At 46.5% G+C, this 62,650-nt stretch overlaps 2 protein-coding genes across 5 annotated transcripts; both read right to left on the bottom strand.

Moving 5' to 3' along the window:
• Positions 1-7,281: 7,281 nt before the first annotated feature.
• Positions 7,282-17,256, bottom strand: RNF135 (ring finger protein 135). The gene is made up of 5 exons (XM_046677423.1): positions 16,684-17,256; positions 12,743-12,886; positions 10,071-10,233; positions 9,337-9,426; positions 7,282-8,347 (listed from the first exon to the last, which is right to left on the bottom strand). Exons 1-5 carry the CDS (start codon positions 17,038-17,040, stop codon positions 7,818-7,820), a joined length of 1,284 nt encoding a protein of 427 aa, XP_046533379.1. The 5' UTR covers positions 17,041-17,256; the 3' UTR covers positions 7,282-7,817.
• Positions 17,257-35,247: 17,991 nt separating this feature from the next.
• ADAP2 (ArfGAP with dual PH domains 2) lies at positions 35,248-60,200 on the bottom strand. Of its 4 annotated transcripts, none has more exons than XM_046677440.1 (11): positions 60,023-60,200; positions 58,918-59,048; positions 57,137-57,228; positions 54,208-54,287; positions 53,192-53,304; positions 46,564-46,710; positions 42,780-42,863; positions 39,886-39,948; positions 38,232-38,309; positions 37,310-37,538; positions 35,248-36,268 (listed from the first exon to the last, which is right to left on the bottom strand). In XM_046677440.1, exons 1-11 carry the CDS (start codon positions 60,114-60,116, stop codon positions 36,234-36,236), a joined length of 1,146 nt encoding a protein of 381 aa, XP_046533396.1. In that variant the 5' UTR covers positions 60,117-60,200; the 3' UTR covers positions 35,248-36,233. The 4 variants fall into 4 exon arrangements, with proteins under 4 accessions (XP_046533396.1, XP_046533398.1, XP_046533399.1 ...); XM_046677442.1 differs by having other exon boundaries at positions 38,232-38,306; XM_046677443.1 differs by lacking the exon at positions 39,886-39,948.
• Between the last annotated feature and the right edge of the window lie 2,450 nt (positions 60,201-62,650).

Here is a 62,650-nt window from a genome sequence, read left to right as displayed (position 1 = left end):
ATAGAGCCACATGATGACACACACTGCAGCAAAACATGAGCCAGAGAATGGAGTTGTTGGCAGTGAAATTTACAGTTGGGATAGAACAGATTGATTAGTGTATATTAAGTAGATTGAATAAAGCAAAGAGGACAGATTGGGATCTAGAAGGCACTGATGGAATTTTCCTCTGGAATGCTGCTAGAAAGGAGCTCTACCTTCACAAGACAGACTTCATGCCTCCTCAACTGTGCAGTAGACATAAGGAGGTCTGAACAAAGTACTTTTGCCAGAAGCTAAGAGGATCCATCTTTTATGCCTATCAAAGGAGAAACTTGCAACCCAGGCTCTCTCTGAGTCTCAGGACAGTGGAATACCCGGGGGCATGCTGGGTAGAAGATACAGTGTGTGTTAAACGACTGACATTGGGTGGAACAAGAGGCTGGTCTCTGATTGGTGAGTTAAACACAGTCCTGGGCAAAAGGCCAAACAAGACAGGTTGGCATCAGCCCCACTCTTCAGACCCATCTATCTTTGATCACTTAAGTTAAACCCAAAGCAGCATCCGTTATCTGCCCATTCTTCACTTTTGCCTCCCGTTCCTTCCAGGAAGACTTCCTCTTCCTGCCAAGCCTGCTCTGGTGGAACGGAAAAGTCCAGCAGTTTGATTCAGGGTAAATATTTTATCTTGCCTTTTAATGCTCGTGTTCTTGGTTCATTGTTCAAACATCCATGTCCTCTGCATAGTCACATGGATCAATCTCTAGAGGACACAGATTCTGTTTGCTTGATTTGGCAGCAAGACACATCACTCAGCACAATTACTTATTAAAAGGCGTTTGATTAAAACTAAGCGTGTTGAAAGTTTTCCAGACAAGATCCTCATCTGCTGATAAGGTGACATCTAGTTTTCTTTTTAATTTTCTCGAGCTCCTTTCAGATACAAATTCTAAAACAAATACCCTCAATGAAGAGAGAATTGATATTGAGAAGGCTCTCAGACCATCCCCCCTCCAGCTGGCCTGAATTCCCCATGGAATGGTGAAGAGCGTAGGCTCTGGAGTCTCCATTTCATCTCCAATACTTTGCTTGCTGTGCAACACTGGGCAAGTTACATGGCCCCTCTGAAAAACGTAAACCTCATCTGCAAAATGGAGCTATCTCATAGGACTCTTTTGAGAACTAAATAAAATAATACAGGTAAAGCATTTGTCACATTGCTTAACACATAGTTCACGCTAACAAATCACCCTTAACAGCTGCATTCTTAAATTTGGAATTCACTTGCTGACTTGCATTGTCTTTCCAAGGGCAAAGTGGTTAGCCTGCCCACCCAAATTGTAAACTCTGAAAGGCAAAATGAATTCAATACAATTTTTAATCACTGTAGAGACATTAAAATTTCTGCTGACTTATTATATATACCAACCAGTGAGTCTCAAAATTTTTTAGGCCACAGGCTATTTCTGCAAAACAAAAAATTCCATAGGATAGTAAATTTATAATTTCTGTTTATCTCTGCAAAGAAATCACCACAATTAAATATATTTCAAGAAAATAATCCAAAAGAAGAAATATATATATATATATTCTACTTATAACAACATTACACAATAGTTAAAAATGGAAAAACATATAGAGGAATAGCTAAATTATGACAAGATTATCGGAACTTTTGCAGTCATTAAAACTGTTGACTATTAAAGATATGGAAAAGTATCTACAAAATAACTGAAAAAACAGAAATATAAAATCATATATACAGTTATAACTGTACAAAAACTAGTATGGTCTATTTACTTATGCAACTTTTACCCACTATACTTTTGCAATATTGAATTTTTATAAGCATGCACATGGGTTAATTGGATAATTAAAAACTAATGCACATACACAAATATTAGATAAAGAATACAAAGAAAAGAAAAAAATGCGTTAAAGATTATAAATTAGGGGCTGACCCAGTGGTGTAATGCTTAAGTTTGCATGCTCTGCTTGGGTGGCCCAGGGTTTAATGGTTCAGATCCTGGGCATAGACCTACACACTACTCCTCAAGCCATGCTGTGGCAGCATCCCACACAGAAGAACTAGAAGGACCTACAACTAGGATATACAACTGTGTACTGGGGCTTTGGGGGGAAAAAAGAAGATTGGCAACAGATGTTAGCTCAGGGCCAATCCTTAAAAAAAAAACCTATACCACCTTCATAGGTAACTCTGCCAAGATGACTTTAAAAAAAAAAAGAGATTAGGGGGCCGGCCTTGTGGCCGAGTGGTTGAGTTTGCGCTCTCTGCTTCGGTGGCCCAGGGTTTCACCAGTTCGGATCCTGGGCGTGGACATGGCACCGCTCATCAGGCCACACTGAGGCGGCGTCCCACGTACCACAAGCAGAGGCACTCACAACTAGAATCTACAACTATGTACTGGGGCGCTTTGGGGAGAAGAATTAAAAAAAAAAAAAAAAAGATTGGCAACAGTTGTTAGCTCAGGTGCCAATATTTAAAAAAACAAAAGAAGAAGATGGTGGACTCATGTCCCAAAGACCATCTTAAAGAAGCACAAAGTTTAAGTAGTTATATAGGGCTAGTGGGCTATGAAAGAGGGGCTCAGGAATGTTGACAATCTGGCATCGGTGACTGGAGACATCATACCAGATCTTTCAGTTGTCATCGATGATGGATGCCAGCAGAGATGTTATTCTCTGAGGAGGTCATCATATTCCTAAGACTCTCAAAAGAATAAAGTACCATCTATCACTACAGAGAGGTACATGCATCAGCCAGGATTATAAAATCTACAGAGTATGCATGTTTCCTGGAGGGTAGCTATTTATCACCTAGGCTACGTGCAAAGTTGGTTAGAGGTTATTCTAAGTTACAATATGGCTTCCCTCATGTCAACCTTGTCCTAGGTGGATATCAAGAGCAGAGGTAGGAAGTGAAACTTTCTGCTGTAGGCACCGGGGAGCACGGGGGCATTTTAAGCAGAGGAGCGACGCGATCTAATTTGTGTTTTGGAATGCTCACATTAGCAAAATGAGAATAGATGAGAAGGGGGTTCTGACTAGAGATAGAGGGGCTTGAATTAAATAATCCGGGACAGAAGTGATGAGAGTATGCCCCAGAGTACAGATACAAAGGGAAGAGGAGGGGCCGGAGCTGAGATGATTTGAGAAGGCAGAATCCAGTGTCAGAACTTGGTGACTAATTGGACAGAAGGAGGTAAGAGAAAAGATCTAAGGCAACTCCCAGACATTGTGTCCTGGAGATTGTCACTGATCAGAGTCATAGGTTTCCTCCCCTAGGACGTATTTATTTGGAAAAATAAAGGTGAAACAATTTCACCCAGCAGGGAAGGGAGACACAGTCTTCCCTACGGCAGCAGACCTCTTAGCATCATGCTTCCCAAAGTGACGGAACAAGAGAAATTATAGATGGCGCAGGGACACTGGAAACACTGACTCTCGTGGCCAGAAAGTTTTTCCCTTTTTTATTATCTTTCTATCCAGATTAAGTCAAACTAAAAACCTCCGAAACCTATAACACTTGGCAATCTCCTTTTGAGAGAGAGAGAGACAGCACACATGGACGAGCGAGCTCCGGAGCAAGCCTCAGATTCAGAGCCTTAGACAGACGACAGCACCAAGCTACTCGCATTGTTTCGTTGTCCTTGAAACATATAGTTAGGGTTACCTCTCTATTTAAGACACGTGATTCTGATTTCCATTTACATAAATTTTTAGAAGTTTCCCTTTGAAATAAATGTACCTGAGGGGGGAAGAGGGAGTTGGTTTAGGAAAAAATACTAAGTAAAAAATGGTATGGGAGATATGCAGATGTAACGAGAATCGTGGCACATGAAAAGCTGAAGTTTGAGAAACCCTGTCCTAAAAGAAACCTATGGCTGGTTAGGAAGGGAAATCCCAAATCAAAACCAATCTTCAGCATAACCTATGTATAATCAAAGAAGAAGACTAAATCCTCTGGAAGGACAGAAAAACCATGTAGTGATGAGGGTTTTGAGCAATGACAAATGAGGATGAATTTGGCGCTTGGGGCTGAGGGCTCGGGCAGGAGTCAGGGATGATGGAGCCGAGCATATACCAAGGAAGATTCTCCCTTTTCTGTCAAAAGCCCCAAGTGCCCCTGGGGAAGGAACTTCCCCTTCGACCAGAGCAAGAGGGCCTGAGAAGTCTCCTCAGAGAGCAGCATTGTTTCATTTTGTGGTTTGTTTCTACAGTCAGCTGGGAAGTAGTCTTCAAATTAAACTTTTCCAGAAAAAATGTGCTTGAGGGAGGAGAAGGAAGGGACTGATAGACGTAAATGCATTAGAGGTTGCCGTGAGCCTAAGAAGGTGGTGACTTCCTGCTTAGTAGGTGGTTATTCTAGGATCCCAAAGTCCTAGACCCCAATAATGGGCCCACAATGCCTTCCAGTAGCTGCCTCACCAGCGGGCGAGTGTGTGAGATGGAGGAGAAGAGCGAGGGAGAGAGATACAGAGTTAGCCTTCCTCACTGACAACGCTACTCCCTTCTCCCTGACTCCCAGAAAAAAAGCACTTAACAGAGACAAGGCCTACAAGAAAACACAAGTTTTTGAGAGAAACATCTCCAGCTAGGATGAGAAGCTGCCCAAGGAGTCCCTGGTGCTCTTCCCATGAGCCTTTGCTCCCCAGGGGAAGACTTTCCGGCTCGATCGGTGGGTGGATGATTTCCTTCTCCATACAGTGCAGACCCGAGAGAGACGTCCTTCATCCACTGGCATTTCAGCTTCAATTCTTCTCCTCTGGAGGATTTTGTTTAGTTCAAGGGAAGCGTGCCATTTGCCACAGTGGACTGAAAGGGATATGCTGACAGAAAACTCGAGACAAAAGCAAAGAAGCCAAAAGTGATAACCTTCATTGTTTACCTTCCTGATTCTTGTGCTTTGGCTCCAGTTTGGGGGAATCTTGTGACCAGCTGATAAACTCCACGCTCACAGAGGCCCCATTATCCAAACCACCTGAAAGGATGGTATTTAACCAAAGGACCTTAAGAGGCTAAAACTCTGGCCTCTAAACTCGGGGCACTTTTAAAAGGCAAAGATCAAGATAAAAGCTTAGGTGAGAAGATAGGAGCTTCAAGTTGCAGAAGGTGAGAACAGAGAGACTTTTAATGGTCATCTGGCACAAAGAGAGGAGGACTGTCCTTGCTTAGACAACCCAAGGCCACTATACTCACCGAGGATCGCCAACACCACCAACCAGAAAAAGAGCACAACATGGCTTTACGGCTAGCTGTGTCCGATCAAGGTGGAAGGCCAGGTCCTAGTCTCAGGACAGTCCTTATCAGAGGGTATTAAGGTTAGAGACCGAGCGTGAAGACTGGGCCTGCTCCCAGCTCTGCCACCCCAGCTGACTGACCCTGGACAAACTGCTAACCCTGTCCAGGCCTCCACTTCTTTGTGTGTTAATACCCATCACACAGGGTGGTCGTGAGGCTCAGAGAGCAAATTAGTGGATCGTGCAGAATTCTGCTTGCCTCTGTTTTCAAGGCTATGTATGGAAATTAGGTATGAATCTCAAGAGGTTAGAGGCCAAGGTGCACATTAAAATATTGTTCTGTCATTGTTGCTGGGGTTTTAAACACCCTGGCATTTTTCCAGTTTCCTCACGTGTTACTTTATTTAATTCTTTCAGCAACCCTTTGAGGAAGGCAAGGAGGGGCAAAGCATAATTATTTCCCTTTTACAGGGAAAAGAGAGGCAGAGAGGTTAAATGCACTAGCAAAGGTTGCCTGGTGGTGTGTGTGGCAAGGCTTTCTGCTTGATCCAGTTCAACAGAGTTGAACTTTCACATCTTCAAAATAGGTGTAACCCAGCCTGGGGTCCTACAGATGAATTGCAAGGAAAAGAAGAGGAGGGAGAGGCATGTCGATCAGGAAACTTAAAAAACATATCAACTGCTAACAGTATGAGGGTTCTTTCTGGGAATGATAAAAACTTTCTAAAATTAGATTATAATATACTGTAAATATACTTAAAAATTTATTTGTATACTTGAAATAGGTAAATTTTATACTATGTAAATTATATCTCAACAAAGCTGTTAAGAAAAAGGCATACTAGGGTTTTGTTGTTTTTGGTGAGAAAGATCGTCCCTGAGCTAACATCTGTGTCAATCTTCCTCTATTTTGTATGTGGGACGCTGCTACAGCATGGCTGGATGAGCAGTGTGTAGGTCCACACCCAGGATCTGAACCTGCAAACCCTGAGCCACTGAAGCGCAGTGCACGAACTTAACCACTATGCCACAGGGTCGGCCCCAAGAAAAAGACATACCAGGGTTTTTTTAATGGGCAAGACAAAACTCTTGTGCCTAGGGGTGCATATTTGGGTGCTAAAACTCTAAAGAAATTCGAGGAAGTGATTACTATAAAAGTCAGGAATCCTTTCAGGTGGAGGGAGGGTTTTGTGATCGGGATGGGGCATGTGAAAGAGCTTCTGGGGCGGGTAGCAAAGTTTTACTTCTTGACCTGAAGGATAGTTACAAGGGTGTTTACCTTATAATAATTCCTTACACTCCATATGTGTTTTGTGTAGTTTTCGGTATCTGTTCTGCTATATAATAAATGGTTTTTTAAAATAGGGGAAATCAAGTATGAAATGATGCCCCGTGCCGACCAGACTGTAAGGTGACCCCCATGAGCCCCCACCACCTGGTATTCCTGCCCTTGAGTCATCCCCACCCCCGGAGTGTGAGCAGGACCTGGGACTTCCTGCTAACCAATAGAATAAGGCAAAAGTGAGGGGATGTATGTGATGATATGCTTTTGCAATTACATTATATAAGATTTAATGTCCATCTAGCTAGGAGACTTTCTCTCCCTTGTTGGCTTTGAGGAAGTAAGCAGCTATGTTGCAGAGGCCCATGGGGTAAGGAACTGAGGGTGGCCCCCAGGTGATAGCCAGCAAGAAACTGAGGCCCTCAGTCTGACATTCATTCACGAGGAAGTGAATGCTGCCAACAAGCATGTGAGTTTGGAAGCAGATCCTTCCCCAGTCGAGCCTCAGGTGACACCAGGGCCCCAGCTCACACTTTGATTGCAGCTTGTGAGACTCTGAAGCAGAAGCCTCAGCTAAGCTGTGCCCTGACTCCCGGCCCACAGAAACTGTGCAATAACAAATGTGCTGTTTGAAACCACTAAGTTTGCAGTAATATCACACAGTGATTGATAACATGCCCCTTGTGTTTGGGGGTCCCTAAAACCACTCTTCGGTTCAGTGATTCAGTCACCAGAAGGACTCAGAACTCAACAAAGCTGTTGTATTTATGGTTACAGTTTATTACAGTGAAAGGATACAGAGTAATATCAACAATAGAAAAAGGCACATGGGGCAGGGGCCAGGATGCACCAGTTAGCCTCTCCCAGTGGAGTCATGGGAACAATGCTTAGTTCTCCCTGCAACGATGTGTGACCACTCACATGGTGCCAGCGAGGGCAGCTCACCCAAGCCTTGGTGCCCAGGGCTTTTACTGGGAGTCCAGCATGTAGGCAGGCTCACTGCCCACAGGGCTGACCTTAGTCTCCAGCCCCTCTAGAGGTCAAGCTGATACCGTGTGGCCCAAGGCCGCCTAGTAAACAAAGACCTTATCGGGCAGGATATTCCAAGGGCTTCAAAGTTATCTCCCAGGAGCCAGTCAAGGGCCTGTCTTTTCTTTGGAATGTGCAGAGTTTGAACATCCCAAGTCTGCTGAGTTAACCCTTTATTAACTTCCGAAGTGGGATTCTTAAGTCAAGTCTCTGCTTGAAGGCAAAGAGACCAGGGAAACACCGTGTTTTAACATTCAAGGAACCTTTTATACCTTTACTTGCCTTATAGTCAGAGAGTTTCCGGGATGTAAGCCATACAGCCAGAAGGCAGGGTGCAGAGGAGAGGAGGCAGAGATCGAGCACTCATACAGAAGTTGCTCCTGAGTAGCCACTGAATAAAAGGCAAGCTTCCCCTCCTCAAGGTCCAGCCAGATGCCCACCACCTTAGGTCTGTCTGAGCCGAGGACAGTTTCCTTGACCATGTGCCACACAGAGAGCTGGCTAGTCCCCTTCCACTCGACACACCAGGAGTCCTTGGTCCTTCCCAGGATATGGTCACGGCTCATGCCCCAGGAAGCCACCCCAACTGCCCAGTGGCTGCACTGCTGAGTGTCCACTTCCCAGTACTGATGCCCAGAAGAGAAGGCTTGGGAACATAAAACTTGGCAGGTCGCAAACCTCTCATGACTCCAGGGATAGGACTGTGAGTCATGAGATACAGTCACCGTCCGGCAATCCTGGGACACCCCCAGGCTACAGGAGAGGCTCCTGAGGTCAAAGGTTGGACTGATGGCCCCTGGGGAGAAAAGAAGAACATGACCCTCCAGCTCTGATGGTCCATGTTAAAAGGTCCTCAGAGAGCAGAAAGCACCTTTGTATTTTTGGGTGTGATAAAGTTTTACTGGTACTGCCAATGAGATTGGTACATCAACTTGCAGTTTTCTGTACCTGTTCCTGATCTTCTATTAACAATATCCCTTTCCCACCTTAATTTCTATTTACTCATTAGCCCTCTTTCAGGAAGCCCTCTCTGCATCCCACCCAGCAAAAAGTCACCTCTTCCTTTTCTCAACACCCCTAGTGCTTGACCTGTTCTCTAATGATACTCACCATCTTCTACATGTAGTACAGTGATTTATGACCACGGTTGTTTATATCACTCCAGTTATCCATAGGCTTCTGTTTGAGGACCATGTCTTATTCATTTTGTGTATTTCATATGTTTCCTATTAAGTGAGTAAATACTTGCTAACACTCATAGCATTACTACTCTAGGCACACACTGACACACACTCATTCATTTAACCCTCATGACAGTCCCACGAAGGAAGAAGTACTATTGTTATCTCCAACTGACAGATGAGGGAACTGAGGCTCTAAGAGGTTACATGACTTGTCCAAGACCACACAGCTAGTGAGTACAGGAGCTCGGAGTCAGACCCAAGCAGGCTGGCTCCAGGATGCATGCTCTCAAGGACTACTCCAGACTGAGACAATGATAGTATCTAAATGGGCTGGGGAACAGGCAGTTGGCTGTGCGTGGAGGCCCCAGCACAGATGCCCCAACATTGCCTGGACTCTGAGTGCTCTGGGTCTGGCTGAGCCTGGAATTTGGGAGTCTTCAATCCCCTTTGGTTTTGTCATCAGCTCCCCATGTGGAGGGACCTCGTCTGGGGGTAGTGAGCTAAGGAGTAGGCCTGGCGGCAGGGAGAAGAACACAGGATGCTCTCGGAGCTCCTCCCTGCAGCAGGCCAAACCCAAGTTTTAAGCAGACCACGTACTTACACTGAGCAAACCTGGAGGCCCTCTTGGGCGTAGGGCGGCTCTGGTCAGGCAGTGGGCATGAAGAGGAAGATGGAGCTTCCAGGACTTCCACTAAGGAACCAGAAAAATTGGGAGGAGGAGAGAGTCCCATCAAAAAAAGGCAAATAGCAGGTATCCAAACATCATGATCAGAGCTCCCGACTTGTCTTCCTCATAGCAGCACATTTTTTAGCGTCAGGACTTGACCAGACAGTCCATCCAGCTCAGGTCAGTCCAGACTCATGTTCTCACTGAGGACTTTTCTACTGTCCCCTCACTAAGCTCTAAGCTCCTTGCTGGCAGAGACCTTGTTCATCTCCATGTTCTAAGGCTCTAGTCCAGTGCCAGGTACACAGGAAGTGTTTGATGCACATTTATTGAATAAATTAACTAATACAGTTCTAATTGGTTTCCTCCTCAGGTAGCTAACACAGATGAGTGGTAAGTTAGCAACATCGGTCTAGGTACTGGAGTTACAGGCCTTAGAAAATAAGTTTCCTTCTATTAAGGGCCTGTGATACATCACTCCTCCAGTCACGTCCGAAAACGTATCCAGCCCCAAAACACCTCAGCCCACTCCTTCCATATTTACAACACCACAGTGGTAACGCAGCTGGGCTCTGGGGTCCTGTCTCCCAAAACAAAGCCACGAAACACTTTGTCATTTTCCCCCAACTTCCATATTTAATCTCCTCCACCAAATAAAATCAACTCACCCCGTGTTTGTGAGTCAAGGGCCTCTTTCCACGTGAAGTTTTCTCGTAATTTTCCCAGGATTTCTTCTAGGTCATGCAGAATGTCGCTCACTTTTCTCTCAGGTGTGTTGGAAGTTACCACCTTTGGAGAAGCCAAGGAAAGGTCCATCCCACCAGAAAAAGCCTATTGACAAATCATAAAAAAATAAACAAACAAAAGTCTCCTAAGGAGTGTATTAGATAGTATGTTCCAGTTCTGCCGTCTATCTGTAGTTTTCTACTTACCTCCTGACAAGTTTTTAAAAACATAATAAGGCCCTCAAAATATAGGCCTTGAAAACAATCTACAATAATACACGGGACAGCAAAAATATTAAAGAGTGGTTATTTCTGGCTGATGGGATTATGAGTGATGTTCATTTGTTTTTTTTTAGTGCTATGTATTTTCTAGTATTTTGTACAATAAATATGGATTTCTAGATAATACCAAAAAAACGTTTAAAATTTTTAGGCCCATCTTATAGGGGCTTTATAAAATAAATAATACAGATAGTCACTGAGATAAGCCGCAGAGGCCAGAATTATCTTCCCTGAACTGCTATCATTATATCACGTCTCTTCTCAAGAGCCAGCGTAAACATGTTGCCTGCATCTGAGGCCTCCAACACATGCTCCCTGATTTTCTTTAACCTCAGGCCCTATTATTCCCCAACACAACCTCTCCTCTGCTCACCACATTCCCACCTTCAGCACCTGACTTTCCTTCCCTACTTTGCACAGTCCATTCCCCATTCTTTTCACCAATCCTAATGGTAGTAGGCACCACTTATTGAGTACTTTCTACTGCTCACCTCTACTTTGCATGCCAAGCTCCCGAAGTAGCTTTATTGTCCCCATTTTACAAAAGAGGTGAAAGTTCAGGGAGGTTAACTCAATTGCCATAGTTAATTTTATCATCCTACATTTTCACATCGCTCAAGCACTTTTTTATGTAAGATCTCTTCTAATCCCACATCAAACCAGTGAGGCAGCAGGCCACATAACAGGATTCCTATTTTACAGATAGAAACCTGAGACTCAGAAAGATGAAAGGACCCGCCCAAGGTCATAATACTAGTGAGTCGCAACAGCAGTACTGAAAGTCAGACTCTCAGACTTTCCATCCCAACTCATTGCATCCCTGAGGATGCACTTATTCACTCATTCAGTGGGTACTTCTTGGGCATTTACTACGTGTCAAGCACTGTGCTAGGCCTGGGGATCAAGGGTAAACAAAAGAACAAAAGCCATCAAGGTCTCTAGCCTCATGAAGCTTAGAGTCCAGTGTAAGAGCAGAGGGAGGAAAGACATTAATAAATTATGGCATCATTATCAAGTTGCAACTGTGACAACAGCTACAAATGCAAGGTACATGAAATCACAAGAGCCTCTAAAGGGGGATTTGACTTGTTCAAGGAAATCAGTGAAGATTTCCCCGAGGAAGTGATGCTCTAGCTGGGGTATGAAGGATGAGCAGGCGTCACCTAGGTGACAGGGGGAAGGAGGAACATCCCATGGAGTGCACCCTGTGGTGGGAAGAAGCATGACCCCCTGAGGGGTGGAGGGGGCCAGTGTGGCTGGAGCTTGAAGAGCCAGGGGGAGCTGGGTGAAGTGAGCCAGGGGAGGCAGACAGGGATGGGATCCTACGGGGCCCTGTGGGTTCTGTGAGGATTTGGGTCTTAATCCTACCCACACAGACATCCTTGGAGTGTTTTCAGCAGAGGAGTTATGTGATCAGATTTGCATTTGGGAGCATCACTTGGATGACCACGAGGAAAGCAGACTAGAGGGAACAGAGTAGAGCAATTAGGAGGCTATTGTGGCAATCCCAGCAAGAAATGATCACAGACTTGGATTAGAGAAGTCTCAAAGGAGCTCAGAAATATTAAATTGATTCAAGAGGTGTTTAAGCTGGTGAGAGGAGAGATACATGATTCCCAGCTTTCTGGCTTGTGCACTTGGAAGGGTAACAGGGCCAGTCACTGCAATGGAGAACCCCAGAGGAGGAAGTGTTTAGGACATTTTAAGTGTGATGTGCCTTTGAGACACCACGAAGAAAAGATGAGAAGGAAGATACTGGACTAGAGCTCAGAGAAGGGTCCAGGCTGGAGCTAAGTTTGTGCAGAAAAGTGGGAATTAAAGCCATGGGTGTTGGGAAGACCACGTAGCGGAGAAGAGAAAGAGACCTACAACTCAGCTGTGAGGAATTCCAGCATTTCATTGCTGAGGAGTGAGCCTGAAAACAGACTGAGAAGGAGCAGCCAGAGAGAAACAGGGGAAGCTTGGAAGATTCCTGTCCCAGAAGTTACGGGAAAAGAAAGCTTCAAGAATGAAGGTTTGGTCAGCTGTGTCAAAAGCTGCTGAAAGGCCAAGGAAGATGAGGACTAGAATGTCTGCAGGATTTGCACAGAGGTCATTGGTGACCTTAGAGCTGGTTAGGTGGAGTGATAAGGAAGGAATCTAGCCCACTTGAAGTTCCCTACGTCACTTCAAGCATTCCAAACTTCCAATCATCCACGTTTGGTAGTAAAGAGGATGGTAAAAGGTTAAGAACTACTGCATCCTTCAATTGCAAACATATTCCTGTTGCTCCAATTGGAAGCTGTCCCTAGCCTGGCCCCCAACACATCCTTTCCTCTCCCAGCTGAGCCTACCGTGCCCAGGCTGCTCAGTTCATTGTCTCGTCCAGACTCTGGGAGGTGTCTCTGACTCTGAAGGTTCTTGACAATGTCTATAAGCTGTTCCACCAGATCTACCAGCTCCGGACCAACTTCTGTGATGCTCTTCTTTGCTGCCGCCTTTAAAAGAGCAAAGCAGAACAAAAGGCTGGACCCAGGAACAAGGTTTAAACGGAGGGAGCCATAAACACTGGATAAAGGAATCAGACAAGGAAATGACAAAAATGTCCAGAGCACGAGGAGATAGACTCCCCAGACCTTTTGCACGCCCATTTCCCCCTACCGATCGTCCAGTGGCCATAACAGGGAACCAGAATTCATCCATAGGAAGGGGGGTGAGGTGGGAGTGAAGCGTTAAGGGAATCCTAGGGGTCATTTTGAACAGGGGAAGTCAGAGAGGAAACAGGGTGAGAGCCTGGAGACCTGGCGTGGTAGGTGGTGGATGATAAGGTGAGGGGTGCAGTAGAAGGCATTTGGCTCAGGTTTAAGCTCCACTCGCACCTCTGATTCATCCTGTGTCCTCACCACTCCTTTCAAAAATGAAAGCGACCATCGCCCCTTCTCCTCTTCAACAGTGACAAGAATCAAACTGTTCACTGCGAAAGGATCTTGGAGACTTTAAAATGACATATAGATGTAAGCTCTTTTTGTACATCCTTCCCATTTAAAGAACTATTTAGATGACAGCACTAAACAATTCCACTTCAAGAGCTTAATCTGCTCAGCTGCCTGGTTGGGAGTGGGAGCAAGTTTTGCAGCCAACATATTCTAGCAATTACCTCAAGACCTGGTGACACTCCTCAGAGGCAGGCTGGGCCCAGGCCTCAAATGGAGAACACTGCACTACCCCCAAAAGGGGTCCTATGTGGAGCCACAGAAATACAAGATGTTCTTTATCCGAGTCTAAATAAACCAGAGTTTGTATAACTTTGTATTGACATTTTTCATTTTTTAAATTATGCTGGAACTTCAAAAACTGGAATGGACCCAGGACCTTCTACATCTTTAATAAGCCCTGATGTCCCTCAAAATAGCATGTGTTTTGGAAGCCATAATCAGGCTATTGTAGAGAGCGAGGTGGCTGACTACCAGTAACACTGTTTGCTCTTAAATGTCCAGGCTCCACTCCTGAATTTTCAGGCAGCTGGAACTCTGGAATGGAGCCCTTACCCAAGTACCCGAGCAAATGAAAAACTGTTAAAAATAAGCGCATTGCTTTTTCTACCCATAAAACAAATGCACACTTATTGTGGTGAATTTAAAAAATGCAGAGGGGCTGGCCCCGTGGCCGAGTGGTTAAGTTCACACGCTCCGCTGCAGGTGGCCCAGTGTTTCGTTGGTTCGAATCCTGGGCACGGACATGGCTCTGCTCATCAAACCACGCTGAGGCAGCGTCCCACATGCCACAACTAGAAGGATCCACAATGAAGAATATACAACTGTGTACCGGGGGGCTTTGGGGAGAAAGAGGAAAAAATAAAATCTTTAAAAAAAAAATGCAGAGAATGAGACAGAAGAAATGTCTTCAATCATCCACTATCCTACTATCCAAAGACAATCATTTTAATTTGAAAGCCTTTCAAAAGTATATTCAGTCACTACAGTATAAACTATGTTAACAAGTTTTGAGGACCTGAGACATAATGCTGTATTTATAATCAAAAAGAAGAGAACAGCTTTATCCATAATTACAAAGAAATAGAAGCAATCAATACGTCCATCAAAAGGTGAATGGATAAACTGTGGTACATCTGCAATGGAATATTACTCAGCAATAAAAAAGAAATGAGCTATCAAGCCAAAAACCTTAATTTTGTTTACTGAAAGAAGCCAGTCTGAAAATGCTAGATACTGTATGGTTCCAACTATATGACATTGTAGAAAAGGCAAAACTATAGAGATATTAGAAAGATGAGGGGGGGCTGGCCCAGAGGTGCAGCGGTTAAGTGCGCACGTCCTGCTTCTCGGTGGTCCACAGTTCACCCGTTCAGATCCCGGGTGTGGACATGGCACCGCTTGGCAAAAGCCATGCTGTGGTAGGCGTCCCACATATAAAGTAGAGGAAGACGGGCCTGGATGTTAGCTCAGGGCTAGTCTTCCTCAGCAAAAAGAGGAAGATTGGCAGCAGTTAGCTCAGGGCTAACCTTCCTCAAAAAAAAAAAAAAAAAAGAAAAAAAGATGAGTGGTTACCAGGGGTTGGAGGGGTATAAATAGGTGGAGCACAGGGGATTTTCAGGGCAGTGTAACTGTAGGATAGTGTAACTGTAGATACATGACCTCATGCATCTGTCAAAACCCATAGAACCATACAACACAAAGAGTGGACCCCAATGTAAACTATGGATTTCAGTTAGTAATCATGTATCAATATTGGTTAATCAACTATAACAAATGTACCACACTAATGCAAGATGTTAACAACAGGGGAAACTGTGAGGGGTATCTGGGGCCTTTCTGTACTATCTGCTCAATTTTCTCTAAACCTAGAACTACTCTAAAATATAAAGTCTATTAACTAACTGGAAAGAAGAAGAAGACATAACCTGGCTATACAACACGACCTCGACTCTGTTTAAAAAGACTGCAGGGAACAGCAGAAGGGTGCAGCGGGCAGCTCCAATCCTCCCCCCACCCCCAACCCCCAACCATCACAAAACAAACAGAGACTGACAGGACCAACTTCGTCAGAACTCCGGAAAACACTGAGTGAAAAAACAGCAACTTGGCCTAGGAAAGCTTTGTGGTGTTTTTACTTGCCCTTGCCCCACTCCCTCCCTGCCTCAGTAAGGTCTTGAAGATTCCCAGTGTGCGACCGGTTCCGGTTCCAGAAGGAGCAGAGCATCTTATTCACATTTGTTGTGTATGCCTGTTCTAACCCGGCTGGGCTGCCTGAAGGAATGACACAGGGTCCTCATCTTTTTCCACCTAGCTCGAAGCTCGGGCCAGAAAGGTGGTGGACATGCTGGGAAGTGCTGCAAGTGAATTAAACTTGCCTACCTCCAGGGCAAAAGATTGTGGTGGAAGCCAAGGCTGGGGACAATTGGAACCCTCCCACTTTGTTGATGGGAATATAAAATAGTGTAGCTGCCATGGAATACAGTTTGGCAGTTCCTCAATAAATTAAATAAAGAATTACCATATGACCCAGCATGTCCACTCCTAGGTATTTACAGAATAACAGAAAATAGGGACTCAGATACTTACCAATGTTCACCGCAACATTACCAAAAGGTGGAAACAATCCAAACGTCCATTAATGTAAGCATTAAAAAGAAAAATGTGGTACATACATACGAGGGAATACTATTTAGCCACAAAAATGAACGACGTTCGGATACATGCTACAACATGAATGAACCCTGCCAACATGGCAAGTGAAAGCAGCCAGACATAAAAGGACAAACATTGCATGATTCCACTTATATGAAATATCTAGGCAAATTCATAGAGACAGAAAATCGATTACAGGTTACCAGGGACAGGAGGGAAGAGAAATGAAAAGCTATTGCTTAATGGGTACAGTTTCTGTTTGTGGTGACGCAAAAGTTTTGGAAATAGTGGTGATGGGAGCACAACACTGTAATTATAACTAATGCTACTGAATTGTACACCTAAAATGGTTAAAATAGCGAATTTTGTCATATATTTTACCATAATAAAAAAATTTTCATAGAGACAGACTTCGGAAAGACTGGAAGGACGTGGAAATAAGCCAAGGTGTACAGCAGCGAGGTTGAAAGGATTTCAGCAGATGTGGATTTTTTTTTTTTCTGCTTCTTCATCCTTTTCTGAACTTTCCAAACAGCGGGTTCTACTTTGAGACGGAAAGAAGTCCTGGAAGAGTGGAAAGGACAGGGAAGGGAGGAAGGGCCCCGGGGGGATGGGGCGCAGGGCAGCGGCGGGTCCGGCGTCCCTACCGGCGGCGGCGCGGCGCGGCGCGGGGGCCCGGGCGCGGGGGTGGGGGCTGGGCTCGGGGTGCGGCCCGGGCCGGCCTCCAGCTCGCGCGCGGCCTCCCGGTACTTGTCGGCCAGGTCCTGCAGCAGCGTGTTCTTCCGCAGCTGCGGCTGCTGCGCGGCGCTCTCGCGGCAGGTGGGGCAGGACCAGTGGCGCCTCTCGCGCCCCTCGCCCAGCGCGCGCGTCAGGCAGTGGCGGCAGAAGCTGTGGCCGCAGGGCAGCGTGACGGGCCAGGTGAGCAGCTCGTGACAGATGACGCAGCCCAGGTCGTCCTCGGCCAGCCACACGGGGACGGCCGTGCCGGTGTCCCGAGCCGCCATGGTGAGCAGCCCGCCCCCCACCGGCTCTGGGGCGCGGAAGTCAGGGCCACGCCAGGAACCGCCCGCCCGCCAGGGCTACGTCTCCTCCGGCTCCTCCCTCGCTCTTCCTCTCCCCTCCTCCTTAGCTGCCTCTTCCTCTCCCTGCGTGGGTCCACCGTTTTCCTTTCTCCAGTCTTGCTGAAAGCCAATTGAGAGCATCCACCGCCCAGCCCGCGGCGCCCTGGGGACCGAGCTGACCCTCAGTCTGTCTCCTGCGCTGGGAAGTCACCTCGCCCCAAGCGCTAGGAACCCGCTGACGTCCCAAAGATGCTTTAGCTTAATGCCCCTCCCTCCCCTATTAAAATGCAACCCCGACAAATCTCGGGAGAAAAAAACAGAGAGGATTTCGATTCAAGAACTCTTGTGAGAATGCGCCCCCTAGGGATCATCCAGCCCCTCCAACAAGAAGTAAGGGGTTAAGAACTATCCGGTGCACGTAGCTGGAAGCGCTTCAAAGATACCGACGTTGGAGCTCCACTCCCAGAGATTCTGACTTCATTGTCTGGGGTGGAGCCCGGCAGGGGTGTTTTTAAAAACTTCCCCCCAGATGATTCTAACGCGCAGCCAAAGTCGAGTGACCCCTAGACGTTTAAAAGCGGTTTTACAATGCAGAGTTGTGCGCCTGTCTCCTTACTGCTCTCTGCTGGCTGAGAGCACAGTTACCTAATAGGCATCGGGACAAAAATACTAGAAAGACTGGCGTCTTGAGGTAGCACTGCTGGCCCTGGTTGGGCTTGTTTTCTTCTCCTCTCCTCTTAATCCACTCCTAAGCGCGTTACAACCAGAAAACGTAAGAGCTAGAAAAGCATCACATCCTCCCCAAAGACCCAAAGAGGCAAAGGAACTTCCAGGCTTGCATAGCAATAACTAAGTGGCAGAGACCAGAACCCATATCTCTCTGATCTGTTGAATTGAACTAACAATGTTTTATTTTACCCCGTCTTGCCTGGGCTCAAAGTAGGTACCGGATAATACAAATGTGTGGCTATTTCCAATACTGGAAATGACAGGTAGTAGTCATTAGTGCTGCTCATCCAAGGTTCCAGCTCTTTTTCTTATGAGGCACCTGGTACGATTGGCCCTTCTCTGATCGACTTGAAACACACAAAAGTAATACTTACTAACTTCCCACCAGCTTGAAAAGCTGGTAAGTCATTGTATCCGTTTCTGCCAGCTTCCCTGACTATGGAGATGAAGCCATCATCTGGTGGCCTGGGTCTCTGGGTGGCTGAGATGAGCAGCCCCCCTGCAGACCCACACTAGGACGTGTGGTAAAGGAGGAAAACAAATGAGCTATGTTAAGCTTACTGAGATTTAGTGGCTGTTTGTTGCTGCAGCATAACTTCACTTATCCTCACTGAGGTATTACCTGGATTTTGTTCCAGAGTCTCCTCATCTCAAGTAAACGCATAGCTTCTCTGCACCTCCCTTCTGAAAAATAGGCATGATACCAAACACGCATGCTCAAATATTCCATCTTAAAGAATAAAATCTCCTTTGATATAAGCGTCCTTCTGGCTGTCTCTCCTTCTCTTCCACTGCACACCCAAGTTTCTTGGAAGAATGGATTAACCAGTGCTCTTCAAACATTTTTTCTTGTACATCTCCTAAAAGTTTTATGCAAAAACATGCAGTATTTACAAGAAAGGGGGGAGGGATGGGCGTAGTCAGCCCTAGCTGTAAAAATATATGAGCGAGTTCTTCATTTACATCAGAAACTTTATCATTCTTTCCTGTTCTTGAACTTGTGTTTATTTCCATTCCACTCTCTCCACAGAACTGTATTCTAAGGTAATATATTTTATGCATGAAAGTCTTTTATCACTTTGTGATCCCCAGATTAGGATGTTAAGATTCAGTGCTCTCACTGCCACGACCCGGGTTCGTCCCTGGTCAGGGAACCACACGACTCATCTGTCAGTTGTCAGACGGTGGCGGCTGCGTGATGCTGAATGCTAAAGCTAAAGCTGGGCCAATACCAGCAGGGTCACCCATGTGGGACAGGTTTCAGCAGCTAAGACAGACTAGGAATAAGGAACTGGCCACCCACTTCCAAAAAAATTGGCCATGAAAACCCTACGAATAGCAGCAGCAGAGCGCTGGTAGGTACAGCGCCTGGCAGATGAGAAAATGGCGGGCAGGAGAAAATGAGAAAAAGGCCAGGCAGGGTTTCGTTGTGGGGTACACAGGGTTGCTAGGAGTTGGGACTGACTTGATGGCACTAAGACCAACAAAATCATTTTTATCACTTTGTAATAATTCCCTGCAACAAAAAAAATATATATATTAAATTTTCAGATCTTTTTTACTTCCTATGACAAAAAGGCTCTTGTTAATTGTTTTCTTCTGGACTGATTTATCGTTACAATTATTAACCATCAATCAAAACAAAACATTGTAAATTTATATAAATAATTGTTAAACAAAAAGTAGAAATTTTATTGGACTTACAGCTCTTAATGAGATGGATGGGCTGGTTTCTTTTAAAAATGCATTTATCTGTGGATGAACATTACTTTGCTTTGCTCCAGCTTTATTGAGACTTAATTGACATAAGACATTGTGTATGTTTAAGGTGTACGATGTGATGATGTGACACATGTGTATATTGCAAACTGATGACCACAGTGAGGTTAGTTAACGCCTCCATCACCTCACGTAACTACCATTTGTGTGTGTGTGGTAAGAACATTTGAGTCATACTCTTAGCAACTTTCAAGTATGCAATAAAGTCCTGCTATGCAGTAAAGTATTGTTCACTATAGTCCCCACATTGTACATTAAATCCCCAGAACTTGTTCATCTTATAACTGGAAGTTTGTAACCTTTGACCAACATGTCCACATTTCCCTCACTCCCCAGCTCCTGGCAACCCCCATTTTATTCTGTATTTCTGAGTTCAGCCTTTTTAGATTCCATGTGTAAGTGAGATCACACTCAAAAGTCTTTCTCTGTCTGACTTATTACACTTAGCGTAATACCCTCAAGGCCCATCTGTGTTGTCACAAAAGGCAAGATTTCTCCCTCTTATGGCTGAATAATATTCCGTTGTATACACACCACCTTTTCCTTATCCATTCATCTGCCGATGGACACTTAGGTTGTTTCCATGTCTTGGCTATTGTGAATAATGCTGCAATGAACATAGGGTGGAGATATCTCTTAGAGATAGTGATTTCATTTCCTTCAGATATGTACCCAGAAGTGGGATAGCTGGATCATATGGTAGTTCTATTTTTAGTTTTTTGAGGCACCTCAATACTGTTTTCCATAGTGGCTGTACCAATTTATATTCCCACCAACAGTGCACAAGGGTTCCCTTTTCTCTACATCCTCACCAACGCTTATCTCCTCGTTTTGATGATAGCCATTCTGACAGGTGCGAGGTGATATCTCATTGCAGTTTTGATATGGGTTTCCCTGATGACTAGTGATGTTGAGCATCTTTTCATGTTGATCATTTGTATGTCTTCTTTGGAAAGTGTCTATGCGGGTCTTCTGCCCTTTTAAAAATTGGATTATTTGGGGTTTTTTGCTATTAAGTGAGTGATGAACATTATTTAATAGTAGAATTAAACAAGGTTAAGCAATAAATTCTATTCCTTTTTTTTTTAAGATTGGCACCTGCGCTAACATCTGTTGCCAGTCTTTTTTTTTTCTTCTTCTTCTTCTTCTTCTCCACAAAGCATCCCTCCCCACCAACCCCCCCCCCACCCCCCCGCACCCGCCCCGTACATAGTGGTGTATTCTAGTTGTGAGTGCCTCTGGTTATACTATATAGGACGCTGCCTCAGCGTGACCTGATGAGTGGTGCCATGTCTGCGCCCAGGATCTGAACTGCTGAAACCCTGGACTGCCAAAGTGGAGTGCTCAAACTTAACCACTCGGCCATGGGGACAGTCCCCCTATTTTTTTGTTTTTATAAGTGTTAGTGCTAAGAAAGCTTGTTCACATAAATAGATGACAACGTCACACATTTTGTTGAACACTTTCTGAGACATATGCAAAAAAAATCACGAAGTGATCTGTCATCAGAGATTTTTCTTTTTTTTTACGGGGAGTTAGCCCTGAGCTAACATCTGCTGCCCATCCTCCTCTTTTCGCTGGGGAAGACTGGCCCTGAGCTAACAGCCATGCCCATCTTCCTCTACTTTATATGTGGGACGCCTGCCACAGCATGGCTTGCCAAGTGGTGCCATGTCCGCATCCGGGATCCGAACCGGCGAACCCTGGGCCATGGAAGTGGAATGTGTGCACTTAACCGCTGTGCCAACAGGCTGGCCTCAGAAATTATTTTTAATAACCTCTCAGCCGACAATTTGATTAGATTTTCTTTTAATTTTTGCTGAAAGAAAAGAATTTGAAATTACCTACGTTGCAAAACTTATTAGAAGTATTCACTTCCTCATTTCCTAGGAAGTATGCTAAACAGAACTTACCAAAGTTTATCATATTACTATCAATTAGAGGCACTTTATTTAACCTGATAGATTCAGAAAGGGCTAGGAATAGTAGAATATTGTTCATTTCAAGGTACCTTTGTCAATCTAATTTTTTTGGAAGAGTACTTTTATTTTATATGTTTGAAATATATTTTCTTCAAAAGTTTGGAGCTGCAGGGGTTGGCCCGGTGACATAGCGGTTAAGTTCATGCGCTCCACTTCGGTGGCATGGGGTTTGCCGGTTTGGATCCCCAGCATAAACCTATGCACCACTCATCAAGCCATGCTGTGGCAGGCGTCCCACATATAAAGTAGAGGAAGATGGGCATGGACGTTAGCTCAGGGCCAATCTTCCTCACCAAAAAGAGGAAGATTGGAAGCGGATGTTAGCTCAGGGCTAATCTTCCTAAAAAAAAAAAACAGTTTGGAGCTGCAGATTTAGCTCAATTTATGCAATATATTTGCCACATAACCTAATGGGCAAGGCCAGTTCTCGTTGTCAGACCAGTCAGTCGAATCATACTCATTTCCTGTCAGAGAGTCTATCACTGTTAAATTCAAATAAATGTGTTGCTACACATCCCTGTGACATTGGGTTCTAATGTTAAGTTAGATGAGAAAGGACAAGGTCCTTGAATTTGCGGGCTGGATGAAATAAGGTACAACTCTGTTAACATGTTCTGCCAGTGTTTGATTTGCTTCGCTCTTCCTGGACTCCTTCAAGAACAAAGCATATTTTGTCAGGGGAAGGAAGAGGTCGTTATATGTACGTCATCCTTACTTTCACTCCATTTGATAATATATGAACTCAGAACGTTCAAACATAAGCCAAAATACCCCATTTTTAATGCCAAACTTTGTTGCCAACAAAAATCTGCATGAGACCAAGGAAGTTATGAACTCTGACCTCAATGCCTTGATTAGAGAAGATTTCACTGGCACTGTTAAGAGAATGAGGGGCCAGCCCGGTGGCGCAGCAGTTCAGTTCTCCTGTTCCACTTCTCAGTGGCCCAGGGTTCGCCGGTTTGGATCCCGGGTGTGGACATGGCACTTTTTGGCAAAAGCCATGCTGTGGTAGGTGTCCCATAAATAAAAATAGAGGAAGATGGGCATGGATGTTAGCTCAGGGCCAGTCTTCCTCAGCAAAAAGAGGAGGATTGGCAGCAGTTAGCTCAGGGCTAATCTTCCTCAAAAAAAAAAAAAAAAAGAATGAAAAGCTACAGATTGGAGGAAAATATTTGCAAATCCCATTATCTGTCGAAGGAGTAGTATCCAGAATGCATAAAGAACTCTCAAAACTCAACAATGAGAAAACAAACCACTAAATTAAAAAATGAGCAATGGACTCAAACAGTCATTTCCTCAAAGAAGATAGAGAGTTGGCAAATAAGCGTGTGAAAAAATGTTCTACATCATCACTAGGGAAATGCAAAGGAAAACCACAGGAGATACCACTACACTCCTATTAGAACAGTTAAAATTAAAAATACTGACAATACCAAGTGCTGGTGAAGATGCACAGTAACTGGAACTCTCATACATTGCTAGTGGAAACGTGAAATGGGACAGCCACTCTGGTGAACATTTGGTTGGTTGTTATAAAGTTAAAACATACACCTCTCATATGGCACAGCAATCCCACTCCTGGATATTGTTGCATATATCAATAATTTGTTCCTTTTTGTTGCTGAATACGATTTCATTGGATAAACAAACTGGTACATTCATACAATAGACTACTACTCAGCAATAAAAAGGAAAGAACAATTGACACATGCAATGTCTAGGATGAATCTCAAAGACGTTGTATTGAGTGAAAGAAGCCAGTCTCAAAAGAGTGATTCCATTATATATTTATATGGCATTCTGAAAAATATAAATCTGTATTGATGAAGAACAGGTCATTAGCTGTCGGGGGCAGGGGAAGAGTGTGGCTATAGAGAGATAGGGCAAGGGAGTTTTTGAGTAAAGATGTAACCATTCTTTACTCTGTGATGGTAGTTACATGAAGGCATATACATATTAAAATTTATAGAACCGTACAACAAAGGGAAAAGTCAATTTTACCCTTTAATAGTGTGAAAAATAAAAGGTTAAGAAGCCTTAATTGTCACTTGTATTTCAAAGCATTTCTTTATTTGGCATCCCAATGATGTTTATGCCTAGGAGCAATACACTTCAGTAAGATTTGGGATGGGTGAGAAATATGCCTTTCTTTTCTACATAGGAGAAGGATGTTTAGGTAAGAAGAGGTGGGGAAGGAGAGCTGGCATCCCGTGGACACAGGTCCATGATTACACATCACTATGTGTGGTGTTCATGATTTACTGAAATGCCTCCCCCTTGGTCTCTCTGTTTCCTACCCATACTCTACATCGCTGCACTGCTTTTCTAAAATTCAAATCTGATCATGTGACTCCCCTGCTTAATGCCTTCAGCGTTATTAGTAGAACTACCTTAAAATGGTTTATAAAGCCCTGCCTGATTGGCTGCCCGACTCTTCAATCTCATCTGTAATGCTGCACTTTCTCTCCCTGTCTCCATCTCTCTCTCTCATTCTTTCTCTTGTTTTTGATCAGTCTAGCTAAGGGTTTCTCATTTTTATTGGTGTTTAAAAAAAGCATTTCTAGGGGCCAGCCCCGTGGCCAGTGGTTAAGTTCGTGCGCTGCTGCGGCAGCCCAGGGTTCCGCCAGTTCGGATCCTGGGCACGGACATGGCACCGCTCGTCAGGCCACGTTGAGGTGGCATCCCACATGCCACAACTAGAAGGACCTGCAGCTAGGATATGCAACTATGTACCAGGGGGCATTGGGGGAGATATAGGAGAAAAAAACAGATAGGCCACTGTTGTTAGCTCAGGTGCCAATCTTTAGGGAAAAAAAGAAAATTTCTGGCTTTGGTCATTTTCTCTATTATTTGTCTACTTTCTGTTTCATTGATTTCTGCTTTATTCTTTCTTTCCTTCTACTCATGTTGGATTTACTTTGCTCTTGTTTTTCTAGCTTCTTAAGGTGGAACCTTAAGTCAAATGCTGAGCTATAAAAATGTTATGTGCACCATATAAAATTTTCAGTACCTGTATTTTAAAAAGTAAAAAGAAAGAGATAAAATTAATGTTAACAATATATTTTATTTAACCAATATATCCAAATATTATCATTTCAAATGCAATCAATATAAAATATTTTAATGAGATATCTACATTAATATTTTGTAGTAAGTCTTTGAAATCCAGTGTATATTTTACACTTACAGCAAATTTCAATTTGGATGCTAAATTTTCATTGGAAATACTTGATCTGCAATTAGATTTCATAAAATTTTACAGTCGAAAAAGTAGGTTCATATATCCAAGTTGTTCCAAATATGCTTAAAAGTTTTCTGATAGTTGGATCAACTGTCAAAACATCATCTTCCTTTATTTATTTTTGGTGAGGAAGATTGGCCCTGAGCCAACCTGTTGCCAATCTTGCTCTATTTTATATGTGGGCCCTTCAAAGCATGGCTTGATGGGTGGTGTGTAGATCCAGGCCTGGGATGCCAAGCTGCCGAAGCAGAGGGCAAACTGAACCACTACGCAGCTGGGCTGGCCCATCGTCATCTTCCTTTAGTGTTCACATCTATGTTGACAGACTCTTTCATCTTTGTGGGAAAATTGACTTAACTTCGAAACAAAAGCCTATCAGTTTGAAAACTGTGCCTCTCGTCGTCGGCCGCTCCGCACCCCCACCCCACGCCCGCCGCCGCCTGTCCCGTCCCCAACACCCCACCCCCACCCCACCCCCACTCCTGCCCCTGGCAGTGGCGCCGGTCTTTCCAGCAGCAGGGACTACATCCAAGGTGTGAATTTCCCTGGCAGAGGCGGGTCCCTTGTTCCCAGGTTTCAGAGCAGGTCATCAGCGCGTGCGCCAGCGTCAACAACCAGAGGCTGCAGCCCCTGCCGGCGCTCAGTGGTGGCAGGTGACACACATGTCCTGAGGCTTCAGAACACAGAGCGGTGCTGGTGACCGAGCTTCCTCCTCCTTCTCTGGCAGTGGCGCTGATCTCTCCAGCAGTGGGGACAGCAACAATAATGCGGATTTTACTGGCAGGAGCTGGGTGCCCTGATTTGAGGTCTCAAAAAGCACACCAGTGGGCGCTGGTGGCCAGAGACTGCAAGGCCAGCAAAAACACTTGTGGCTTAGCCCTTACTCCTCCCCCAGCAGTGGCAGGTGGCACCTGTAACCTGAATCTTCAGGAACCACAGCAAAACCTAAGACCCAGCCCCTAGTCGTGGCACCCCCAAACTCCCCCCCCCCCCATCAGCAGGGGGGCTGCATACAATAACCCAGGCCCCTGACAGCAACAGCGACGCCTGTGAACCCAGCACCCTGGGCAGGAGTGCTGCCAGCACCCGCAGATAACCGTGGATCAGCAGCACAGGTGGTGCACAGGGATGCAGCACCCGAGCCCGTAGAAAGCCCACGGAGAGCAAGCGGAGGAACACCACCCACCCCAGCAGAAGTGCTGACGGCCTGGGGACGCCAGCAGCAACACGTGAGACTGCAGCAACAATAAGAGCAGCAAGGCACCAGCAACCTCAGAGGCACAAGTGGCACAAGGAGGGCACTGACAGCGCCTCCAGCAGAGGCAGTGGAGGATGGAAAGTGCAGGCTCTCAAACACAGCCAGAAGCAGCTCAGAACCAAAGTAACCAAAGCTGTACCCACATAAAAAAGGTGGTTACTACTGCAAACGTGTCAGTAGAGGATCAACTCAGCAAACACCAGGAAGAACTAGAGTGACGCGGAGGAACAGGAGGACAGCTCTCCAGAAACAAAAAGGCAAAGGCTTCCAAGCTCTGAGCAAGGAGATAAACAGATAAAATCAGAAAATTGCAGCTCTCTATTAGGAGAGATAAGCAAACAGTTATAGAATAGAGGAAAATGGGAAAGAAAGCATCAAAAATAACTATAACCACTTCAATTTGGTCACAGACTCACAACACGAAAAAGAATAATTTGTAACAACAAAAACACAGAAGGGGAAGAGGAAAGCGATGGAACTTGCACAGGCTAATGGAGATAAGAGGCGATCAGAAAATGGACTATCTCATCTGTGAGATCTTTTGTACAAACCTCATGGTAAACACCAAACGAAAAATCACAGAACACCACCAAACTGGAATGGCAGGCAGAAATACAAGGGAAAAGGAACAATGGAAATATAGAACAACTGGGAAACAAAAGATAAAACGGCAGTACTAAGCCCTCATATATCAATAATCACTCTAAAGGGAAATGGATTGAATTCTCCAATCTAAAGACACAAAGTGGTTGGATGGATTAAAAAACAAGACCCCTTGGGGCCAGCCAGGTGGCGCAGTGGTTAAGTGCACACATTCGACTTCTCAGTGGCCTGGGGTTCGCTGGTTCGGATCCCAGGTGTGGACATGGCACCGCTTGGCTAAAGCCATGCTGTGGTGGGCGTCCCACATATAAAGTAGACGAAGATGGGCATGGATGTTAGCTCAGGGCCAGTCTTCCTCAGCAAAAAGAGGAGGATTGGCAGCAGTTAGCTCAGGGCTAATCTTCCTCAAAACAAAAACAAAAACAAAAAAACAAGACCCAACAAATGCTGCCTCCAGGAAACACACCTCAGCTCTGAAGACAAACAGGCTCAGAGTGAAGGGATGGAAGATGACACTCCAAGCAAATGGCAAGCAAAAGAAAGTGAGTGTAGCCACAACTTATATCAGACAAAGCAGACTTCAAGATAAAAAAGTATAACGAGAGACAAAGATGGCCATTATATAACGATAAAAGGTATATTCCACCATGGAAATGGTGCCTGTCCAAGTTGAATCAATTCCCTAACTCTAGTGTGAACTCAGTATCATTTCAAAGGGATAAGTGTGTAAATTTAAAAGCAACGTCAATATCAATAATGTGTTATTCAAATTTTTCTTGCAGTTTTTGTGGCCAATTTACATATCCCTATTAATTATAATTAAAATCTTCTGCATATTGATTCATGTTAGAAAAATGTGTAAAATTATTATTGATTTGTATTATTAAGTGTTTTAGTTTCAATGTAAATTCTTGTAACTGTCTAGCTAGGTCACAAATTAGCTTTTCCTTTCCTTAGAGGTTCAAAATTAGCTAATCCATATGCAGTGTGACATCAGTGAGAAAACATAATCCCACTGCCTTATGTCTTTGATGATTGAATATTTTACAAGCATTCCTTCAGTTTCAAGAAAATCTTGCATTGAAAAACAGTGCAATAAATAATTGCAAAACTTGTCCAAAACACAACCAAAAGCATTGTTAAAAAACATGAGATCACTAAATTATCTTCTGTCTCTTTCAACAGTTCCATAAACTGGCAATGATTCATAGTGTTTGCAGGTACATGCTGAAAAGTTTTAACAAGTATATTCATGACACGTTGTAGAGTCAGTTTCAGAAAACCAAACACAAATGTTTTCACTCCATATCATATGACAGAACAAAGCAATAAGACAGTTGTCAGTCTCTTATTTTATTTTATTTATTTATTTTTTTTTGAGGAAGATTAGCTCTGAGCTAACATCTGCTGCCAATCCTCCTCTTTTTGCTGAGGAAGACTGGCCCTGAGCTAACATCCATGCCCATCTTCCTCTACTTTATATGTGGGACGCCTACCACAGCATGGCTCACCAAGCGGTGCCATGTCCGCACCTGGGATCTGAACCGGTGAACTTCCAGCCACCAAAGCAGAATGTGCAAACTTAACCGCCATGCCACTGGGCCAGCCCCATTTTATTTTAGTTTTTTGCTGAGGAAAATTTACCCTGAGCTAACATCTGCAGACAATCTTCGTCTTTTTGTGTGTGAGCCACTGCCACAGGATGGCGACTGACAGCGAATGGTGTAGGCCCATGCCCAGGAACCAGACCCAGGCTGCCAAAGCAGAGCCCTCCGAACTTAGACACCAGGCTACCAGGACTGGCCCGTCAGTCTCTTATTTTAAAATTTCAACATATTCAAATTTTTGACCTCTGACCGCTAAAGAACATTTGTCACAATAGAAATTAAGTTTTCCATATCTACCTGAAATTCTTCTTTAACAGATTCAAAAATATGTGCACCATGAGTTTGATTTTTTTAGGTAGCAAATTGACACTTCCTCATAAATTTAAAAGTCCTTTGAAACAAAACCTACTCAGATTATGCCTTCTTGGTCTTGTATCATACAACTCACCTAAAGCTAAAGAAAAGTGCCTGCATTGTTTCAAATTTAATCAACTGATCTTTGACATTATTACAAAGATCTTGGACTCTATAGACAATGGTTTGGCAGCTTAATTGAAGATCTTTAAGATTTAGTTTTTAGTCTTTTCCTCATCATTAAAAATTTTTTTCCCACAACTTAAATAAACATCTTATGCAATGTAATGGCTGAAATGAAATATAATCTTACCAAAATAACTAAGTTGTGTTTGAAGGAAGAATGTTTTACACTACTTCAGCTTTTTTATTTTAAATTTAAATTATTTAAAATTAAGTAAAATAAAAAAATTCAGTTCTTCATCTGCATTAATCACATTTCAATGCTCCATGGCAGCATGTCGGAGGTGGTTACCATGTTGGGCAGTACAGCTGTGGGGCATTCATTCTTACGCCTTTCCCTTTCATTACTGCTTTAGCTGCATCATTTCAATGTTGATATGTTGCACTTTTATTATTATCCAAAGTCTTTTTAATTTCCCATGTGGTTTCTCTTTTGATCCATGGTTGTCTATTTCTCTCTCAAATTTTGTCAATTTTTGCTTCTTGTACTTTGGAGCTTTATTATTAGGAACATACACATCTATGATTGTTATGTCTTTTGATGAATTATACCTTTTATTATTATAAAACACCACTTTTTTTTTTTTTAGGAAGATCAGCCCTGAGCTAACATCTGCTGCCAATCCTCCTCTTTTTGCTGAGGAAGACTGGCCCTGAGCTAACATCCATGCCCATCTTCCTCTACTTTATATGTGGGATGCCTGCCACCTGCCGCAGCATGGCTTGATGAGCGGTGCCATGCCTGCAACTTGGATCTGAACTGGCGGACCCCCAGGCCACCGAAGTGGAACATGGGAACTTAACTGCTGTGTCACTGGGCTGGCCCCAAAACACCACTTTTTTTTTTTTTTGAGGAAGATTAGCCCTGAGCTAACTACTGCTAATCCTCCTCTTTTTGCTGAGGAAGACTCGCCCTGAGCTAACATTTGTGCCCATCTTCCTCTAGTTTATGAGTGGGATGCCTACCACAGCATGGCCTGCCAAGTGGTGCCATGTCCGCACCCAGGATCTGAACCAGCAAACCTGGGCCCTCGAAGCGGAACATGCGAACTTAACGGCTGCGCCACTGGCCAGCCCCCTCTAGCCGCCTTATAGTCACTGTCTGCAAGGTATATATTTTTTCTTACTTATACCTTCAACTTATCTATATCTTTAGATTTAAAATGTCTTGCAAACAGCACGTAATTGGGTCATGCTTCCTTATCCACTCTGACAATCTTGCATTTTCATTTGAATGTTTAATCCACTACTAATGTTTAATGTAATTATTGGTATGGTTAGGTCTACTTTTTGCTCTTTATTTTCTGTTTGTCCCGTCTATTTCTTATTCATTTGTTCTTCCTTTCCTGCCTTCTTCTGAATCAATCAAATACTTTTTAAAATTCCATTTTAATTTCCTTGTTAGCTTTTCAGCTATACCTCCTCATGTTATATGTGTAGTGGTTGCTTTAAGGATTACAATATACATCCTTGACTTTTCACAGTCTATTTAGACTTAATTTTGTATCACTTCGTGTAAAATAAAAGAAGCTTGAAAGTGTACAGTTCCCTTTCCTGCCTCCTCCACCTTCATGCTGACATTGTCATATAGATTATCTCTACAGATGCTATAAACCATAAAACATATAGCACATGTTTAATAGACAGGATTTTTTATTATATGCTTACCACTTCCTAAATATCAGATCAGAGTTTCTGTCTATCATTTCCCTTTACTCCAAAGTACTTTCTTTAGCATTTCTTATACTGCAGTTCTGTTGGAAACCAATAATTATCTTTGTTTATCTGTAAATGTTTTTATTTTGCCTTAAAAAAAATATTCCCTTTTTTACATCTACGGACAGCTCATCTTTGACAAAGGTGCCAAGAACATACAGTGGAGAAAAGACAGTCTCTTTGATAAATGGTGTTGGGAAAACTGGACAGCCACATGCAAAAGAATGAAAGTAGACCATTATCTCACACCATACACAAAAATAAACTCCAAATGGATCAAAGACTTGAAGGTAAGTCCTGAAACCATAAAACTCCTGGAAGATAACATAGGTAGTACACTCTTTGACACTGAGCTTAAAAGGATGTTTTCGGATACCATGTCTTCTCAGACAAGGGAAACAAAAGAAAAAATAAACAAGTGGGACTTCATCAGACTAAAGAGCTTCTGCAAGACAAAAGAAACTAAGACCAAAACACAAGGACAACCCACCAATTGGGAGAAAATTTTTGAAAATCAGATATCCGGTAAGGGGTTAATCTTCATAATATATAAGGAACTCACACAACTGAACAACAAAAGACCAAACAGCCCAATCAAAAAATGGGCAGAGGATATGAACAGACATTTTTCCAAAGAAGATATACAGATGGCCAATAAACACATGAAAAGATGTTCAACATCACTAATCATGAGGAAAATGCAAATCAAAACTACATTAAGATACCACCTTACACCTGTTAAAATGGCTGTAATCAGTAAGACTAAAAATAACAAATGTTGGAGAGGGTGTGGAGAAAAGGGAACCCTCATACACTGCAGGTGGGAATGCACACTGATGCAGCCACTATGGAAAACAGCACGGAGATTCCACAAAAACTAAAAATAGAACTACCTTATGACCCAGCTATCCCACCACTGGGTGTCTACCCAAACAACTTGAAATCAACAATCCAAAGTAACATATGTGCCCCTATGTTCATTGCAGCACTATTCGCAATAGCCAAAATGTGGAAGCTATCCAAGTGCCCATCAACTGATGTTGGATAAAGAAGATGTGGTGTATATATACAATTGTATACAATATATACAAAACCCAGCCATAAAAAAAGACAAATTCTTCCCATTTGTAACATCATGGAAAGACCTGGAGGGAATTATACTTAGCAAAATAAACCAGACTGAGAAAGACAAACATCAGATGATTTCACTCATACGTGGAATATAAACAAACACCCAGACAAAGAAAACAGTTCAGTGGCTACCAGGGGAAGGGGGGGTGAAGGGTGGGCACAGGGGGTGAAGAGGAGCACCTTTGTGGTGACAGACAAGAAATAATGTACAACTGAAATTTCTCAATGATGTAAACTATTATGAACTCAAATAAAAGTTTTTAATTCCCTTTTTTGCATTTTTTATTATGGTAAAATATAAACAAGTCTACTATTTTAACCATTTCCTAAGTGTACAATTCAGTGATATTTTGCCTTTGTTCTTTTTTTTTGAAGTTTTATTTGCTTGAGATTATATATATAGTGTGTGTTTATTCTTGAAAGATATCTTCTCTAGAATTATGCCTTGATGGGTTTTTTTTTTCCGTTAATGCTTTAAAGATGTCTTTCCACTGCCGTCTGGCCTCCATTGTTTCTGATGAAGAACAATATTTCCCTGTTTGTAATAGATCATTTTCCTCTGGCTGCTTTGGTGATCTTACCGTTACCTTCGGTTTTCAGCAGATTGCCAACAGTGTCCCTGGGTGTGGTTTTCTTTGTGTCTATCCTACTTGAAGTTTGCTGAGCTCCTTGAGTCTCTCCGTGTCTTTCACCAAACTTAGAAACATTCAATCAAGATATCTCCAAATGTTTTTTTTCCGCTCCAATCTCTCTCTCTTCTCTTCCTAGAGCTCCAATTACATGTAAATTAGAGCTGTTGATATTGTCCCACAGGTCACTGAGGTTTTCTATTCACTTTGTCAACATCATTTTTTTTTCCTGTTTTCAGATTGGATCATTTCCATCGAACCATCTTCAAGTTTGCTGACGCTTCATCACCTCAAATTTACTGTTGAGCTGAAATTTTTTTTTCACATATTTTATTTTTTGGTTCTAGAATTTCCATTTGGTTCTTCTTTACAGTCTCTATTTCTCTGTTGAGATTTCATATCTGTTTATTCATTAGGATTGTATTTTCCTTTACTTATTGAGCATAGTTACATTAGTTGCTTTAAAATTCTTGCCTGCTAATTCCAATATCTGGGACATCTTAGAATCAGCCTTCATTGATTGATGTTTTTTCTTGAGTATGATTCATACTTTCTTATTTCTTTGTATATCTACTAATTTAGGGTTATATCCTGATATTGTGAATGATACATTGTCAAACCTCTGGATTCTGTTATGTTCCTCCAGGGAGCAGGCCGATAATTTGTAGAATTCAGAACTCCCCGTCTGTGGCCGTCTCCTCCCAGACTTCCCTCTCTCACTTTCCGGCTGCTATGGTCACCCTAAGCTCTGTCCTCTATTTTTCAATCAGTAAGACTTGCAGATTTCCATCAGAGTTTTAGTGGTCCCCTGAGGCACTGACCAGGGCCTGCCCTCAGGTGAAAAGCTAAAACATGAGAAACTCACCCATGCAATTCCTTGCTTCCTAGTGCCAACTCCTCTCTAGTTTCTGCCTGCTTTATGTCATCTTCCAGGGCCTTCAGGTAATTGTTTTGTTATAGACTATACAGTTTCTAATTGTTATCTATGGAAGGGTTATTCCTATATGAGCTCCTCTGCCATTATTGGAAGCAGACCCTCCTCCAATCTAATCTGTTTTTACTCCTCCTCCCCACAACAATCTGTGCTCTAGCCATATTCAATTATTTGAAGTTTCCCAAACAGGCCATGTCTTCTCTTGTCTCTGGGCCTTTGTACACACTTCTTTCTCTGCCTTCCCCGACCCCAATCTAAGTATCTTCTACTCATTGTTCAGAATTCAGTAAAGATATCAACTCTTTTGGAGAACATCATTAGTCAGGGCTGATTCAAGTAACAGAAATGTCCGTGTACTAACAAGTCAAAAGGGAGAAGAGTATTGAGGGGTGGGCGAAAGGGACAAAGGGGCACATATGTATGGTGATGGATAAAAATTAGACTACTAGGGGTGAGCACAATGAAGTGTATTCAGGAATTTATAAACAACAATGTACACCTGAAACTACACAATGTTATAAACCATTATAATCTCAATAAAAATACTTAAAAAAGGAATGTTCTAAAAAAATTAAAAATAAATAAAGAGAGAAGAGTATTTAATGTAAGAGTACAGAGGTATCCTGGGGGAACCCAAAGACGAAGTGCCTTAGCCAGGCCTCAGAAACCAACCAAAATCAGGTACTCCATTTCACTGGGACTTCATCTCCATCTCTTGTGTCTCTTCTCTGCCCCTCTGAAGGGCTCCTAGGAACCCCAATTTCCCTCATCAATCAGTTTTGTTACTGCCTGTTTACTTTTCCTTATTCCCCTCTAGACCATAAATTCCTTGAGCGCAAACCTATGCTTTTATCTATTTTCTCATCTTCATGACTAAGCAGAGTACAGTCAACAGAGCTCACAGGTGGTTAAAAAAAAAAAAAAAGGCAGACAAGTAAACCGACCTTTAATACACAACATAGCAGGTGTTGAAACAGACATTTTCAAGGTGCTCCAGGAGCCAGAGGAAGAAGTACTCACATCTCCACCTGGGCTGTCAGGAAGGCTCAGGAAAGATGCTCCAGTGATGTTGCTTGTCCTCTGATTCAGGGATCCAAAAGGACAATCCCATAAAAACCAGAGACTCTCTCAAAGATCCTCCTAACGCTCTGGGTCTCCACCGAAAGGAAGAGAGAACTTCACCCAATGTCTTTCTGAACCATCACTTGAAGGGACAAAGAGAATCACGGAGAAGAGAACTTGGCGATCTGTTTCACTAACATTTCAGCCATTCAAGATTTCTTTCAGTTCCTCTTTCCCATCTTGGTATCTTTGAACATTTTTTCCCCTCAGCCTAGACTGTTTTCCTCACCCTCTTCTCTTTGGCTAACCTTTAAACAGCTTTTAGGTCTCAACTTTAACGTCACTTTCTGGAGAGGAAGGAGGCTCCCCTCTCCCCTAGTCAGGGTAAACCCTATGGCCACACGCTCCCACAGCAGCCTGTACTTCCCCTTTCTGAACACTCACCTCATTGTCCTGCCCCGTGTAAGGGCTGCCTTCCAACAGTCTGTAATCTGTGACAGCAGGGAACACATCATCTGGTTCCTGCCTATTCCCAGGGCTTGGCACAGAGCCTGGCACCTGGAAGATGCTTAAAAATACTTCTTGCTTCCATTGAATTTCAATAGTTAGTATAACTTCCTCATATGAATGAAAAGAACCAAGGCAAAGAGGTGGGGAAGTGAATTTTCCAACAGTCTCAAGTTAGTGGCAAGGCCAGACCCAGCATGCAGGCTGGACAGCTCTGTGCCCTGGGGCCCAGCAGAGTTGTCTCCTTGGCTTGCTTCTTTCCTTCCAGAGCGTGGTGAGAATCAATGCAGACACTGTGTGTGTGTGTGTGTGTTTTTTTTTTATTATCTAGGCTTTTATTTCTTCTAAAATGTACACAAAGATGAAAATCTCCTAGGAACATTTTTGACGCATGTGAAAAAACACTGCTTTTGAGGAGTGGAAAGTGGATGTTTTAAAAAGATTTTCTCGCACCTTTTTAATTTGGACACTTTCAAATCTATGGAAAACCTGCCTGAATAGGACAATACTCATTTACACTTTATCTTGATTTATCAGCTGCTAACATTTTGCATTGCACAGTGGTCTTTTTTTTTCTCTTCCTCTCCCTGTATACATATGCATATATATATATATACTTTCTGTCTTCCATATTTATCCAGACGCTCTCTGTATGTACATATGTGTACACTCTATATATATAGACATGTACACATACATTTATTTGCTGAACCATTTAAGAGTCAGTTGTCACTGCAGACTGAAAATTACTACATTTTACCCCTGAACGCTTCGGCACGTGTCCCCTAAGAACCAGAGCGTTCTCCCACACAACTACAGCATAATTATCACAATCATACAATGTTATTAGTTCATGTACACTCATATTCAAATTTCCCCCGTTATCTCATATGTCCTTTATAGCTGTTTTTTTAAAATCCAGGATCCAATTGAGAATCATGAATTGCATGTTGCTGTCTCTTTGGCCACCTTTAATCCAGAACAGTTTCCATGCTACTTTATCTTTCACGTTATTGACATTTTTGAAGAGTCCAGGCTGGTTGTTTTAAAGAATGTCCCCAAGGTGGGTTTGTCTTATTATGTCCTCATGGTTAGATTCAGATTAAACTTTTCTTTTCTTTTTGAGCAAGCATGCCACTTGCATGATGCTGTGGGTGCCTTTCCATCACAGCGCCCTCATTTCAGATGTCCTGGGCCTTGAGGACATGTACCAGATCCCCAGACCCTCAGGGCTGGGCAGTAGAGAGGCCCAGGGAGCCGGTTGGTAAAGGCCACAGCTTTGGTCTTGGCAGAGTTCACTGCCAGCAATGGCTGCTGACTGTGGGGCACTCCTGCTGGGCAACCGAGGCCAAGGCGAGAACTTCTCCTTCCTGCCAGGAGCTCCAGGTGGCCGGTGGCCAGCCAGCTCCTCGGCCAGTGGGTCACCTGCTGCTGCAGCCACTCTCTGTTGATGCAGCTGCAAGGGGAACAAGAAGAGGGCTGAGGGGGTGGCTGTGCCAATGCCAATTCAGAGAGAAGGGACAGCAAGGGGACAGAAGCACAATGACAGAGGGAACAAGAATAAAGAATAGACGGAAAGGGTGAGAGACAGAGGGGACACACACACCAGAGAAGGAGAGAAAAGTAGCATGAGAGACACAGAAGCAGAGAGAAACAGAGACCACAGGCCCCCAGGGAGGAGAAAGCACCAGCTGATGCGCTTCACTAACAACTTCCGGGACCATTTCGGAGGCACTCTGACTTTGAGATTTTGGAAAGTGAAGAGAGTTTGTGTCTATACTGGTCAGACTCAAAGAGCATGAGTGTTTCTCCCCAGGGGTCACGTGGGGCCACCTGCTCAGTCTGTACTTTTCCCAACACAGAACTTCTCCTTGGCATCTCGGAAGCCAGGCCCCAGCCCAGCAGCTTCCTGCTCCAGCTCAGAATGTCTCCCTTTTTCTCACAGGGCTGTTGGCAGATAGGGAAGCCGCCTTGTGACATATCTGGAGTGGAGAGGAGGAGCAGGAGAGAGGCAGACAGAAGAGAGGACCAGAGCAAAGAAGGGCACTAAAAATAGCCTTCCTTCTAGGACGGGGGAGGAATGCAAAATCCCGGGAGCTGGCCAGCTGGGTGACCTTAGCTAATAATAACAGGCCACAGTTTTCTCACGAGAAAAGGGACTCAGGGGAGGAGAATGGAGGGAGAGAGAGAGCGCTCTGCCTCTGGACTGAGCAGGTAGAGAAGGGGATCTAACGGACGGTTCTGCTAGGGTGAAACTCCTCCAGAGCCCAATGGGGAAGGGCTCCCGATAGAGGAACTTAGTGTGGACAGAGAGGGCTTTCTGGCAACAAAGTGCACTGTCTGTACTTTTCTTTGGCGGGAAGAGAAGAAAATGGAAAGTGTGCAATCAGGAGCCTGACGACGTTGGCTTCAGGGCTCACAGCTGAACCCAAGTGAAGAAGCCCTCTCTGCCCTCCGCCCTCGGCCAAAAGAACCAACCCCAGGCCCTGCATCTTACTGAGGATGTTGAGGGGTGTGAAGGGGCGGGAGAGGACATCCCGGAAACTCTCCAGCCATTCCCGCTGCTCCTTCTCGCTGGGGCAGGTGAAGATGAATCTCCGCTCCGGGGTGACGATGGTGAGGCCAGCTTTCCAGCGATTCCCTCGGATGCCCTTGGGCAGGTCTTCATATACCTGGTACCCCTGCTCGTTCCTCCCGAGAAAAACCTGGCCTTGCTCAAAGGCGTCCTGAAAATAGAGGACACATGATCATCAGAGGGGCACCTGCAGCCCTGATAGCCACCAGGCTCTATTTTAGAAAGAGGTGTGGGGGTCCCTGCTGGGATTTCTGCTAGGTGGGACCCAGAATGGGAAAGGCTAAAACCATAAAAGAAATGACACACATCATCTGTTAAAATTATACTTAACATTTGTGGAAAGTTAACTATGTACCAGGAATTCAAGTGCTTTCCATGTAGTAACTCGTATAATCTTCATGGCAACCTCTGAGGAAGGCACTGTTATTACAACTATTTTCCAGAGGAGGAAACTGAGGCACAGAGAGCTACGTACGCTGCCCGGGGCACACCACTAAAAGCGGCAGGGCTGAAACTGGAGCCTAGACAGCTGAGGTCTAGAGCCCACTCTCCTAGTCACCACACTTCACAGGCTCCTGGTTAGAAGTGAACCCTGGAGCCTGGAGGATGAGAAACAACCTGCTGAACTGCTAAAATAGGAGCATTTTGGATTTGCATAAAGGACTTCCCAAAGGGGAGGAGGGGGATGACTTCATGCACAGGAGATGACTTAGAGACAAGGAAAGGTAGAGGGGTGCCCCTCACCAGGTTTCTCCAGCCCTGTGGCTTCCCCATTGTCCCTGACCAGCACAGACCCCGCCTCTGTCTGGGAGTGCGCTGGGGAGGGGCCAGCAGTGGCTCTTACCAGTGGGTTCTTGTAATAGAGCAGCCTCCGTTCCTGGGGATCCAGGGCGAACCACCTTTTCTTGAAAGGTTCTCTCTGCTGCAAAAGAGGGAACCTCGTACCAGGGTCGGCCAAGCTGGGGAGCACAGAGGTCAGAGGGCCAGCTTCGGCTAGGCCAAGAGAGCTGGCCAGTCCCGGCCCCCCATCAGACACCCCAGTGCTCCTCTCTGAGGCCCTGGAGCTCTGAAGGCCCTGCCCACTTCCTCACCCCTTGCCAGCTTCATGCACCCTGCTGCCTCCAGGTGCTGCTGTGCATTGGAAGAGGCACTTTGCTCCTTCTCAGACTGTGGGCAAGAAGTCTCAGAAAAAGGAAGCTAGGGAAATCAGAAGTGGCTACTGCTCAGTAATGCCAAAAGTGCTGGCCTTAGCCCGAATTCTGACCTAGGTCAGGGGAAGGAAAGCCCCTGAGCAAGAACCTCGGGGAGGGGCTGTGCCACTAGCTGGTGAAGGAAGAAAAGCAAATGTGCAACCTTTCAACTAGTTTTCCAGCTGCCTCAGGTTTTCTTTCATACAATTGCCTAACACCTTTCACTGTAGTTTTTTTTTTTTTTTGAGGAGGATTAGCCCTGAGCTAACTACTGCCAGTCCTCCTCTTTTTTGCTGAGGAAGCCTGACCCTGAGCTAACATCTGTCCCCATCTTCCTCTACTTTATACATGGGACGCCCACCACAGCATGGTGTGCCAAGCAGTGCCATGTCCGCACCCAGGATTCGAACCAGTGAAACCCGGGCCACCAAGAAGTGGAATGTGCGAACTTAACCGCTGCGCCACCGGGCCAGCCCCGTCACTGTAGTTTTAACAACCATCCTGCAACCTATTGCACCTTAAAGAAAAGAAGGCATGGCAACGCTGCTGCCTTGGGAGTTTTGTAGGGAGCTCTCTCTGCTTTTCCTTTCCTTTTCCCTTCTCCTCCCTCCCCCTCTTCCTCCCCTGACAGCCAGACTTCTGGCTTGGATGGCATCCAGGCTGGGTCTGAGATGTCCTGGGCCAGCAGGAGCTTCCCCCTAGCCCTCTGGACCCTCCATGGGAGGCCCAGAAGCAGACAGACTTCCCTTCCTTCATAGACAAGTGGGAATGAGCAGGCCGCTGTTGGGGCAGGTTTAGCAAGGGAAGGCAGAGGCTGAGTTTGAGGGAGGGGTGTCTGCTGGGGAGGGGGTGCTCATGTGGGGCTCCCTGGCACCCAAGCATGGGTGTATAGGTGTGTTTTCTCAGACCAATTGCTAGCCCCTGTCGCACTTGCATGGCCCTGGTAAGCCCCCAGCACAGAGCACACAAGGGTTCTGGAAAATGCAAAAGCTGGGTCCTTTTCATTTTCAGCAATGCTTTCCCAGGAGTAGGGTCAGTTAGATGGAACTAAAAGGAAAGAAGCTGATGGGATGCCGATAAAGGGGGAGGATGCCCAATGAGAGGCAGAAGTACCTGCAATGCTGGATCCCACACCCCCTAACCAGTCTCTACGTGGTCCTTCCCCCCAGGAACTCACAAACTTTGGTTTACTTCCTTTCCCTCCCTCTTCCCACTCCCTAGTTCCCCATTTTCCCTCCTCCAAAATTCTGCCCTACTGCCCACTGGGACAGGGGTCACGAAAGGCCCCCAGGGAGTGGTAGGATGTACCTTTGGGCCAGTCTTTTCCATGAAGCCTTGTTTGAGGTAGTTCCTGGTGATGAGGGGCACGAGCTGGGGGAAGAGAGATGTACATTGACCCCCAGACTCACACCCCAGGGGCTCAAGGTTCCCCACTGAACTGGGCTCCCCGACAAAGAGGAAGTTTGGAATGAGGAAGGATGTTTGCTGATGGTTCACAGGGTTATATTTGGAACATGGTATGGATGCAATATTCATATTTCCACAGAGCCAGACAACAGCACCCCAGATGTCTGCAGAGCCTACCAGCACAGCTGATCTGGGTTTAAGGACTGAGTTTAAGGACTACAGTAACCCCAGGAGGTGAACATAGGCAAGACTCTGAGGAGCCCCTCCTGCTGTCAGGCGGCATATTCTGAGGTCTCCCATGGATCAGGCTCTGGGTGCCATTGTCAACCACCCTGTGAGCCGGTGGATGTTATCCTCCTCATTGTGCATATGAAGAAACCAGGCCTCAGAGAAGTGGTTGGGGATGTTCGCACAGCCACATTTCCAGTAGGATGAAGAGCTGGGATTCGCATCTAGTGCTGACGGACACTGGTGGTCCTCCGGCTACTACTCTGTGCTGCTGAAGTAGAAACATGATCAGGCCCCTGCCAAGACCTTGTCATCGGTGGGGATTCTGACACAGGGTCCCACGAGGTGATGGCAGAGTGGGCAGGGAGAGAAAGCGCTGGATTAGGATTCAGGAGACTGGGTTCTAGCTCCAGTTCTGACCTCAACCAGCCGTGTGACCGTGGTAAAACCTTATTCCTCTTGGGCCTGTTTCCCTCTGTGTAACAAGGACACTGGAATACGTGGTCTCCAGGATCCCTCCCAGCTTGCCATCCTATGCTCAGAGAAGCTTCCAGAGATTGATGCTGGCCTCCTATGCTCCAGGGGGTCAAACTGGCAAGTCTCAAGCTTCAAATGACAGCCCAGGCTTCAGAGAGCAGAGGAGGTTCTCCAGAGCCTCAGGTCCCAGGGCAGAGGCAAAGGGGAAGTGAGGTCTGGGGAGCAGGAATGGGAAGTCTGAAAGGGGGAAAATTGTGAGCCAAAAACAAAAACATAAACTACACCACTCCCCTTTCCCTGAAATACATTCTGTAGGCTTTAATTCCTTCATGCAGAGAAAAGACAGAGTCCCTAACAGCTCCATCATCTGAACTTGAGCCAGGGCAGGGCTCGTCTAGGCCTAGGGAAACAAATGGAGGGAGAAGGACAATCACGTGGATGGAGTTCTATTTACTGTACCTTAGATGCCTTGGCTCACTCAAGTCTCTCAATAGCCCTGGAAGGGAGGTATTGTCTCCATGGTGACAGATGAGTAAACTGAGGCTCAGAGAGGTAAGGTGACTTGCCCTAGGTAACACATCAGCTTCTCTGATTTCAGAGTCCATGCATTTCTTATTACAGGACCACAAGCCCACCAGGACTCCCTGGGTTTCTGGCACCTGGATCCCCAACTTGAGCCAGGCCTGGGTGATTGCCCAGAACCTCACACCATCCACAGACATGGGGGAGGGAAGACAGGGAGAGGAGCGGGCAGGGAGGAGACCAGGGGTGGCTGAGGGGTAACGATGGTGGATGAGAGAGGCAAGAAGACATTGAGGACGTTGGCCAAAGACCAATTTCCTCCACAGGGGTCAGCAAAGTTGGAGAGCTAGCCCAATAAATAAGGCCCAGTGTCTGCACTTTGTCCTCCTGTCCTCTCCAGTCAGCACTCCCAAGGCCCATCCATGGGAGAGTCCAGTCATCAGTTCTGGGTGCTGACTCTGCAGACCAGGAGGGCCCTGACCCAGGCCTGGCTGGAACTGCTCCCAGAGAACTGCCATCTCAGTGATCCCTGGGCCTGGAGTGGACCCCCATTCCAGATACTTTGCTCCCTGCAGACCTTGGAATTAGGGAACATTTAGGCTTTCAAGGGGGGTCTACCATCTGGAATAACAAAGTCCCAGGATTAACACGGTACCTTCACCTCGATCACTTACAAAATCTTCTTAAGGCAAGGTTTAAAACAGGAACCGGAGCATAGCACCTCTGAGATGGAAGGGACCCTGAAGATGACCCAGACCAACCGTCATCTTAACAGATGTGGAAACAGATGCTCAGAGAAGTGACGTGACCTGCAGTGGTCACACAGCAAGTTAGTGACAGAGCATCCACAAGAGCCTAGGCCTCCTGGCTCAAGACAGCATCCTCTGGCCCACCCCAGCCAAGCCTGAAAGATGTAGATGGATGCCCCAGATGTCTGAGGACAATCAAAATGAAGTTCTCGGGCCCAACAGTACCTTGGCCACAAAGGCAGACGGTTCCGTTAGAACTATAATGGGGAAGATCCTACTGCCTTCTAAGACCAGAACACGAAAGGGCAAAAGGGGGGATGTTAGAGTGGGAAGAGCCCCTTTGGTTGTTCACTTTGGTTATCCCTGGGGCTCAGTTCCTCACCAGTAAAATGGGGAGAATACCCCCACCTAACCACCTGCTACAAGGGATCACTAGATACAAGGAATGAAAAGATAGCACGCGCTCAAGAGCACTCTGTCAGCAATATGTCAGGGACCGTTCATACATTTTAGTGGGAGAAGAGGTCAGAAAGAGATGCCCAAATTCTGAGCCCTTTGACACTGTGGATGGTGGCTGTGCATTCTGAAGGGGAGAGACTGACCTGCTTTCTGGAGGCCGCCTTGCCCTGTGTGAGGCCAAAATCCCCCAGCCTCCGGGAGAAAGCTTTTGGTTCCCTCTGAAATACCCAACTCCAAGTCTCAAGGTCTGGCCTGCAAACAAACCGAATCTGGCCTCTGAGTGTCTTCGAGGTCAGCAGATAAGGAGAAGAGGAGGTGGCAGAGAGAAGACTTGGAAGTTGGGGTCCACGTTTGGCTCACCTCAGACTCTGGGAGTTCAGGAAAGGCCGTTTTTAGGTATTGCAGACGGGCTGCACGGAGGGCATTGAACCAGTCCACTATCTCCTGCAGAGAAAACGCAAAGGACAAATGGACAGCCAATGAGACGGCATCAGGGGAGCTGCGTCTGGTGGCAGGAAGCTAGCTGGATCTTCAGGTTTGGGCACGTGCATTCAGCGCATGCACACACCCCCAGTTGCACTCAGGGGCCTGTGGGCTGATCACAGGCATCTGGGAGGACAATGCTAGAACCCAGGGGGGCTCACCTGATCAAGTGGGAAGCCAATGACAGGAGCTCCCCAGAGCCATGAGAAAGGACCAGAGCGAACCTCACGGGAGTTATGCAGTGGCCTAGAACAGTGCTTCCACTTTCCAACGTGTGTACGAATCACCTCAGGATCTCGTCAAAATGCAGATTTGGGTTCAGTGGGCTTGGGGTGGGGCCTGAGGTTCTGAATTCCTAACAAGCCTTCAGTGATGTGATGCTGGTCAGTGCGACACACTTTGAGGGGCAAAGGTCCTGAGTCGTCAAAGACCCGCTTTCAGGTGGGGCAGGCACAGCTGGGGATGCTCCTCAGTGGGGATGCTCACCACCTGCAGTGCAACTTAGGCTACAGCTGGCTTGGACGTTCTGCTGTCACGCTGGGAGAGTACATCTCTCGGCAGTGTGGGCCATCATCTCTCACCCGGTGAACCGCTCATCTGGCTGGCTCTGCCTCTGCTCCGCTGCTCTCCAGTGGGTCCTCCCCCTGACAGCCAGCATGATTTTCTAATTGCAAAACTAACTGAGTCTACCTTAGAGTCCTCTCCACTTCCCTCAGGAAGAAAGTCTAAGTTCTTTAGGATAACTTACTTTGCCCTCTGAGCTCCTTCCATACCAAACCATTTGCAACTCCCCCAGTACATGCTGTTCTCTCTTCCTGGAACGCTCTGCCTCACCCACCTCTCTCCCCTCACCCCCCCACACCTTTTACCTTAGAACATTCTACTCATCCTGAAGGACAGCTTAGATGTTGTAATAGATTTTGCTCAGCCCAAACCCTGCTTCGAGGAGAACTTCCCCACCCATTCTCACCCACCCACAATCGCAGCGACATTTGCTGCTATGATCCCACCCCTTCTTGGCCACAGCAGCTGGGCCAGGGCCGGACTAATGCAGAGGCTGGACCGAGATTGTCAGATTCTTCATCTTAGGAATTTGGAATTGAGAGGCTGAAAGACGTGTTCAAATAGCTGCGGTGCTGGACTGTGATGTAAGACGGTGATTGAGAAATTCATTCGAATATGGTTTCAGAAGAATGAAGTCATTACCTTTTATCTCTCATAGGTCAAGCATGCAGGCCTAGCATTGTGGAGTTCTGAGCTCTCCTGTCCTGGGAGTTAAGAACCTTCTTGGGTCTTAGGCACTAAGGGAATGGGGTCATCCCAGGAAAGATTCACCTAGCCCTTCACTTTGGAAGGTCTCTCCAGTCACAAACTGGTGACCCTGGGGCCAGTTCCAACTTGCATACGTGTTTGTCTGGCTCCTGAAGGTCTGTTTGTTTCGATCCTCTATACAGGTCTTCCTGTTTGCCACAGCCGTATAGCTATCCACTTCACTTTTAAATTACCTACCTGTCTCCTGCAGGCATGAGTTTGCGGCCCCCTAGTTATGTCCATCTAATGGAGAAGCTGGCCAGACCCAGGCTGTCAAATGCTCCACCACTGGGCAAGTGGGAGGGGGCCAGGTCAGAGACCTTGGGAACCTCAGCAAAAGTCCTCGTGGCAGCGATCAGCATGGAAGGGTGGCCACCAGCATCCAGCCAATCTGGACTCAGGGCAACAGCAGAGAGCCCACTATGGACTAAGGATCAGGGTTCTCCTCCATGTCTGCCAGCCTGCACAAGTCCCAAGTTTCTGGTAAAGCCAAGGAAGGGAGCTGAGAAAGGTGATAGATACTAGATTTCTTGCCAATTTGGGAAATGGGGTCCTTGAATTTAGAACAACAAAGAAGTGTGACATAACTTGCACCCTTGGTGTTACACAACGTGTTCCTGTCAGAAAGAAGAGTGTACACTCTCTCACACACATACACACCACAGTTCCTGCTTCTAATCTCTCAGGAGGCCCCGCCATACTTCTTGCCATTGAAACACGTACCCCTGTATCCTTCCCATTCACGGCCCCTTTAAGCCAGTCTGAGTGTTGTCCTTTTCAGCAGACTCACACAATTCTTCAATAGAAACTCCTCTGGAAAGCCTTTTTACCATCTCCCGCCCTCCAAGACTAGGCCACTTACATGTCTCCTGTGTGTCCCCAGCACGCCCTCCACTCCATCACATGGCATCATCAGCGCCTATTTCCCCACCTGTCTCCCTCTCTAGACTGTGAGATCCTTGAGGCCCTCATGGCTCTGCCCCCTTCACTACCACACTCCCTAACACCTCCACAGTGCTTTGCACATTGCAGGAGCTCAGTAAGATTCATTGAATGAGTGAATTCACGAATGAATAAATGATACAGATGTGAATTTGCTCGAGATTTTGTCTTTTATATCTGCTACAATCATGAGCAAATAACAACAGTAGTGACTGATGTTGGCAATGCACTTCGCCAAAATGAAGAGCTTTCATGTTCGTGGTTCGTGGTCACTCGACCCTCAAACCCCCACTGGGAGGTGGGTGTTATGATCCATAAGCAAGCAGACTTAGGAGGGGAAGGGACCTGCCCCAATGACACGGCAGAAGCAGGGCCCCAGCTTCTGACTCTAAACCCCTGCTCTTCAGACCACAACACCAGGAATTCTGCCCAGACTATGGGGTAAGCATCAAGCCTGCTGGGAGGTGATCCATGGTCAGGATCCAGGGCTAGGGCGCCTTGGGAAGATCTGGTCCCTGTAGCTGGTTCCTGGCTCCTGCTGCCATGGGTTCTTGCTCCAGCAGAGGCACATGGGGTGGTAAAATGAGAGCAGGGCTCAGGAACCATCGGCTGTGTGCCTCTGAGCAAGTTGCTTAACATGTCCATACCTCAGTAACATGGAGAGAAAACATTTCCAGAGTTCTGAGGATTAAGAAATGATGTATAGTGATCACCAAGAACAGTGTCCGGCACAGAATTAACAGTTGCTCACAAAATGTCAATTCCCACCTTTACCCCTCCCTACCTCCTTTTAGCATCTCTGTCCCTTGCCCAGTCATACGACCCTGTTCATTCTGACCCAGCTTACTCTGCTGGACCTGGACTATATTGACCCGCTCTTCGGAGCAGGATGGAGCTGATTTCCTGAGTCTTTCAGTAGTGCTTCTCAAACTTTAATGTGCAGAAGGATCACCTGGGGGTCCTATTAAAATGCGGTTTCTAACTCAGTGAGTCCAGGGTTGGACGTGAGACTCTAGTTCTAACAAGCTCCCAGGCGATGCTCATGCTCTTGGCGTGGGACCACACGTTGAGAGGCAAGGCCTTGGAGCGCGCTGCTGCCTGATCTTCTAGCCATTCCTCTTCCCACATTCAGAATCTCTGGCAGTACCTGGATTTGCCATCCCTGGGCATAGACTCTTCTGCTAACTGACTCCTGCATGGCTCTGCACTGTCCAGATGCACCCATGGGACCAGCCAGGTTCCTCTGCCTGGTCTCGCTCTGCCTAACTCTTACCTCTGTCTCAGACCAGAAAGTGACAATTAATTAAGGCAAATAGCAGCAGCAAATCTCAAAAGTCTGCTGCACTCGGGAGCCAGGTCTGCTGAGTCTGGGGGCGCTGAGCTGGTGTGACAAGGCCAGTCATCTTACCTTCCCACTCTCGTGATACACAAACAGGTTCCTGATGTGACCCTCTCTGCTGTAGGTGATCTGCAGCCCGTGGGGGTTCCCTATCTTCTCTGTCTGGAAGGTGGCATTCAAGTCCTTGATGCTGATGACAGCTTTGGGGCCTTTACCCTGAAAGAGAGGAAGCGGACACGCAAGATGCTGAGTCAGCAGGGTGACATCTCATCACTTTCGCCAATGAGCCTTAATGCCCTAACGCCAACAGACAACCAATCTGTAACTTGGGATAGGATTTTAACATCCTGTTCTACTGTCAAGATGCACAGACAGTCTCCCACTCTCCTGTCTGCAGCCATCCCACCATCCCTACTTAATCCGATTGGCCTCTCTGAGCTGGAAGGGGCCTTGGAAAGACCTTAACTGAGGACTTTTCAAACATTTTAGTCATAGAACTTTTTCTGGAGCAAATCATCTACGGGAGCAAAACAAATAAAATAGATAAAACAAACAGATAAAAGCAGGTGTGGGGGTCTCGGAGCACCACTCCCACACTCACCTCTCTGTTCTCAGAGTTCTGAAACACAGTTTGAGCACTAACTGATGCTAAGAAGGGAAGGAAAAAGAAGGGCTTCCCTTCAAAACCAAAAAGAAGGAAAAATGATAAAAACACTCTAGACTGGTGGTAGCCGTTCACCGTATGTGGCTATTAAAATTAAAATTAAATAAAATTGAAACTTCAGTTCCTTAGTCACACTTAGCCCCACGTCAAGTGTTCAGCAGCCTGTGGCTGGTGGCTAGGATGTGGGACAGGCACAGATGTAGAAGGTTCCCATCACTGAGGCAACTTCTACTACACAGTCTTCTCTAGAGAGAAATCTGGTTAAGTTTATTAAAACGTTGAGCGTTTTGCTTTGACCCACAATTGTGCATCTAAGACTCTATCCCAAGGAAGTAATTGCATTACTACGTAAACATGTACATCAAAAGATGTTTGTCACTGTGCTGCTTATAATAGTAACAAAAAGAAGAAGAAGAAGTTATTTAAAGGTCTGTCAGGGACAAGGGGTTAAATAAATAAATCATGGTACAACAACACAATGAAATGCCACGGGAATTCTTTTTGCTAGGAAAGATTCACCCTGAGCTAACATCTGTTGCCAATCTTCCTCTCTCTTTTTTTTCCTCCCCTCCCCAAAGTCCCAGTATATAGTTGTATTTTCTAGTTGTAAGTCCTTCTAGTTCTTCTATGTGAGCCACCACCACAGCATGGCTACTGACAGATGAGTGGGGTGGATCCACGCCCAGGAACGGAACCCGGGCTGGTGAGTGGAGCACGCTGAACTTTAACCACTGGGCCATCAGGGCTGGCTCTAGAATTTTTTAAAGAATAATTTAGATCAATATTACTAATATGAAAAAATGTCCATGATATCTACGAATGAGAAATATCAAGTCCCAGAAAAGGATGTATAGTAGGAACCTACTAATACAAAAATTATACACACATACACACAAAAATGTGTGTACATTATATATATACACACATATGTGTATATATATATATATTATATCTATGTTCGAACATGCATAAAAAGTATAGACAGATTTATACCAACACCCTTAACAATGGTTTTCTCAAAAGATTACTGGAAGATTTTTATTTTAAAATACTTACTATGAGAAATACTAAAAATATTAAAAAGTACATCTAACTTTGTTAATATTGTTCCGAACTTTTTTTTTTTTTTTGAGGAAGATTAGCCCTGAGCTAACTATCGCCAGTCCTCCTCTTTCGTGCTGAGGAAGCCTGGCCCTGAGCTAACATCCATGCCCATCTTCCTCTACTTTATACGTGGAACACCTACCACAGCATGGCGTGCCAAGTGGTACCATGTCCGCACCTGGGATCCAAACTAGCGAACCCTGGGCCACCAAGAAGCGCAATATGCGAACTTAACTGCTGCGCCACCAGGCTGGCCCCTGTTCCAAACTTTTTAAATAAAGAAATATGACATTACTAATAAAGCCAAAATCCCTTTAACTACTATTCAGCCTGTCCCCTTCTCCTCCTCCACTCCCCATAGGCAATCACTGTCATGAGTTTGATGTTTATCCTTCTAGTTAAGTCTTTATACTTTTACACACACATATACATATCTATGAACAGTATACGGTATTGTTATATGTGGCTTCAATTTACATAAATGGTGTCATATTATATGGATCATTCCATATCTTGCTTTTGTCACTTGACATTATATTTTTTAGTTCTATCCATGTTGAGATATACCCGTCTAGTTTGGTCTTATAAATGACTACACCAAAAGTTACCCATCTGTTTTCCTGCTGATAGACATTGAGATGGTTTCTGATTTTTGCTCCAGTCAGCTGGTGTCCCTGGTACACATACGTGAGAATTTCTCTAGGTCACGGTCTATGCTTAGCAATGGAATTGCTAGATCATAAGTGTCTATCTCTTCAACTTACTGTAAACTGCCAAATTATTTTGCCGAATGGCTCTCCACAGTGGTTGCACTAATATTTATCTCCATCAATAACACAGAAGAGGGGCCAGCCCCGTGGCCAGGTGGTTAAGTTCACACACTCTGCTTCAGCAGACTGGGGTTCGCCAGTTCCGATCCTGGGCGCGGACCTAACACCGCTCATCAAGCCATGCTTTGGCAGCATCCCACACAGAAGAACTAGAATGACCTATAACTAGGATATACAACTACGTAATGGGGCTTTGGGGAGGAAAAAAACAAAAAGAGGAAGATTGGCAACAGATGTTAGCTCAGGGCCAATCTTTCTCACCAAAAAGCATACTAAGAAACAACAAAAAAAAGGGAATTCACGGTCTTTGTAAATGAGTATTACATGATTGGCCATAGTTCAAAAAACAGCACACACACACAGAAGAGTTCCGCTTTCCCCATACCCTCACCAACACTTGACCCTGCCAGTTTTTCACATTTTTGCTAATGTGATGAGTTTGAAATTGGATATTGTGTGTGTGTGTGTTTTTTTGAGGAAGATTAGCCCTGAGCTAACTGCTGCCAGTCCTCCTCTTTTTGCTGAGGAAGACTGGCCCTGAGCTAACATCTGTGCCCATCACCCGGGATCCGAACTGGGGAACCCCAGGCTGTCATAGCCCAACGTGCGAACTTAACTGCTGCACCATGGGGCCAGCCCTGAAATTGGATATTGTTAATTTTCATTTAATCAACTTTATTGAGGCATAATTTATAAACAATAAATGGTACTCATTTTAAGAATGCAGTATGGGGCCGGCCAGGTTGCACAGTGGTTAAGTGCACACGGTCCGCTTTGGCGGCCCGGGGTTCGCTGGTTCAGATCCTGGGTGCGGACATGGCACTGCTTGGCAAGCCATGCTGTGGTAGGCATCCCACATATAAAGTAGAGGAAGATGGGCATGGATGTTAGCTCAGAGCCAGCCTTCCTCAGCAAAAAGAGGAAGACTGGCAGCAGGTAGGTCAGGGCTAATCTTCCTCAAAAAAAAAAAAAAAGAATACAGTCATTTTTCACAAGCATATATACCCATGTACCACCACCACAATCAACATATAGAACATCACTATCACCCCAAAACAGTTCCCTCCTGCCCTTTTGCAGTCAATCCCCACCCCACCCCAACCCTGGACAATCACTTACCTGCTTTCTACTGGTATAGAGTAGTTGTGCCTGTTACAAAATTTCATATAAACGGAATTATATAGTACACAGTTTTGTATAAGGCTTCTTTTGCTCAGAAAAATATTTTTCAGATTGATCCACATTGTAGCATTTATTAATAGTTTGTTCCTTTTTCTTGCTGAGTAATATTCCATTCTATGGACATACTACAATTTGTTTATTCATCCAGTTGTGGATAAGAAATTGATGTTTTAAGTCAGTAAATGTTAGGATGGTTTGTCACTCAGCAACAAATCACTAAAATAGTCAGTTATTGGACATCTTTTCTCATCTACCCACACTCCCTGCATAGGTGAACCCAGCCAGTCCCATTGCTAAACCAGTCTACATGCTGCCAACTCCAGCTCCAAACTCTCCCTAAACCTCCAGACTCACATTTCCAACTTCCTTCTCATTCTCCACTTGGGTGACTAGTAAGCACCTCAAATAAAAAAGACTCTTTCTTCTTTTTTGAGGACGATTAGCCCTGAGCTAACATCTGCCGCCAATTCTTCTCTTTTTGCTGAGGAAGATTGGCCCTGAACTAACATTCGTGCCCATCTTCCTCTATTTTATATGTGGGACGCCTGCCACAGCATGGCTTGATAAGCGGTGTGTAGATCCATGCCCAGGATACGAACCAGTGAACCCTGGGCTGTGAAAGCAAAGTGCACCAACTTGACCAGGCTGGCCCCAAAAAGGACTCGTGATCACCCCATTAGAGAGCTAAGTCTTTGCCATCTCAGCCAACGGTAAATCTATCTTAGTTGACTGGGACAAAAATCTGGGAATCATCCTTGATTCCTCTTACTTTCACACCCCATGTCCAATCCTTCAGTAAATCCCATTGGCTCTATTTTCAAAATATACGCAGAATCTAACCACTTCTCATCACCTCCTTCACCACCATCCTGGTCTAATCCATTATTCCTTACCTCACTATTGCAGTGCCTTCCTAACTAGTTTCTCTACTTCCGCTCCTGCCTCCTCCCTGCCCCACCCTCACCCCAGCAGCAGCCAGAGTGTTCCTTTAAACAAGTTTAAGTCAAATTATATCACTTCTCTGCCCAAAACCCTCCTGTGGCTTCCCATCTCAGAATAATCCAAAGCCTAAATTTTTTGTAAATCATGTATCCAATAAGGGACTTGAATCCAGAATATACAAAGAACTATTACAACTCAATAATAAAAAGACAAATAACCTAATTAAAATATGAGGAAAGGATCTGAATAGACATTTCTATAAAGAACGGCCCATAAGTACATGAGAAAATGCTCAACATCGCTAGCCATCAAGGAAAGGCAAATAAAAATCCCAATGAGATTACCTCACACCCACTAAGATGGTTATAACCAAAGAGACAGATAATAACAAGTGTTGGTGAAGATGTGGAGAAATTGGAATCTTTGTACATTGCTGGTGGGAATATAAAATGGTGCCGCCACTTTGGAAAACTAGGAATTTCTCAAAAGATCAAACGTAGAGTTATCATATGACCCAGCAATTCTACTACAAGGAAAATGGAAATATATGTCAACATGAAAACTTGTACACAAATGTTCATAGCAGCATTATTCATACTAGCCAAAAAGTGGAAAGGATCCAAATGTCCCTCAACTGATGAATGAATAAATGAAATGGGGTATATCCACACGGTGGAATATTTCTTGGCAATAAAAAGAAATGAAATACTGATACATGCTACAACTTGAACGAACCTTAAAAACATAATGCTAAATGAGTGTTACAAAAGATTGCATATTGTATGATTCCATTTATATGGAATGTCCAGAATAGGCAAATCTATAGAGACAGAAAGTAGATTAGAGGTTGCCTAGGGCATGGGGGTGGAGCGGAGTGGAGGATTACAGTTAGTGGGTGTGGGGAGTCTTTTTGGGGTTATAAAAATGTTCTAAAGTTGATTGTGGTGAAAGTTGCACAACTCGGAATATACTAAAAGCCATTAATTGTATACTTTAAATGGGTGAATTTTATGGAATGTGAATTTATATCCTAATAAAGTTGTTTAAAAAAAAAATCCCATCTTACAATGGCCTACAAGATCCTCACCCAGGGGAGTTCATCTCCCTCCATCCTTTTCTTTGCTCACTCTGCACCAATCACTTTGGCCTCCTTGATGCTCTACAGGCCCACCAAACCCACTCCCAGCTCAGGCCAGGGCTATGGCTTCTGGTTGAGCAGTTTGTGCACTGAACAAAAAGCCCTTGAGGGTGCATGTGGGAACTGCGATCCAGTTGTCCAGCCTGGGAGGCAGGGGCTGTGCCCTCTCCGAGCAGTCATCTCTGCTAATGAGCACACAGGTCTGTGCTAGCCATGACCATGCTCAGGCTTCTGCACACACTGTTCCCTCTACTTCTCCTACTCTTCCCCCACATATCTGCACAACTCACTCACACTTATTCAGTCCTCTGCTCAAATGGCATCAGAGAGGCCTCCCCTGACCACCCCGTGGTAGCTCCCCCTACTCCCATCATTCTGTAAACCTTCACCCTCTTTTATTTTACTTCCTAGAACTTATTGACACCTGATATATCATTTATTGATGTATGTTTGGGGTCCCACCTGTCTTCTTCCACTGGAATGAAAACTCCATTAGAACAGGAGCTTCGTTTAGCTCACTGCCCAGAATAATGTCTAGGATATAGTAGGTGCTCAATAAATATTTCTTAAACATGAATAAATTAAGTAAAATCAAGCGATCATCAAAGGCACAATCACAGACCAGTCTAGGCCCATTCTAGGCGAACAGAAGGTGTGTTTTTTAGAGGACTGGACTGACTGAGTCACCAGGGGAAAGTGGCAGGGTGCGCTGCCTAGCTCTCAGTGGCCGAGACCACCCGCAAGACAAGGCACCAGGGATTAAAATGCGGACCTCGTTTTAATGAGGGGTGAGAGCCAGTGCTCAGGGAGGGGACGTCTCATGGGTCTGGCTCTTACCTCTTCTTTAGTGTAGTACTTCAGGAGGCCTTCCCTTGCCAGGAGGACAAACCTCCTTCTCAGGAACTGCGCGTTGTCCCTTCCCCGCTTCCACAGGAACCCTTCTCGGTTACCTTAGCCGCCAAGGATGAGAAAGAGTGAACACGTGTGGCCTCAAGATGAACAAGCAGCTCCTGAAGCTCGTAGGGGCTCAGGGGTGGAATGCAGCCTCCACGTGCTGCTAAAATGTCTCGAAGCAAACTTAGCTATTTCAGGGGCAGGACGCGGGGGTCCTGTCTGGGGCCAAATTTGCAAGGTCTTATGATTTCAGTTGGGCTCGCCTCGACATCCTTCCTTGGCTGTTTCACGGGAAGACACAGTAAACCCTTAAGGAGGCTAAGGACTGAAAACTGGACTGATTCTGACAGAGGTCCACACTGTCCTGCTCAACCTCACGTTGACATGGGCCTAATGAAACTCTCCATTGTGCGGGAACAACGAGTGACCTGTATGCGCCCGCTGGTGGGAGAACACTGCCTGCTCCTGGTAGCTAGGACCGGCTGCCTTTGGTCCTCAAGGAGTGGTTTTGTACACTTTGCTGTCTGGGTCAGTGTCAGCTTGGACTCCGAGCCGCTGGGCAGAAACTGCGCAAAGCGGGAAACGGAGGCTGAAATGCAGCCCATGCAGCTTACCAGCCTGGTGCCACACCAGGGGCTACACCAGCCATGGGCAGGGGTGCCTTCTTCTCATTGGTCTGCTGGGGACTGAGTCTTCCTGCAATTCACACTAAGAGTCTATACACATTTGAGGCCTTGCAGGGACCTGAGATAAATACGCCTCCTGGCCACGCAGACCGTAAAACCCCGCCAGCTGATGTGTCACTGTTTCAAAGGGAGAGGAACTCACACCCTGGCCTCTGTGGCCAGAGCGAGGGCAGCAAGAATCTCTTGGTTGGACCTTGTGCCTAATACTCAGGCATCTTGTTTTCTAGAACTCATTAGAACATAGACCTCAAAAGGGGATGAAAATAACTTTACCTGGCGGTGAGATCGTCTTCCCATCAGCCATGAATTCCTGTCTCTCGTACTTAGCTCGAATCCACTGTTCCTTTAAGACCCTAAACAGAGAGAACCTGTGGTCAGCTGTATCCGATGCAGCCTCTTCCCACAGTAACTTTCCGACCCCATAGCCGAGGGTGGGAATGTCACAGCAGCTGCCACACTGCCTGCTCCGCTGACCCAGGGTTCTCAGCCTCGCTACTATTAACATTTGGGGCTGGATCATTCCTTGCTGTGGGGGGCTGTCCTGTGCTCCGTAGGATGTTTAGCAGCATCTCTGGCCTCTACCCCGTAGATGCCAGTAGGACCCCCTCCCCAGTTGTGACACCCAAAAATGTCTTCAGACATTGCCAGTGTCTCCTGGGAGGAAACATTTCCCCCAAAGGGCTACATGAAAACCACTGGGCTATTCCAACCCCAGCCTCAGCCCTCTAGTCAACAGGAGAGTTACTGGCTCCCCTGGACCACCCACACTGCCTCCTCCCACTGCATGCTCGTGAGCTGAAGCCAGAAGAGCCCACGAGCCTCTCCCTGTGGCCCGTTCATGAAATCTGGGCATGCTACACTGCACAGAGCAGTAGTCTTGGGATTCGACCACCTGGGACCTGGTCCCACTCTATTGTTTACCCACTGTGTGACCAAGGGCAAGTTACTTAACTCCTCTGAATTTGGAGACTATGCCAATATTATACCTACCTACCCCTTAGGGTTGTTAAGAGGTTTAAACGTACATAAAGTACATACCACGCTCAGCACATAGCAGATTTAATGTTAGCCAAATCAGATACTGTCATCCATGACCCCTGCAGAAAAACCATGCAGCTAAGAGTGGACTTATTTCAACTGTGTGGTTCCCTCTCGCCTTTTCCAGGTAAAGGTTCCAAGGTTTATGAGCTCACCCCACAGCCACAGGGAATGACCAAGAGCTGGGTGCCTGGCCCAAACCGGCCAACCAGAGCTCTGCCCGGGGCTGTGTGGACCAAAAGGAGGGAAAGTGAGAGAGCAATGGATTGGAAGCCCTCTCTGGGGCAAGCTGGGAGCCGGAGCCGGGGACCTGGAAGCGGCTTTGCTCCCACTGCATGAAGGAGGCTGGCTGAGAGAAAGAGGTGGGAAGGAGAGCCAGAGAGAGGGTGAGAGACCCGACAGTGTTTGAGGCCCTGGCTTGTCTTTGCTGAGGTCTGAGCCCCAGAACCCATAAAATCACCTTGTTCCCCAGCTGGTTTAAACTAGGTTTCTGTCACTTACAATCAAGAGTCCTACCTAATGTACAGCTCTCACCCCAGCACACTGAGGAGAGCCCCCAAGCCCACTGTGGAGTCCTGAGCCACAGGATCAGAGCTGGGAGAAGAAATGGAAACTGAGGCCCCAATCCTGGCCCTGGAGGTGGGGAATTTAGAGGACTTTTAGAATTGGGGGGGAGGGGGCAATTAGTATTCAGCTAAAAGGGGTTAATGGGCAGGGCTGCTGTTGGAGTCATGACAACAGCGTCTGTGTAGTGCCGGCAGAAAGCCTAGCACATAGTGGGTGCTCACCAAGTGGCTGCTCCCTTCCCCTAGGAGCAAAGGGCTGAGTGGCAGCAGGAAGGCAAGATGAGCCAGGCCCCCTGAAGTGTGGCAGATCCATCTGCTGGGCCAGGGACCAGGCAGCATTCCGAAGCTGACACTGAGAAATGGATTAAAACTAGCTTGTTGGGTGATGTTTTCCATAATTTCCATAAATTATCTCATTTAATCTCGCCAACCATACTATAAAGTATGCATCATTACCCACATTTCAGAGGTGAGGATGCCATGAATCAGAGAGGTTTGGTAACTTGTCCGCCTTCTCATAGCTAGATAGTGGTAGAGTCAGGAGACAATACTGGGGTCTTCTGAGTTGAAAGCTATGACCCCCCTGCTGTTACACATGGCATCAGCAGCCCCCCTGGGTTGTTTAAATACTAAGAAATTTCAGGACACTAGGTACAGTTGTATAGTTTGTGCGTTGTCCAAAAGCATTCCTCAAGGCTAGAGGGCAGCCGTGGCTGAAACACAGCCTGCTTCCTGCAAGCCCTGCCCCCAGGAGGTTGTGTCTGCCCAGAGGGACACCTTCTCCCCCTCTACACAAGGCGTGTCCAGCAGCCCTGGTGGTGAGGCTGAGGCCCTGGGAGGGGGGCCCAGGCTCGGGCAGTCAGTCCTGCAGAGGTCTGGGGTCACAAGGGACCAGTGTCACACTGACCCCTCACCTCCAGGAAATTCCAACCCTCCTGCTGCTTCACAGCACCCCCGTCCCCACCCAGCCATTGTATTGGATTTTGCCAATGCCATGGGGCAGTCATCCAGGCCCTGGTGTCAGACGGGCTGGTCCCAGCTGTGCCTCTATAAGCCTCAGGTTTTCCATCTATATCCTGGGGTTAATGGTAGTATTTATCTCGTAAGGTTGTTGAGAGAATTAAACAAATTAATTAGCACAGAGGCTGGTACACAGGAAAAGCTCAATAGATATTAGTAGCTACTATTATTTTTATGCTTATTATTTAGGGGCCTGGGGTCCAGGCAGCTGTTCTGGAGCTGCCTGAGCTCAGATGGGACAGTCCTGGGCACAACACTCTGTAGGAAGTAGCTGAAATATGTTTGTTCTACTAAAACACCAGCGTTTCTCTCCTCCATCAAGTTAGCCACCACCTGTAGGCTATAAGCACAGCAGAGGCAAAGGGGCAGGTCATAGAGAAAATGTCCCATTTCACAGCTGTGGAAACTGAGGAAAATAAAGGCAGAGAGGGGCTTAAACCAGGTTTATGTGCTCTCCAGGACAGCACCAAGTGCCCTCCCGGGCGCACCTGCTGATCAGGTCCATAGAAGAGACCACCACGAAGGCAGCGGAGAAGGGGGAAGGGTGGGGCTGGAGGACTAGGAAATCACCCACTCACAGGCAGTCGTTGGCCTGGGGGATATAGTAGAAAGCAGGGACTCTGGCTTCGTACTTGGCCTTCACACGGAGGTTCCCGTTGTGGGTCATAAACTGCAAGACAACAGCAACTTGGGGTAAGTTTAGAACTTGAAAAAATGTGAAATGAAACCACAGTCTACCCAGAAAGCCACTGTTCTCACTGGCTCCTAGACTGAGTCAGGAGACACTCCTACAGGAGTTTGACACGTCCCACTGGGCTTGGTCATCCACGCTTCTGGGAAGCCCCAGTCTGGAACAATGAGGAGCTATAGTAACCATGCCTCGCACAGGCAGAGCACTTTCTAGTTCTCACACATCAGCTCATTTGATCCCCTCAACCATTTTAATATTACTGTCCCCATGTCAGAGATGAGGAAACTGAGACTCAGAGAGGTGAGGTGACTTACCCTAGGTGACACAGCTAGTAAGTGAGAGCTGGGATTTGAACTCAGACCTGTCTAACTTCAAAGCTCATGTTCTTTCTCCTATCCCCTCCACAGATGGCTCAGACCCCCAGCAACAGTCCCTGCAAGTCTGCAGGAGATACACGTAGCTGGAGGATGGAAGAAGTCAGTGCTGGCCCCACAGAGCACATAGGTCAGGATGATCACTGGGGCCCTCTGACACCCAAGCAACCCAGAGGCAGATGTGCCAAGAGTGGTCCTGGCCAACAGTCAGCCCTCAGTAACAGCAGTGGCATATCTGGGGCGAGGGCACAGGTGGGAAGAAACATCAGCTTTTTAATCCACACCCCTTGGGCAGAATGAATTCTATCCTCCCCTCCCCTGGGGACCACTGGGCTGTGTCATAGGATCTGCGTGTTGCTTTGGATCTCAACAGAGCAGGGGTCACATCCCAGCTGTGCCATTTATTTACTGAGTGACCTTTGGGCAATACTCAACCCCCTGAACTTCAGGGATCACACCTGCAAAAATGAAGAAAATACAACAGGGGAGTTAAAAGGCACAAAGGAACCACCTTCAGGCCTACGTGCTGGTTTATGAGTTTCCTGTCTTTCTCCTGCACTAGAATGTGAGCTCCATGTGGGCAGAGACTTTATCTTGCTCACTGCTCTCTCCTAAAACCCAGCACATGGTAGGCCTACAGTAACTATGTGTTGAAGGAGTAAGTAAAGCATCTAGCCCAGCGGTCTTGGCACAGTGCTGGCCACTCTGGGCACTCAGTAAACATCAGCCTGCTTCCCTAACAGTCCTCACAATCCTAAGCCAACCAGCACAGCTCAGAACTGCCTGCTCTCTGAAGGTTTTCTGGCCAAAACGGTATTATCATCCAGGCTGAAGGAGTCCTCTATCTGTATAAGTCAGGAGAGCAAAATGGTCCCCTTCCTGGCTAGGGGGCCAAAGAAGGACTACAGACCATGAATCAGGATGCTTCTGTTCCACTCCAGGACTTCAGCTAGTGAGAACAGCAGCTGTTAACTGACTACTTACTCTGTTAGCACTGAGCCTCCATTTAGCCCTCACAGCAGCCCTGTGAAGGGGCAGTGGTAGCCCTATAGTGCAGATGTGGAAACTGAGGGCCCACAGCCAGGGTTATGTAACAACCCAGGGCCTCACAGCTTGTCAATGAGAAGTTGATGGAGCTGGAAGTTGAACTCAGGGCCTCTGTCTAAGCTGCAACTCTAGTAGGCTGTGTTTTCACTCTCTAGTTATTGCCTGTCTCTGGGCCTCAGTTTCTCCCCCGCAGAATGGGAGCACCCCGCCCACCACCTCCCCGCCAGCCCTGGTGCCCTCTTGCTACCTCCACAATGCTGTCGTCCCAGAAGTCAAGTCTCACGGATTTAACTCTGCTGATGTCTGGGAAGTTGCGGTGGACGCCGGAGCAGTTCAGACAGATGAAGATGCCCAGCTTGTAAGAGGCCCAGTCGGGATCTGCGGGGCGAGAGGGCAGGAGGGGAGCCGGGTGGAGAGCAGGGCGACGAAGCCAGGGCTAGACTGGGGGCGCTGGGAGAGGCAGGGCTTGGCAGTTAGGGTTCCTGGGGCGGTGTCCAGCTCTGCCCATGCCGGGAACCCTTTCTCTCTTAGTCTCCCCACTTTGGGTGAGCAAAGATACCAGCATGGAAACTTCTGGTCAGCCCACCGGCCATGGCGCGGCGGCGACCAGGATGAAGATCTTGAAAGGAGCCCCGGGGATGGGGGCCAGCGACCAGGATGAAGATCTTGAAAGGAGCCCCGGGAATGGGGGCCAGAGGCTGAGGCGGGCGGGATGTGGAAGTGACAGGTCTCCGGGGAACCGAGAGGAGAGCGCAGGGGGAGGGACCGGCACCGAGGCGCCCGGCTGGGGAGCTGCAGGTGGGGAAGTCTGAGTCAGGGCCCCCCCCCCACCCCCTCCCCCGACCCCGGCGTCCTCAGGGTCGGAGCAGGGACGCGGGAGGACCCTGGGGAGGTGCGAGTGGGGAGGGAGGGGGCACTGGATGGTCAGGGAGCCCGGGCCCGAGATCCGGGATATTTGGGTCCGACGGTGTGGGAAGTGGCTGGCTCCGGAGTGAAGACGCCAGGGACCGAGGTCCGGAAGGGTAGGGTGTCTGGAGGCGGAGGTGAACAGGATGGTCAGGGCACCTGGGTCCGGGATCTAGTGGCTCGGTCCAAGGATATGGAAATATCCGTGCCGGGGTCCAGAGTGGGGAGGACAGGGGGCCTGAGTTCGGGTGGGGGCGACATCGGATGAGGACAGGGCGGTCGGGGGCCTGGATCGGAGATTCAGAGTCTGGGTGGGCGGGGGCCTCGGTCCGAAGGGGTGCTAAGGGTCATGCCCGGGTCCGGCGGGGGCCCCGGACGCGAGCCGGTGTGGAAGGAGGGGAGGGGTCCGGCTCCGGTGCGGGCTGCCCGCGCCGCCGCGCCCTTACCCGCCGCCCCGCAGTCGGCGCACTGCGCGTTGCCGGTGCCCGCCGCCTGCAGCAGCTCCAGCAGCCGCTTCTTGTTGCGCTCGCGGTCGCCCATGGCCGCCCATGGCCCGTGCGCTCGCCCAGCAGGTGGAGAGGACCGAGGCGCGCGCCTCCCGACCGCCGCGCCGCCGCCAGCCCCGCCCCGGCCCGCCCCTCCCGGCCGCACCGCCCTCCCTCGGCGCGTGCGGTCCGCCCCCAGCCCCGCGGGCTCAGCAGGGAGGGACCCGAGCGCCGCGCTTGGAGACCGTCGCACCGACCCGAGATCAATCCTGACCTGCCACTTGCTAGCTAAGTGACTATGGACAACCTCGTCAACCTCTCTGGGAGTCAGTAAAAGCAGAATAAGGGCCTATGTCTGCGTCTCAGGGCTCCTGGGAAAATTAAACAGGATCTAACTTCTGTTAAAGCGTCCTACTGATGCAGAGCTTACCTCTACCTAGAGACTTAGAGACATTCAAATGCCACCTCTTCAGGAAGCCCTCCTTGACACCCAGCCTCGAGTCATCTGTTCAGTTCTGGTCTTCCAACACCGTTACAGGATCCGTCCATCCCTTCAGCCCTAAGCACTTTCTATCTACCTTGCATCACAGTTATCTGTATATTTATGTTACTCCCAACCCCTCAACACACACGTGCCCACACTAGATAGTTTGATGTCGGTGGTTTAATTTCCGCATCCCACATAGCTCCCAGGAGCAGCACCTGCACGTTGTAGAAGTCCAACAGATAGCGGCATGTTCACCAGGAAGTGTGACTTCTTTTCTTTTTTTTTTTTCTTTTCTTTTCTCTTTGAGGAAGATTACTCTGAGCTAACTAGTGCCAATCCACCTGTTTTTGCTGAGGAAGCCTGGCCCTGAGCTAACATCCGTGCCCATCTTCCTCTACTTTATATGTGGGACGCCTGCCACAGCATGGCTTGACAAGTTGTGCCATGTCCGCACCTGGGATCCGAACAGGCGAATCCTGGGCCACCGAAGCGGAACCTGCGCACTTAACCACTGCGCCACCAGGCCGGCCTGAAAGTGTGGTTTCACCACATGGACACTGCGGGCTCTTTTATCTGTGAAGTTCCATCACTGTGAGATGTGGGCCGGGCCTCAATGGTCCTGAATCTGGGCATTTCATGAGTCCTGGTCCCCCTCCCCTATCCCTGTCCTTCCTTGACACCTTCCTCAGGGACCCACAGGCTCCTAGTAAGGTACACACTTGCCATTCCCCTCTGGAGGTAAACACCCAACTGTTATGTGCACATGGCTTAATGCATATGGATGTTAGGTTTCTATCCTGGTGGATCGCAGCTGATGTTCCAGCTGACCTGCCTGCATCCTCAGTTCAGCACACACGTGCACATGTGAACACACAGGGCAGCTTCCGATAATGGAATGGATCCAAGAATCCAGCCTTTGAATCTTGGCTCCATCACTGACTGGCTGTGTGGCCCTGGGCAAGTTCCTTCACTTCTCTGAAGCTTGGACTCCTCCTCTGTAAAATGTGGGTCTTGAGAGCCACCTAATAGGGCCACTGAGATGTGCTAGTACATGGCACACAAAGCCCTCAAAACATGGTGGCTCCCTTGCTTCCTTTGCCCCTCTGGTCAGCTCGTGGGATCATCATTTGGAATGCTGTGTGTCATTTCCCATCTTCCCCAGGCTGGGGGAGGACAAGCCTCCAGCCTGCTGGGAAGAGGATATTACCGAGAATAACCAGCCAGGAGGGTCTGGACAGTGGGGGGTGAGGGCTAGCCCAGGAGCAGCTCCAGAGGAACCAGTGAGAGAAGCCCAGCAGGGGTCAGAGGGCATGGGGCTGTTTACCAAACAGGCCGAAAGATGATTCATTTCCTCTGCTTTGGATGAAAAAAAGGACAGAAATAAATCTCCCAGGAGAAAGATGGGAAAGGCAACTAAGGTATGAAGGCAAGGCGAAGGGGGAGGTAGGGGGACTAAGAGGGGACAGGCCAAGGACATCATTTCTCCACTGCCCAGTGCCTTCCCCAGTCTGTGCACCTTTATCCCACTGAGCCGCTCTCCTCTGGCACTTGAGTCTCACCATCCCCTCCCTGGGGGTCCCACAAAAGCCAACCCAAGGGAAAGTACGGCACCTGCTGCACGGTGAGGAGCCAGAGACGGAGAGATTACTTTGTTTCCCCTCCTCTCATCCTTATTTCTGGAGGTTTCCATTTAACCTCCAGTAATTCCAAGCCTTAAGGTGGAATTTCAGGCATCTTCAGAGAAAAAAAAAAGTACTATTGTATTTTGTTTGCGATGGGTTTCTTTCCTTCCTTCTTTTTTTGGAGGGAGGGGAGGGAGAGAAGGATAATGCTGGTTAACAATTAGTGAGTGTTTCACAAAGAGTTTCGCACCATTTGATCACACTTGAGTTTCCTGACAGCCCTCAGAGGAGTTAAGTGATCCAGGGTCACAGAGCCAAATGAGGAGCAGAGCGGGGGCCTCCATCGAGGTCCCCTATTGTGGCGTCCCCTGGTCCCAGGTTATGTCACGAAACCCCCCAGGACAAGCCCCTCTCGCTTTAGGCCTCCCATTCCTGGATATTTCTTTTTTTCACTTAAAAAAAAATTGTGGCAACATCTCT

Source organism: Equus quagga, chromosome 11, assembly GCF_021613505.1.
Source record: "Equus quagga isolate Etosha38 chromosome 11, UCLA_HA_Equagga_1.0, whole genome shotgun sequence".
In the NCBI taxonomy this organism is placed as follows: domain Eukaryota; kingdom Metazoa; phylum Chordata; class Mammalia; order Perissodactyla; family Equidae; genus Equus; species Equus quagga.
This window is presented reverse-complemented; position numbering and strand designations above follow the sequence as displayed.

Excerpts from the sequence above, each read along its gene's own strand:
- ADAP2 (XM_046677440.1), bottom strand. The coding sequence starts at position 60,116 with ATGGGCGACCGCGAGCGCAACAAGAAGCGGCTGCTGGAGCTGCTGCAG. Across the intron at positions 39,949-42,779 it reads CTGAACTCCCAGAGTCTGAG|CTCGTGCCCCTCATCACCAG; the intron begins GTGAGCCAAACG and ends CTCTTCCCCCAG. Across the intron at positions 37,539-38,231 it reads TCTATTACAAGAACCCACTG|GACGCCTTTGAGCAAGGCCA; the intron begins GTAAGAGCCACT and ends CTCTATTTTCAG.
- RNF135 (XM_046677423.1), bottom strand. The coding sequence starts at position 17,040 with ATGGCGGCTCGGGACACCGGCACGGCCGTCCCCGTGTGGCTGGCCGAG. Across the intron at positions 10,234-12,742 it reads AACTGAGCAGCCTGGGCACG|GCTTTTTCTGGTGGGATGGA; the intron begins GTAGGCTCAGCT and ends ATTTGTCAATAG. Across the intron at positions 8,348-9,336 it reads GGCCTCCAGGTTTGCTCAGT|GGGCCATCAGTCCAACCTTT; the intron begins GTAAGTACGTGG and ends TTTTCTCCCCAG.